At 42.8% G+C, this 72,089-nt stretch overlaps 1 protein-coding gene across 2 annotated transcripts; it reads right to left on the bottom strand.

Moving 5' to 3' along the window:
* Positions 1 to 31,146: 31,146 nt before the first annotated feature.
* Positions 31,147 to 69,570, bottom strand: SLC30A10 (solute carrier family 30 member 10). Of its 2 annotated transcripts, none has more exons than XM_045876093.2 (4): positions 68,862 to 69,570; positions 42,769 to 42,846; positions 35,714 to 35,953; positions 31,147 to 33,130 (listed from the first exon to the last, which is right to left on the bottom strand). In XM_045876093.2, exons 1-4 carry the CDS (start codon positions 69,307 to 69,309, stop codon positions 32,631 to 32,633), a joined length of 1,266 nt encoding a protein of 421 aa, XP_045732049.1. In that variant the 5' UTR covers positions 69,310 to 69,570; the 3' UTR covers positions 31,147 to 32,630. The 2 variants fall into 2 exon arrangements, with proteins under 2 accessions (XP_045732049.1, XP_045732047.1); XM_045876091.2 differs by lacking the exon at positions 68,862 to 69,570 and adding an exon at positions 43,508 to 45,191.
* Between the last annotated feature and the right edge of the window lie 2,519 nt (positions 69,571 to 72,089).

The raw sequence follows: 72,089 nt of genomic DNA, 5'->3' as shown, positions 1-72,089 counted from the left end.
GAAAAGCAAGATCTGGGCGCCTGGGTGGCTCAGATGGTTAGGCGTCTGCCTTCGGCTCAGGTCATGATCTCAGGGTCCTGGGATCGAGTCCCGCGTCGGGCTTCCTGCTCCTTGGGAGCCTGCTTCTCCCTCTGCCTCTCTCTCTCTGTCTCTCATGAATAAATAAATAAAATCTTTAAAAAAAAAAATAAAAATAAATAATTAAAATTAAAAAAAAAGAAAAGCAAGATCTATTATAGGCTAGTATCTAATATGTTGTAATGCTTTTTCTAAAAACAGGAAGTCATTTCCTAATATAATGTAAAATGATTCCTTCTCTCTGACTCCTGTGGAAATTGAAAATAAGGAACATGCCCAGCTGCCAAAATTGTTGTTAATTAAGCCTGTGTAACTACGAGACTGGTTTATTATTTATAGCCAGATTTCTTTCACAATGAATTCAAGGCAGCTTTTAAATGAATTTATTAGAAACGGGCCCTCAAGATTTTAATTCCCGATGAACACAAGGATGACAATGTCCCAGTCACGTTGAAATGAAAGTCTAAATTAGGTGGAAATCTATTTTCAGATGTAAAAGCAAAGACTTAAGTGAATTTAAACTCTTGCTTTTGACCAAGATCGTCTTCTGTCTAGCCCTGTCTTCTTGCCCGGGTGCAGTTAAAAGTTTTCTGGGTTCCTTATTTTATTAAAACCAGGAAAGTTTGATCTATGGAAAAACAAACTCCACCAAAACATACTATGCATTCAACTGAAACAGGACCACCCCTGGCTCCTACAGGCTGCTGAACGTGGCTAGACTATTCTTCCCTGCCATAAACCTCCAAAGTGCTCATTGTACTACATTTCAGACGTCTCAGATGCTGACCTTTGAAGGCCGACATCTGGTCACATTTCAGACATGGGCGTGCTGAGCTTGGGCACCCACGGGACCCACCTTCTCGAGGAAGTTAATATTAAACCTTATGCGCTTCTCTAATCTAGTTACATCTATTTTATCCTACCAGAAAAAGCCAGGGGTTTAAATGTTAAGAATAATGACTACTGAAAACGTGGCCACACAAAGCAAAAGATCATTCCAAGACCTTAGATAACATCACGTATGGCAGGTTCTTTATTTTTTTATTAGACTAGCACAACTGTCAAACGACTTTATTATTTTATGATCCTTTGAACCCAAAGACCTCCTCCTCCTCCCTTGTTTCATGAACCCATTAAACCTTTCCAACATCACTGGATTGGTGGCACGTCTTCAGTTCGATTTGCTTCCACTGTTCTTCCGGTAGACACGGTGGAACTGCTTATTCACCGTGGTCATCGAGTTCAATGGGAAGGTGGAGTGGGTGGCAATTTGGTAGTGTGATATCCAGAATTCTAGAAATGGCAGGCACCAAACAAACCACTCCCTACTGAATGGTTCAGGACGAGGGTGAGGAAAGGAAGGCATTTGGGGGGGCGGGGAGGGGCAGGGAATGCAGAGCTTAAGCCAAAAACTTAGTAATCAAGATAAATCATATTTTCATGAAATATTTTTTTAAAACAGCTATCAATGCAAAAAATCCATGATGAGCAAATTGTCGAAATTTTAAACAAAGACGGAAGAGGACCCTGTACTTGACTAATTTGGCTTCATCCTAATCTTGGCCCTTCTGTACTCATTCAGTGATCCCTGAAATTCCACACATCAGGAGCCCCCTTTTTTATAGCACTGTCTGCAATTAAAATGCAAATCTTCCAAAGGGAGCAGCGTAATAAATCTCAGCAAATTATATCCCAGTGTGGTCTACAAAACGCCCCCCCAAAAAAACAGATTTGGGGAGGCTGGAAAGAGCACAAGAGATTACTGGCCCTGGGTCTTCAGGGGACAGCAAGTGAGACACAGCAAGTTAAAGGCATTTCTGTCACTGACGGTCTGAGACTAAAGCCACTGGTTTGGGCTTCTTACTGAAACAAGATTTAGACATCATTTGTTGTATATTCTATACCCTGGACATAAGGGGGCGCTACCAGGCCAGAGTTGAAGGCTCAGAATTAATTTCTGCTTATAACTTCCAAAACTCACTAGAATCTGTTGCAGCCTTGAGGAGAAAAGCACAGTCTTTCTCAACAGGTATACTCAGCATTTACAGACTTTTTGCTTCTGCTATGAATTTATCCAACTACAGAGGATTTGTAAAAACTCATCCAATTCAAGAGGACCTGTGGAAACTTCCTTTGGGCCACAGGGTGAGTAATATACAAAACCAGGGTAAAAAGATATAATAATAACAATAACAATAAGGCTATCAGCTTTTTCCTTCATAGTCATCAATTGCAAACAATATAATTTTTAAGATTGGTTGCAGTACCTTATTTGAATCTGAATTCCCTTAAAATTTTAAAGATGCTTATTTTCAGTTAGGTCCTCAATAGGTTACTTTGTCAAGCAATTCTAGACAGTATCTCAGGTCACCAGTGCTGAAAAAAAATGTACAACAAGTAAGAATTCACTCAAGACATCTTTGTAGCTTCCCCTTCTACGTCTAAATACATATTCTCTCTCCTCTAAACAAAAAGTGAGTGTTTATTTTGTTTTTAACTAAATCCAGTACAACAAATTTACATACTAAAATATCAAATAGTCTCTTCATTGCATTTGTGGAGATTTTTCTCCTTCAAGTGTCTAGAGATGAAGGAACATGGTGTTCATTTCTCAACCTTTCCTGTTTTCATTGTTCTTGGTCCTGCAAAAAATATGCAAATGTACAGAGAACATAGATCTGAAACCAAAAGCTAATTTTAAGGTCTGATGCTTAAATGAGGGGGAGTCATTTTCCTGGAAGAGAGAAAAATGGTTAAAATCAACGCCAGAAAATTGAGACTATCCCTAAAGTAAGTGAAATGGGCAAAATCAGGTCCTGCCAGTAGGAATACAACCAATGGCAGTAAATCAAGGAAGCAGGGAGCTGAGCCGATCAGTTACCACTTACAAAACTAAACTTTTAGACACAATGTGATTTGTGTCTAGTTTTATAGTTTTAATAGCAGAAAGTTGCAAAAATAATATAAAAGAGGGAAAGAGGAGAGAATGATCAGTGTTTTCTGTAGTGAGAGACATTAACTTACATGTCTATATTTTATCATTAGTTTTAAGGAAACTAGAGACAAAATATGTGCATACTATACACATTTCTTACAATATGAACTGGGTGGCATGCAGAGGATGTTTCAAGCTGATGAAGATGAAAATAGGTATTTAACAAATATTAGTAAATGTAATGCACTAGGAAGTAAACTTTTAAAATTACAGGTTAGCAAACCTCCAGAAAAATAATTTCTTAGAAAATAACTGAATAGAGGTGGGGGAAGTATTACTAAATTTAAACTTTGAGAAGATCTTGGATAATTTTCATGTTGATCTTGAAATCACCTCTTCTGTTTTCTTTATTCTAGAAACTTAGCTGGCTTTATCTTGCTGCATACTAAACTTACCCATGTCAAAAAATTACTAAGCTAATTGCCAATCAGTGACTTATCCAAATGTTCTCTTTGTTTTTACACTATGCACGATAAACACAAATTTATCAATTTTGGACAAACGTGAGCTCTATTTAGACATGCATAAAGGCGTATTCCTTTGAGAGTCAACCTTGGAATCCTGATTTTGTTTGGATAAATTTCTTGACAGACCTATAAAATAGAAAGCATGACCTTAGCTCACACACAGGACTGAATCCCAGGCTAGGCAAAGTTCTACAGTCCCTCTCTGAGCAATTTAATTAAAGAGTAAGCTCTTCAAAATTGTCTTCGAAGCCACTTTTTCTTTTCAGAAATTTTTCTCCGTATCTTAAGGAATTACAAGGTTCTAAGTGCCATAAATAAAAATATTTTATTTGCTAAAGGCTAATATTTGAAAAGTTAGCATTTGATATTAAAGAGTCTTTTTTTTCTTTACAATTTGAAAAGCATTAACTCTTTGTGAGTGGATGAATTAATACACTAAGGCATCATGTTACAAATGTCTTCACTAACTGTTACAAACAAAACTATAATCAGATCAGAAAGTTTATTTCTTTTATCCAGTTATCAAATAGCTTTTTAGATTCTTTTTTCAAAGAAAATCAAAGGGAAAAATTTCAAGAAATATAAATGTCTCATTGCACTGTAACCAGTGGGGTCAGCTGGTGAGCTGTTCAAGTTCAAAATGTTGAGCTGTTCAATCATGACCACTGTCAAGTCATTTCACTTCAACTAAAGCATTTTCAGAATAAAACCAAGTACAGCCCCATTACTCAACTCAAAAGCATTAAATGAAAAAATGCAGAATATGCTAAAGAAATTTTAAAGTGTTCCATCCAATTTTGTAGTGTGTATAAACTTAATACTTCAGGAATAAATAAAACTGAAAGAGAGAATTACCCTGAAGAGGAAATACTGATACCATTGGTTCAACAAGCTTAGTACAAAAGGGAAAAGTGAGTCTAAGGATTAAATATTTTTAGCTTTTAATATCCCACTAAATTCTTCCAGATGACATGAGATTTCGAGTGGGAAGTGATAGAGTCCCAAAAAAGTAAACAGGATTTTGGGAGGTTTAGGAAGAAGATATTGAATTTTATATCCTTCCATTTGTTTCTATTCCATTTTAGACATACAGGAAAAACTATTGAACTCACAAAATTCATGTCATCTTCCTGCTAGTTTGATGTCAAGTTATCATGGTGCAGACATAAAAACTGATATCGAGAAAATAAATAAACATGCACAAGTTAAATAATATTTAACTTGCAATCTTCTTATATCCAAATGTATTATTGATTCTACAAGAGAAAATTAAATCGCTGAATAAGTTCCTTGTAAATTTGGCAATCAAATGAATGTTCCATTTTAAAAACATTTCAAGTTTGGGCGCCTGGGTGGCTCAGTCGGTAGAGCGACTGCCTTCGGCTCAGGTCATGATCCTGGAGTCCCGGGATCGAGTCCCGCATCGGGCTCCCTGCTGGGCGGGGAGTCTGCTTCTCCCTCTGACTCTCCTCCCTCTCATGCTCTCTGTCTCTCATTCTCTCTGTCTCAAATAAATAAATAAAATCTTTAAAAACATTTCAAGTTTAAAACTTATTAGTGAGTGTCACATTTATAACTACATATTGAAAATTGCCTTCTTAAAATACTTAGCTTCCAGGCAACCCTGGATAAACCAAAGGTCTTTAAAAATGTAACAAGGGGCGCCTGGGTGGCTCAGTCATTAAGCGTCTGCCTTCGGCTCAGGTCGTGATCCCGGGGTCCTGGGATTGAGCCCCACATCGGGCTCCCTGCTCGGCAGGAAGCCTGCTTCTCCCTCTCCCACTCTCCCTGCTTGTGTTCCCTCTCTCGCTGTGTCTCTCTCTGTCAAATAAATAAATAAAATCTTTAAAAATAAAAAATGTAACAAGATTATTGTCAGCAGGAAGTTTGGAAGTAAAAGGCTCATTTGCCTAGTATAATTCTTCTACAACCCTTTACTACTATCAGTGATTTATTTTCCCTTAGCCATTGAATCAAAATGTTTGGTTAATATTCTTGGCCAATTTGCAAATCAAAAGTATCTAAATAACATTACACTGATATCAATTCTTTTACCGTGTAACCAATAACCATATATAATAAATTCATTTATTCTAATGTAATGAAATGTCTGCCTTATTTATAATATTGTTAATTTGGGATAATTTTTAATGGCATCTGCAAATTTATTATTTTATGAGTGAATTAAATTATGTAACATTGAAAAAACATTAAATGTGTCCAGGAACTAGTTAAAGCTTAAAGCTGAACAGAAATGTTCTATATTCTGAAACATTAGGAAATGTAATAACCAGGATTTCAGTCTATCATTTGGAGCTCTTTTGTAATCTTTTGGGGCTAAAACTAACATAAAATTATTTCTTTTGCATCTGATAATTCTTCATTGCCATTACTTTAGCTGATCTTTGACAGAAAAAAAAATCATACAGTGTAGCCTAATCAATAATGTAGCAAAACGTACATGCCCACGAACTTTGTGCCTTTTGTGGGGGGTTTTTTGGTGGGGGGAGGGGGTTGGTTTTCTCTATGTCTGATACCAGTTTTTTATTGGAATTATTACATGCACTTTTCTGTGTGCATCTTTAGTATATACCAGTTGCTAAAATGCATCGATTATCATTGTCTCTCTGTGTTTAAACTATAGAAAGCTAAAAGTACTTTCCTGGCATTATCTCCTGAATCCTTTCCACCCTCTAGAAATAAAGATAATAAGAAAGACTCTTTCAGCAACGATGATAGTGTACTAATTTTTGTTTTCAAAGTGTAACTGTGAAAGCTGGGTCTTCAGTTGATATTTGAGGATGAACAGCCTTTGATTCCCCCTGCCAAATAATATGCCAAAATAATGTTTATTGGAAAAGAATCACATGGGAATGGAAGTTTCCTTCATTAATTTGTTCAAAAAATATGTAGTGATAATCTCTTATTTGCTGGAATAAACTAAAATTCAAAGCAGGTCCTATTGCAGTGGGGAAAATTTATTATAGTATCCAGGAGCAACTTTGTGAACCCAGACTAAACCTTTTCTTTCTCACAAAGGAGTCAGTCTAAAAGTCTAGGACAGCGACATTCAGTTTGTATTCAACTGTCATAGAGTTGTCAGAGGACTATCATAACAGCACCAAAAAGTCGGGCTCACACCCTTGCTAAGTAAACCAAGAATAGGAACAGATAGATAAGGAGGCAGTAAAGAGATCCCTGGGCAATTTCACGCAGTCTGTATCGTTTGGCTGCCCCGGTTTGTAACGTCTTCTGCCATCTCAGTGAAACAGATCACTGCGTCTACTCATCTTTCTCCTCTAAGGAAATACACGTAGCAAAGGGATGGGTGTCTTGCAAATCCGGACTCGTGAAGCGAAAATGCACCAAGTTTCTTTAAGAATCACAGTGCATTCCCTCTCTTCCTGAATGAAATAAAGCCTGCCTTGGGAAGGGATTGAAGACTGAGATTCTGCTTCTGCATTTCTCAGTTACCAAGGCAGCTAGAGTTTTGTCAGCCAAGTCTCTGAGAGTCCCTCAAATGCGGTCTTTTTAGCCAGGATGAGGATAATTCTTTTGAGTCATACTATTAACTGCTCTCTACAAGCAGAGGACTGGTTAATGCTCAAGGGGCTGAGGAGAGAAACAAAGATCCTCTTTCTTCCAGAAAAGAAAAAGAGGGTTTTTTTTTTAAAAAAAAAAGAGATACCAATATGTTTTATACTTAATTAATAGACAATGAGAATATCTCAAGAGGAATTTTTGAAGAGAAAGGAAAGGAAAGGAAAGGAAAGGAAAGGAAAGGAAAGGAAAGGAAAGGAAAGGAAAGGAAGAAAGAAGGGAAGAAAGAAGGGAAGAAAGAAGGAAAGAAAGAAGGGAAGGGAAGGGAAGGGAAGGGAAGGAAAGGAAAGGAAAGGAAAGGAAAGGAAAGGAAAGGAAAGGAAGGGAAGGAAAGAAAGGAAAGGAAAGGAAAGAAAGGAAAGGAAAGAAAGGAAGGAAGAAAAAGAAAGAGAGAGAGAAAGAAAGACTGATTGTCTTCAGAAATTTAGAGCAACAACTGATATCTCAACAGAAAGAGCAAAAGCCAGAAGACAAAGGAATAGTATATTTAAATTCTTAAAGAAAATGACTGCTGACCTAGAATTCTATATCTGATACAAAGATGTTTTATAAGGCAATAGCAATTTAGACAGTGTGGGACCACTGCAAGGATAAACAAATAGACCAAATTAAAAGGACAAAGCAATGAAACAGACCCACGTGTACGTAAACACTTGATCTATGACAAAGGTGACCAGGGCAGAGCAGTGGAGTACCTGATTTCCAAAAAATGGTGCAGAATCAATTGGTTAGCCACATTAGAAAATAAATGAAACTTAACCCCAGCCTCACACCATATCCATATAATAATTCCAGGAGAATTGTATACCGAAATGTGAATTGTAAAACAGTGTTTTGAAAATACCATAGGAGAGTGTTGGTGATCTTGAGGTGGGAAAAGGCGACTTGAATAGCAACTGTATAAAAGGGGGGAAACTAATAAATTGAATAACATTAAAATTAAGAATGTCTTTTTAGCAAAAGACATCACTGAGAGTGAAAAGGTAAGCCCTAGGTGGGGAAAGATGCTTTTAGCACATAGAATTAGAATAGCTGGTGTTTGTTGACCACATTTCTTTACTCCCTTGCTGTGTTCCATTGCTTCTGCTTGCTAGCCAGCCAAAAGGAAGGGGGAAGGATTTGCACACACTACTTCTACATACGTGACATTTTCCAGAATGTGTCACAAGGCTCCCTGGGACCTCAAGGGAGAAGGGGAATAGAGCCTTTATTCTGATCTATGTGCCCAGTTAATACTCAGGGTTCTATTGATGAGGAGAGAAAGGAGAACTGATACTGGCAGATAACTGGCAATCTCTGCCTTGTTCTTGATTGGAAAGATTCTTTTTTGGTGAAATTTAAGTAAACAGTAACAAGTTTTTGGCAACTGACTTGAATTTCCTAAGACTCTGAAGAACTTGTGCTCTTTATTTGTTTTCCCATTTTTTTGTATGTTCCTTTACCAGATACAAGAGCTTTATGAACAATCTTGGGGAAAAATCTGTTTTCACAACTGATAATTGGATCATTGATGTAGAAGATTATAAACCAATTGTTACATACGTATGGAGTCTGACGAATCTTGATTTCTGTTTTGGGAAATGCCCTTAAGGGAAGGAAATCGAGGCTTAGATCATAATCTGCTTCGGCAGTCAGATTTAGGTTCTTGAATTGATTTATTTCATCTTTAGTTGCTCATTTCAAGAGCATGGGACTGGAGCTGCATATTGGGTCTCCTGAGAGCCTTTTGGGAACTTTAGAAAAATCAGATATATGACAGAAATACTGCAGGAGGAGAACTTTAGTCTCTGGGTAGCCAAAGCAAAACCTTTAACCCCAAACATGAAATTCATAGAAATTTTTATAAGAAACAAATACAAGGCTGCCATCCATGAGATTATAAAACCAGTGTTCAAGACAAGTTCAAACATCTAGTAAAACATATAAAAACATAATTTGGCTAACTTACTCCATGCTAAATTTCACTGTGCTATAAAAATGACAAGGAAAGAAATTCAGGTGATCTAAATACCTACAAAACAAACAGAAAACGTATCCATTTTAAGAATGACACTGTTTTGATTTTTAAATAGACATAATTTGTGGATATGTGTTAGGTTAACAGTTAATCCAGGTTGTATACTCATGAGTAGGTTTTGGTGCCCGAATGCCTGGGTCTATTTCCTGCTCTGCCACTTAACACTTGTTGTTTTTGACAAATTACTTACCTCCCTAGTTTTTAGTGTTCTCAACTAAAAGTAGAAGTAAAGGGGATAAGCAATAAGCATATCAATTTCATGTGATCATTTGGAGGATTTAATATTATCACTATTCTTGTAAAGTGCTTGGGACAGTAACACTCTAGAAATATTAGCTATTATTGTTATATAAAAAGAGAGCATACTCAGGCCCCACCTAAGACCAAATAAATCAGAATCCTTAAGGATGAGGCCCAGACATAAAAACTCCCCAAATGACTCCAATGTGCAGCCAAGGATTGAGGTGACAGGGCCATGAGAAGATTGTGTTATAATGTAAGCCTTCAAATGGATGCTAATATATTAATATGCAAACAATCTTATCTCTAAATGCTATAGTGACCGAGGATTTTTATTTTCTTTGTATGTGTCTGTGCGGGGAGATGTGCTTTTCTGTCATTTCCAAGGTTTCTATAATGAACACATTCATAAAATGTGATTTTACAAATAAATTGCACACATATGTCACATGCCAAATGCGAACAAATGTCCTTGCACTCAAGAATGGTGCAACATTGAGATCAGGTGCATGAAGGGGTCATTGTAAAACAAGACAGATGTCACAGATGCCAGAAGTGAGATTGAAATCGGGCACTACAAGAGTCCAGGGAGAGGGCGCCTGGGTGGCTCAGTTGGTTAAGCGACTGCCTTCAGCTCAGGTCATGATCCTGGAGTCCCGGGATCGAGTCCCACGTCGGGCTCCCTGCTCAGCAGGGGGTCTGCTTCTCCCTCTGCCCTCTTCCCTCTCGTGCTCTCTGTCTCTCATTCTCTCTCTCTCTTAAATAAATAAATAAATAAATAAATAAATAAATAAATAAATAAATAAATAAATAAAAAGAGTCCAGGGAGAAACAGCACCTCAAGCCCGAGGCATCAGAGTCAGCTTCCTACAGCTTCCAGCAGAAAGGGAAGCCAAGTCATTCCAATCAACAGACCACACGAGCAGATAAATGCACAGAGGCAAGGAAGAGAATGTGCTGATAGCAGAAGGGCAGACCATCCAGCATGACTGATACAGAAGGTGAAAAGAGAGCAGAGATGACAACCAGGGCTGGAAAGGAAAATTAAGATAGTTCACTTGAATTTTAAATTAGAATTTAACACTTTTCCTGTACAATGGGAACAATGTGAAGGGTTCTGAGGCTGCGAATGGCATGATCGGATTCGTTCCTTATAAAGATAGCTCTGGAAATTTTGTGTGGCACTTTAATTTTGTCGCCTGTCCACCGTCTTCTAATCTTGCCATCATCCCAGTAAATTCCACTGTGCAAGTGGATGACCCACCTGACAGGCCACGCTCCAAACGAATTTTTTATTCCAATGACCACAGCAGCCACCCACTCTTGGGACACACTTTTCACCCGGAACTCTTCCATTTCTGCAATCCTACGCTTCCGTCTCCCACTCTTAGACATTCACCTCTCATTCCCTGTGCACACAGGTCCTCCTTTTTGACCTCATTGAGCCTTCCCTTGGGGTCATCCCCAGCTCTTTTGTCCTTTGGAGCAACTGTGTAAATTTTCACTCCCTTCCTCTGGCCTCCCCTCATAGCTATACTTTCTCAAAAGCACCCCACTTCTGAGTGAAGTAGAGACAACCCACCATAAGGGGACACTCTCAACTCACTTTCCCTCTGCTACCAATTCACCTGTCTCTTTACTCCTCTCTGACCTCAAGATGTTTTTCCTCTTAAGCAAATGGATATTCTTATTCCCATTTTACATACTAGGAAAACAGAGATAAAACCACCTTCTCAAGGTCCCCACAACTAATCTGTTGAGTTGCTATTATTGGCCGCCAGGTCTGTTGGATACCAATCCTCCGCCAGGAATACAGAAAATGAGGAGCAGTCAAATAGAGCACCCTACTTTGCCGGTTCTGCTAAGATTTTGGAAACAACACGTGTTATTTTGGTGCCTAGGTGAGTTGGAAGTGGTGACATTATTAAGAGAGTTAAGGAGGTCAGGAAGAAGAGATGATTTGGCATAAGGGATAATGAGTTTGTTCTTAATGTGTTTTTGTTTTGTTTTGTTTTGTTTTTGTTTTTTTTTAAGATTTTATTTATTTGTGAGAGAGAGAATGAGAGACAGAGAGCATGAGAGGGAGGAGGGTCAGAGGGAGAAGCAGACTCCCTGCCGAGCAGGGAGCCCGATGCGGGACTCGATCCCGGGACTCCAGGATCCTGACCTGAGCCGAAGGCAGTCGCTTAACCAACTGAGCCCCCCAGGCGCCCCCTTAATGTGTTTTTAACGAGTTTGAGGTACTGGTAGGATCTCCAGGTGGAAACTGTCCAGCAGGCAGTTAAGAAAAGAGCTCTAGAGCTTACGAAAATAGCTAAACATGCCAAGAAAATATTTGGAGTCATTCATGGAGTGAAAACCACCAAAGAATCAAGTGAAAGCACAGATTAAAAAAGGAAGGGGGATGCCTGGCTGGCTCAGTCAGAAGAGCATGAGACTCTTGATCTTGGGGTCATGAGTTTGAGCCCCATGTTGGGTGCAGAGATTACTAAGAAAAAAAAAACAAAAAAAACCACACCTTTTTAAAAAATTAATTAAATTAAAAAATAAAAGAAGGAAGGAAGGCAGAAAAGAGGGAAGGAGTGGAAAAGAAATGCCAGTGAGGGAGACAGAGGACAAGTAACCAGAGAGACTGGAGCCACAAAGCACAGCACCATGGAAACTAAAGTCTAACTCATCAATGACCCACAGGCAGGTTATTGAATATCTCTGTAGCTTTTTTTCCTATCTATAAAAAGGTGAATGGTAACATCTGACCCTGTAATATAGGTCATGCTTTGCCTTGTTGCATACGTGATATCTTATGCCAATATTTTATATTTTATCCTACTCGTACTTTACAAACTACAATATTCTATTCAGATTTGCTATTATCAACAAATTGTTAGCCCCACAAAGTTGTCTTAAAAGAATTCTGTAGGGCGCCTGGGTGGCTCAGTTGGTTAAGCGACTGCCTTCGGCTCAGGTCATGATCCTGGAGTCACAGGATCGAGTCCCGCATCAGGCTCCCTCCTCAGCGGGGAGTCTGCTTCTCCCTCTGACCCTCCCCCCTCTCATGCTCTCTCTATCTCATTCTCTCTCAAATGAATAAATAAAATCTTTTAAAAAAAAAAAAGAATTCTGTAATGACTCAGTTTCTTGCCTCCATAATTCTCTAAACGGGAATATTTTCATTATGTTACTGTCTTTTTTTTTTTTTAAGAGAGAGGAAAAAATCCATCCTTGATTCATTAATACCAATTGAGAATGTGCAATCATTTGACTTGAGCTGAGCTAGTGACCACATTTACATTGGCTTTGGAGGGTTCATTTCACACACACTTTAAAAATGATAATACTAGCCAACTTAATGGGGCGCCTGGGTGGCTCAATTGGTTAAGCGACTGCCTTCAGCTCAGGTCATGATCCTGGAGTCCCTGGATCGAGTCCCGCATTGGGCTCCCTGCTCGGCAGGGAGCCTGCTTCTCCCTCTGACCCTCCCCCCTCTCATGTGCTCTCTCTCTCATTCTCTCTGTCTCAAATAAATAAATAAAATCTTAAAAAAAATAATAAAAAAAATTAAAAATTAAAAATTAAAAAAAAATACTAAAGGTCCATCAAAAGCTTCTTTTATATCTCTTCTAACAGCTACGTGAGCACGCACGGAAGGCACTTAAAATTCTGGCTTTAATGGAAAAACATAACAAAATAGTGTTAATAGTTTTAAGTACTCCTTGTTTTCTCCCCATTTTCACTAGCTTTCCCGCAAATGAATGAGATCTCATTTTGTGATTGCAAAACAAAACAAAGTACTGTTCTTCAGGAGCCCTCAAGGCTTAAATTGGACCAGGCAGAGCCCCCCAGTCTCCCACCCCTATTCCGTTTTGGAGTTAAGCCTTAGGGAGACCATAAAAAAGCACATGGAGCTTGGAAGGGGAAATTGACCAGGTGTCTAGTTAGAAGACAAGGGATAACAAAATACCTTGTACTTTATGGCATTTCATAATTTTCAAAATACTTCCACATATATTATCTGACATGATAACACCCACCTTCACCCCATAAGGCTGGCAGGGCAAGTATCCTTACCCTCACTTTATTGATAAGAAACTCAGATCCAGATGGCTTTGTGAATTACCCAGGGTCTTAAAAGAGCGGGGACTTGAATGTAGAGTTTTGGACCCAGACTCTGCTTTTCCCTACAGTATAGAAGAAAAAAAGGAGAATGAAGTATTATTAAAAAAAAAAAAAAAGCACATATATTTATGAGGGGAGGTTGGGGTGGTCTTAAAAACCCCTTTCAACCATAGAGCTACTGTATGATCCAGCAATTGCACTACTGGGTATTTACCCCAAAGATACAAAAGTAGGGATCCGAAAGGGTACATGCAGCCCGATGTTTATAGCAGCAATGTCCACAATAGCCAAACTATGGAAAGATCCAAGATGTCCATCAACAGATGAATGGATAAAGAAGATGTGGTATATATACAAAATGGAATATTATGCAGCCATCAAAAAGAATGAAATCTTGCCATTTGCAATGACATGGATGGAACTGGAGGGTATTATGTTGAGCAAAATAAGTCAAACAGAGAAAGACATGTATCATATGACCTCACTGATATGAGGAATTCTTAATCGCAGGAAACAAACTGAGGGTTGCTGGAGTGGGGGGTGGGGTGGGAGGGATGTGATGACTGGGTAATAGACACTGGGGAGGGTATGTGCTCTGGTAAGCGCTGTGAATTGTGCAAGACTGTTGAATCTCAGATCTGTACCTCTGAAACAAATAATGCAATATATGTTCAGAAAAAAAAAAAAAGAAGAAGAAGGTAGCAGGAGGGGAAGAATGAAGCGGGGGAAATCGAGAGGGGTAGACGAACCATGAGAGACGATGGACTCTGAAAAACAAACTGAGGGTTCTAGAGGGGAGGGGGGTGGGAGGATGGGTTAGCCTGGTGGTGGGTATTGAGGAGGGCACATTCTGCATGGAGCACTGGGTGTTATGCACAAACAACGAATCATGGAACACTACATCTAAAACTAATGATGTAATGTAGGGGATTAACATAAGAATAAAAGGGCGCCTGGGTGGCTCAGTTGGTTAAGCGACTGCCTTCGGCTCAGGTCATGATCCTGGAGTCCCAGAATCGAGTCCCGCATCAGGCTCCCTGCTCGGCAGGGAGTCTGCTTCTCCCTCTGACCCTCCCCCCTCTTATGTGCTCTCTCTCATTCTCTCTCTCTCTCAAATAAATAAAATCTTTAAAAAAAAAAAACATAAGAATAAAAAAATTAAAAAAAAACCCTTTCAACCAAAATGCATGAAGTTTCATTTTCAGTTATGATATCAGGGCATCGGACTATTTTCTAAGTACTTAGCAAATCAATCTTTCTTAAAATTCAATTGCCCTTTTATTAGTCACAGAAGTTTAATCATTTGTGAAGAATAAAATGGCCCTATCTTTACCAAATGCCATTGTAATCACTTGGGTAAATAGTCTGGAGCCATTTGGATTATTCCTTATGGGATAATAGGTTCAAAGTTGTAAAATCTGGAAATATTTTACCACAGGAATGCTGCTATAGGCATTTCCCATTTTGAACCAAAGCTGGCCCTGCCCACAGTTACAGCTTGCCGCTCAGGAACATCCCCTAATGAAACAGCGAACAAACCACTTCGATCAAACCTGCCCACGTATGGACTCACAGAACTGAAAGGGACCTTGAGAGGTTGCCTTCATTTCCCCCTCCCTTCTCTTCTGATGGAGACACAGGCCCTTGGCTATCAGCTTAGCTCCAGTCAAGGGCTGCACTCTCCTCCTAGCGCGGGTGACCCTACACTCTGTGCTCTTCCCAGTGGGGAGTTTGGCATTAGTGAAATTCACGAGGCTGGTGGCTGACCCTGTGTCCTGTGTGGTCACTGGGGGAGCAGGAAAGAGGGACTTTCCTTAAGGCACTTGGGATCATAAAGGAGAGGCCAGCACAATAGAAGACGTGTATTTTTTACAGACACCTGCCATGCATTGATAGCTGTTACTTTTTCTAATACTCTCAGTATTCACTGATCCTGATGTTTTGCAAATGAGAGAACTGAGATTCAGAGAGAGGAGAGGGAATTAATACGTGTGAAAACTCACCATATGATGGACACATTTTCTCCATCATTCTAATAAAGGTTAGTGATGTGCCCAGGAATACATAATGGATCAATAACCAATAAGGCATTTGAGGTTTGTCTGACTTCAAAGCCCATGTACTTTCCATCACATGACTCTCTCTTTTTTTTTTTTTTTAAGATTTTATATTTATCTGAGAGAGAGAATGGGAGAGAGAGAGCATGAGAGGGGGGAGGGTCAGAGGGAGAAGCAGACTCCCTGCTGAGCAGGGAGCCCGATGAGGGACTCGATCCTGGGACTCCAGAATCATGACCTGAGATGAAGGCAGCTGCTTAACCAACTGAGCCACCCAGGCGCCCCACATGACTCCTTCTTAAACTTCAGTCATTCAAACACCACCTTCATGATTTTTGTCGACATCTTGCACCATGTTCTCTGTTATATCCTGAGAGGCAGTATGGTTTAGTGATTAGAACATAGTCCTGAAGTCAATGTACCTAAGTTCCCATCCTGGTGCTTCTTCTTACTGGATTTTTTACTTTAGGCAACTGAGGAGACCTATACATGTTTCCTCCTATTTAAAGTGGGGGTGAATAATAGCACCTACCCTATAGGGTTGTTTTGAGGATTAAATGTATTAATATATGTTAATGTACTATAGTAAGTCCTTAAAGGTCACTAGTATTATTTCAGAATTTTCTTTAAATCAGGCTTTTGCTACTTACACAAATATATTAAAAGGAAAGATTTTGTAACACAACTGTGAAATTGCAAGTTTGATGTGATAGTTATATTTCAATAAACATTAAAATAAATACATAATATTCACATAAAAGATGTTTGCCCATGTATCACCTAAAATCATTTCCCATACCTAGGTCCTGCTTTAGGAATATGGCTCCACCCCACACCATTTGCTATCTATAGAAAACAAGAAAGAAAGAAGAAAAGGAAGGAGGGAAGGAAGGAAGGAAGGGAGGGAGGGAAAGAGGGAAGGAGGAAGGAAGGGAAGGAGGGAGGAGGGAAGGAGGGAGGGAGGAAGGGAGGGTAGGGAAAGGAGAACATAGAACTATATGGTAAAAGATGTGTTATATAGATTAAATATGTGCATTTCTGTAAGAACCTACCCATCCACATCCCAGGGTATTTTAAAAACCCAGGCAAAATAGGTCTAGAACTTCTAGCCCCTGTTAAGAACTTAAAAGATTAAAGGGGTGCCTGGGTGGCTCAGTTAAGTGTCTGCCTTCGGCACAGGTCATGATCCCAAGGTCCTGGGATCTGGGATCAAGTCCTGCATCAGGCTCCCTGCTCAGTGGGAAGCCTGCTTCTTTCTCTGCCTGCTGCCCCGCCCCCACCTCCCACCCTGCTTGTTCTCTCTCTCTCTCTCTCTCTCAAATAAATAAAATCTTTTAAAAAAAAATAAAAGATTTAAAATGCTTTAAGGTTCCTAATATAATGCAAAAGTTCTACTACTCCCCAAAGTCTGATTAGCTGTGAAATTTTACATAAGAGCTTTTACTATGTGAATTTATTAACATATATTCCATGAACAGGCCAATGTTGGTCAATGAGGAAATAGGGAAATTAGCAAACTATGAATCTGTTAGGAATGCTTTTCCCTTTAAGTAACGGAAAACTTACCAACAATACCTTGAAAAGAATACAGGTTTACTCTTCTCATATAAAAAGCCCAGAGATTGGCAGCTACTGACCTGGTTTGGTAGCCCAGTGATAGCAGGACCTGAATTTCTGTATGATTATATTTTTGCCCGTGGTATGGCATGGGGGGAGGAAACTTGACTTTTTCTTGATCCTGACAAGGCTGTCACAGTTTACTGCATCCAATCTGTACTCAAGTGAAAAAGAAGAGAGGAAGGGAAGTAACAGTTTCTCTCTCTCTCTCTTTTTTTTTTTAAGATTTCATTTATTTATTTGACAGAGAGAGAGTGGTAGGCAGAGGGAGAGAAGGCTCCCCACTGAGCAGGGAGCCTGATGCGGGGCTCAATCCCAGGACCCTGAGATCATGACCTGAGCTGAAGGCAGACGCTTAAGGACTGAGCCACTCAAGCGCCCCAACAGTTTCTCTTTTTTGTCAAGAAAAACAAAAGCCTTCTCAGAACTCTCCCCTGCCCCATCCTGAACTTCCTGTACTGGTCCTCAGCCTAAGCTGCCTTAAGGGCATCCCTAGTGGCAAGTGAGGCTGGGTGAGTACGCCCTCGGCATTTCCAGCCGCCACAGGGAGGCAGGCAAGAGAGAAGGGAATTGGGAATGCGCATCAGGGAAGCTCAAAAACAGAATCTGGTAAATGATTACAATGAATGTCTCTGCTCAGCCCAAACTACTTTTTCATTTAAGTAAAGGCTGCCATTTTCAAAATGTTTGTCAATGAAGTTGAAATGCCAATCCTGCACTGGGTTTATTCTTTTGTACCCATGCCTATCGTTTGCATTGTTTCGATTTATTGTTATTATTTTGATGTGATGAACCATTCATAAAACAGTGTACTCTCCCCAAACATTGGGGCTGGGTTTCTAAAAGTTCTTAAAAGAATTTTCCATTGAAAAAACTTAAAACCTGGGGTGCCTGGGTGGCTCAGTCGATTAGGCGTCTGCCTTTGGCTTGGGTGGTGATCTCAGGGCCCTGGGATAGAGCCCCGTGTCGGGCTCCCTGTGCAGTGGGGAGATGCTTCTCCCTCTGCCCCTCCTCTAGCTGGCTCTCTCTCTCTCTCTCTGTCAAATAAGTAAATAAGAAAAAGAGAAAAAAAATTAAAACCTATTCAAAAAAGTTGAAATGAGGGGCACCTGGGTAATGTGGTCAGTTAAGTGTCTGTCTTACGGTTTTGGCTCAGGTCTTGATCTCAGGGTCATGAGATTGAGCCCTGGGTCAGGCTCTGCACTCATCGAGGAGTCCGCTTAAGATTCTCTCCCTCTCCCTTTGCCCCTCCCCTCTGTGTGCTTGCTCTCTCTCAAATGAATACATAAATCTTTTTTAAAAAGTTGAAATGAGGGCAAAGAAGGAAATCTCTAATAAATATTCATATACACCAAAATAGACCTATGAAGAAAATACCAAATATAAACAATACTAATATTTATTTACACATTGTAAATAGTAATAAAGATGCTATATTACGATTTCATGATATCATCACTTGCTTGCTAGAAAATGTTCGTGATCTCCCTAATTTTGAAAACAAGATGGTTCATTCATTTTGAACTTTTTTCATAAATAGATAATCTTCATGCTGCAGAGCTCTCCCTCCCCTCCCCCCCAAGCCAAACTCTGAGTGCCTTTCCCATGTAAAGACCTGGAGTCCTTAACCTGTGGCTCCCAGGCTTCCATACTCAGCCTTACCCCAGGCTTTCTGGAGGCTCAGGGGTTCAAAGTGTCATTGGGATTTGAAATGCAAATATAGGAAGCTCTGGGTAACCTCTGGGATCTGTGCTCAGGTGAATAAGTTGTTTCCCAGTCTCTCAACAGCCAGCTTTCTATGGCCTCAGCCCTTCACCTGGTCATTTATTCCACAGCCCTGGCCCCTCTCAGACACACCAGGTGCGTGCAATTTCAAGACCACAGTTAATTTTCCTCGTTTGATTTTCTTTCCTAAGACATCCTTCAAACAGCTCTAATTCTCCTCTGTCAACTGTTTCTTTTCTCTCTTTCGAATATCTAGTTTCCACTTTTCCCAAATTACCTCCACAGGAGTTGACATAAACCTTGCATATTCTAGCATCCAGATTCTCCCAGAGATTGAGAAGGCATGCAGAAGTAAAACTTTTTTTTTTTTAAGATTTTATTTATTTATTTGAGAGAGAGAGAGAGAGCACATGAGAAGGGGGAGGGTCAGAGGGAGAAGCAGACTCCCTGCGGAGCAGGGAGCCCGATGCGGGACTCGATCCCGGGACTCCAGGATCATGACCTGAGCCGAAGGCAGTCGCTTAACCAACTGAGCCACCCAGGCGCCCCAGAAGTAAAACTTTTTATGTTAGAATTTAATGAAGTGAGAACTTCAACGAGATGTATATCTAACATAGAGATGTTCATAAAGAACACCACAGAGAAAGAAAAAGAAAGGAAGGAAGGAAGAAGAAAGAAAGAAAGGAGAGAAAGAAAGGAGAGGAAGGAAGGAGAGGAAGGAAGGAGAGGAAGGAAGGAGAGGAAGGAAGGAAGGAAGGAAGGAAGGAAGGAAGGAAGGAAGGAAGGAAGGGAGGAAGGAAGGAAGGAAGAGGGGCGCCTGGGTGGCTCAGTTGGTTAAGAGACTGCCTTCGGCTCAGGTCATGATCCTGGAGTCCCTGGATTGAGTCCCGCATCGGGCTCCCTGCTCGGCAGGAAGTCTGCTTCTCCCTCTGACCCTCCCCCCTCTCATGTGCTCTCTCTCATTCTCTCTCTCTCAAATAAATAAATAAAATCTTTAAAAAAAAAAAAAAAGAAAGAAAGAAAGAAAGAAAAAGAGAGAGAGAGAAAGAAAGAAAGAAAAAGAAGAGAGAGAGAGAGAAAGAAGAAAGAAAGAACCATGACTATACTGCAAGATGCGACTTGCTTCCCAGGGCCTCAATGAGATCACCATGAGGTGTAGCTATTTTCCTAAGGAATAGCACACCAAAAACATTAAAAATCCAGAGGTTTTGCTTTCCCAGCACCCAGCAGTTCCTAAGACAAGCCCTCTTTTGTGACAAGGCAGTTCTGAATTCTAATGAAGAACTATTAGATAAGAGGTTAATAAATAGGCACCCCCACATTGCAGTATCAATAGCCAGGTCTCCATAGTAGTCATTTGCTCTGATCTACTGAGCTCTACCCTCTGTCTTACAGCAAGCGTTTTTGTTTCCAAAAACCACTATACCTTTCTCCAGCTGCCTCTTCTCCTTCCATGTTGTGATATCTCAAGCCCAACATGCTGAAGAGAATTCAGTCGCCAATGCTGTAAAGAAAGGAATTATTAGTGGAGACACACGTGGTCAGGTCACGTTGTATAGACTTGGCCTTTGAGGAGACAGGCTTGGCTCTGCTGGCTGGGAAACGTCTTCAGAGGAAGTACTGTCCTCCGCCATATTTAAGCCAGCAAGTTGTAATTACGTGCATATTGTGTGTCCACCCCTGCACCAAATGCTGCAGTGGATTCTGAAGTAGGAAATAGCTCACAGGTAGTGAAAAGGGCCAGGCACTGGGGTCAAAGAGACCTTGGTTCGAAACCTGCCCCCACCACAACTGAACTGAGTGAAGCATTTAAACTCTCTGAGCTTTATTTTCCTCGCTACTAAAAGACTGAACTGACTTTGCAGGAGTTTTGTGAGGATCACACGAGATTACATATACAAGTCAAGTACCTGGCACTTAGAAGTGTTGAGTCAGTGTTGTTATTATTAAGATGCAATTTATGTTCTCAAGGAACATACTAGTTATTTGAAGAGATGAGACACGTCATTGAATTGTGGGTGGTGTGGTCGTAACAGTAAGTACTACTGGGATTCAGAACTGAGCAAAATATATGTGAAACAAATACTGTTTTATATAACTTTTCTCTGATATCCTATAAGTACCATATACTCATTATAAAAAATTATGGGGGGTGCAAAAAGCAGAAACATTTTAATGATATTAATCCTAAATTCACACACACATGTGATACCCATAAAGTAGTTGAGTAATGCCAATGGAACTCAGGTTAAAGTCTGTACATTTTTCTAAACGAAGTAAAATTTCTTAATAGGAGTGTAGTTTAAGTTGATATAGTCATGATAGAATACTATATAGGTATCAATAAAAATAGAGTAGATTTTTATGTCCTGACTTGGAAAGACAGTCTGAATGTATCACTAATTTAAAAAAACAAGTTGAAGAACAAAACATATAGTGTGAAGACTTATTTTATTAAGCATGCTTTCCTTAGAGGTTTGAAATTATCTCAATCCTTTACGTGTGTCTGTCCTTTTTTGCTTTATTACCAGTTAGTAATTTTTTTAAATGTTCTAAAGCCAAAAGAATAAGTTCAGTCTTCACAATGGAGAACTCTTGGTCCTCAGTTTTGGAGAAGGGGGAAGAAGCTGGCTGTGGTCAAAGTTAACACCAGATAGTGCCCCTCATCAGGGTCCTTTTGAAAAACACATACTGTGGTCCGATAAGATAGCAACTGTACCAAATGGCTAAAACATATTTTAGAATCCTATAGTATGTATCTTGGTTCATCTCCGAAATCAGACTGATCTTTGAAACCAACGGTTTTTAATCAAAGCTGGCTTTCTAGGAGGAATGTAATGCATGCACCACAGTTTTAAACCAATAGTGTGAGTGTGTATGCGTGTGTTTGTATGATTAAGCCCATTCATCATAAATCTAAGTTCATTAGGATTGATGTACCCATGCAGAGCAGCTAAATAATATGTAGATGTGATCTCCATTGTAAATAGAAAAATCTAATTCCATAAACTCTGCATTACCCCTCAAAAAAAAGAACAAAAAAAGGGAGGTGAGGAAGGAGGAGGAATAAGAGACATCAAGAACCCCAAAGGAGCAAAGGACACTATCTTATCAAATGAGCAGCGGGTCTCAAGACATCTGTTTGAGCTGTGATGACCTGCAGTGGATGTGGGTGTGGCAGCCCAAGCCCCAGGCGCTGTCCAGGGGAGATAGGAGATCTGCTCCCCCAAACCCTGTTGACTCTTGGAAACCGCAGATTATCTTGCCCGTGCATTCTTTGCATGGGAGTCTTGAGCATGAATTGTAATCTGTACAATGGAGCCTCATGTGAATGCTGGTGTCAAAGAGAAAATACCTGCTTGATAAGCTGCAAGGTGAGAGGCGAACTACATTTCACCGCTTACACTCATTCATTCATTCATTTACTCATTTATTCATTCATCCAACAAACATCTATTGACGGTTGACAGACAGATACCGGGGTATTTAGATAATAATCTGGCCACTCCCAAATTGCGTGACCACACACACGTTAGCCAGACTCTTTAATCCTACTTATTGGATACTGTCACAGCGGTGACAGAGGTGGTGATGGGGGTGTCATGAGCGTATTTCCTACAAATGCCTACAAATAACCTTAGGCATCTGCAGGTCTTCTAATCATGATATCTAAAGGGTTTTTTTTTTTTTTTTAGTAGTCCCATGAGGCAAGGAAATAAAACGAGGCAAAATGAGAGAGTGCATTTGATTCATGTCCTAAAATGAGCCAGTCATGGAGGCAGACGGATACAGAGGGACTCACCAAAACCAGCTAACATTTTAAGATCACTGACTCTTTGCCAGGAACTTGCATGATCTCATTTCATTTTCACAATACCCAAGCAGTAGGTACCCTACCTCCCGTAAAAGGTGTGAGGGATACTGATGTTCCAAGAGATGAAGGAAACTGCTCAGGATCAAACAGCTCCTAAGTAGCCTTTTAATCAGGATTTAAATGCTCACAGCCTGCTTAGCACAAATATACTAAGTATTGAAATATAAGAAAGAGACAAAGGCCCCTTGACATCTGGAAGTGACAGAGCTCAGCCCTGGTATTGCTGGGACTGCCTTGAGACTCACAGCTCAGCCAGGGTGTTCTCCTGTGGAACACAGTCTCTCAGAAAACTAGCAGCTGACACACCACACTTACTGTGGTGAGCACTGAGGAATGTACAGAACTGCCAAATTACTACGTCGTACCCCGAAACGAATGTAACATTGTATGTCGACCGCACTTCCATAATGAGAAAATGAAAGAAAGAGGTAAAAAAAAAAAAAAAATAGACAAGAGGCCACTATGTGCTCTTGTCTAAGCACAGACCAAAACAAAAGCACAAAAATCCCAGACAACCCCCTTGTCCTGCTCATAGTCTACTACGAGAAGCCTGCTGCTTTTTTACCAATTAAAGCGTGAGCCTTGCTTTCTTCCTTCCCCTTTGTAGATAGGATTTGTTAAGGTACCCGGTCATACAGAGAACAGATTGGTGGTTGCCAGAGGCAGAGGTCTGGGGATAAACAAAATAGGTGAGAGGGGTCAAAAGGTACAAATGTCCAGTTATAAAATAAATGAGTCCCGGGGATCTAAGGTGCAGCATGGTGAGTGTAGTTAATAATACTGTAGTGCGTATTTGGAAGTTGCTAAGAGAGTAGATCTTAAAAGTTCTCATCACAAGAAAATACATTTGTAACTATGTATGGTGACCAATGATAACTAAATTTGTGGTGATCATTTTGCAATATATACAGATATTGAATCCTGACATCCTACGCCTGAAGCTAATATAACATTGTATGTATAGCAATTATACTTCAGTTTTTTAAAAAAAGACCCAGTCATGGAATTGTCCCCATTGGGATAATACTGGCAGCATCCCATCCAGGACTAAGCCCCATTTCCTTGAGTCTTCCCCCAAATCACCTAACACAAGCCCAAAGGCTATCCTAAGTCCCCATGAACAGCCCCTTGCTGCACGGTTCCTGGGGTGTGCAGTCTCCCCCGTCTGCATGGAGCATGAAGCCTCACTTGCTCAACCACAGGTATGTTCCTGGTGGTCTCTGGTGGGAGATCAGGGACAGAAATGGACGTTCAGCCAGATTCACTGGAAGCCCTCACTGCCTCTGACCACAACCCGGGACCCAGTGATCCTGCGGCAATAACGTGCTGTTGAAGGTGTCACCTTGGCTGAGAGTTAAGGTCCTTTAGGATAGAGCCCTGGTGTTATAATGAAGCCCTTCAGCATTGGGTCTATTTTATTTTCCCGGGAATAAGATGTCTGGGATTTTCAGGCACGTGATCGGGTCTGTATTGTTCTATGGCGATGTTGTACAATGTGGCCTCTGCCCTTGAGGCATTTTAGATCTAACTGGGTACTGGCTCTCAGGTTGGTCTACGCCATACATTTTTGGCATTTCCATTGCAAGTAGTGAGTTTAAATAAGAATAAATCTACTTGACGGGATGCCTGGGTGGCTCAGTCGGTTAGGCGTCCAACTCCTGCATTTGGCTCAGGTCATGATCTCAGGGTCCTGGGATCGAGCCCCACATCGTGCTCCCTGCTCAACGGGGAGCCTGTTCCTCCCTCTCCCTGCTGCTCCCCCTGCTTGTGCTCTCTCTCTCTCTCTCTGACAAGTAAATAAATAAAAGCTTAAGAAGGGGGAATAAATCTACTTGAAATCTTACCTATTAGAGTGGGCATTTTAAAGATCTAACATTCTCACCCTGTGCTGAGCCCCACATGGGCAGTCTCCTGTCACCCTCACAACAATGTCAAGAGGCAGGAATTCTAATTTTCTCCCGTTTGACAGATGGCAAAACTGAAGCCTGGAGACCTTTTTTTACTCACAATGTTCTTCCTGAGGCCAAGCAGGTCATCAGTGGTAGAGCCGGGAATTAATGGCAGGCCAACTCAGAAGGCAGAATGCTCAAACTTTAAGCTATACTTCACAGCATATGTTAATTTGTATAATAGAATCTCTCCGTAAAGCACTTTTCTGCCACGTAGGTTTAGTGGTGTAGTGGGCCAAATCGTGTCTCCCCACTTAGGAAGTACCTTGCAGCAGAAGTTTAAACAACAGAAAGCTAGAGCTATGAAGCAAGTGTCAAGGCTCCTCCCAAAAACGTCCTATTCGGTTTTTTTCTGAATACCTTTGAACATCAGATTATAGCCACACACTCACCGCAGTCAGCATGATTTTCTTCAGGTTCCAGCTTTCTGAGGCAGACAGGAGACCTGGTGATTATCGTGCCCACCGTGAGCTTGTATCAACGGGGCCACTCTGAGAATTTGCTCCCCTCGGCTCCCTGCTCCCTCGCCTGAGAAAATGTAGGCAAAATACCAGCAGCCCTTGGCTGTAAATCCCATGCCAATTTCCTCTTGCATCTCCAAGCCTAAAAGAACCAGTGTGGCGTGCCAAACGTTTTTGCTCCATATTGAAGCTCACTGTTACGGCGCAGCCACATTTGTGATCACGTGGTGGAAATGTGAGGTGACAGAGTCCGCCCTCCTTTTGCTTCACAAAAAGATGAGAAAGATCATGGCTCTGCTCCTGGGCACAGGCTATGTCCCTTTCCGGTGGCACTCCTGAATCAGGACACCAGGCTTGTGAGGGCTGTAGTGTGTCATCCACAGGAAATCACCCCGTGGGGCCACGAGACCCACTAACATAGAAAAGGAAGAAACTGGCACAAGAAGAGAAACCAGAAAGGAAGGAACCTAGAGAATGTAATCCAAAACTGGAAAAAGTGAAAATGACTTTCGAGCATAAAAGGAACAGGTATGATATTCACTCCCCAACTCAGGCAACACTCTATTTACCAGTCCACACAGCAGCTGTCCTCACACCCTCTGCTCTTCTAACTTCCTTGGGGATCTGCATGCTGCTTGTCTGCTGGAGAAGATAAGGCTGGGGGCCAGGTGAGAGAAGGAGCTTCAGGGACAGGCTGGCTTTGTCCTTCCTCCCGGAGCAGAGAGAAGTAGGAGGGTTGACCAGAAGTTTGGAGGTGGCCAGGAGGCTGGTCAGGAGGCTTCTGCTACAGCACGGATGCGAGCTGATCAAGCTGAACCCAAGAGACGGGGACAAGACTAGAGAAGCAGGGACTGACATCGAGTCCTTGAAGAAAACATTAATGGAGCACAATGACTGGATGGACACAGGGCGAGAGTAAAGGCAGCATTACACACAGCAGCGAGGTTCGGGCAGAAATGCACCAAGGAAGCTGACCGTAGAAGTGAGAGAAGCTCCCCGGGAATTTAGAGGAGTGTATGCAGACTCCCCGAGGACATGCACAGTGAGCGCTCAGCAACAGCTACTGGAGCTCAGCATCCCGGGCAGGACAGGAGATGAGATGGCAGGTGCTCCAAACGCTGAACACAAAGCAACACGGAGTGTGGTGGGGAAGGCGTCTGGGTAAAATCGTTTCTGGTTAATCGTCTAGTATCGGCATTTCCCCAATCTGCACCCCCCTCCCCACAAAAGCTTTGGGGCCAAGGGCTTAAAGAATTAAGTCTAAAAATCTTTAAAAAGGGGGGGGGCAGCGCCTGGGTGGCTCAGTCATTAAGCGTCTACCTTCGGTTCAGGTCATGGTCCCAGAGTCCTGGGATCGAGCCCCGCATCAGGCTCCCTGCTCCGCGGGAAGCCTGCTTCTCCCTCTGCCACTCCCCCTGCTTGTGTTCCCTCTCTTGCTATGTCTCTCTCTGTCAAATGAATAAATAAAATCTTTAAAAAAAAAAAAAAAAGAATGAAGTCTAAGCTTTCAGGTTGGATTGTCCTTTCCCCCCACCTTTCTCCACCCACTGAACTCCTCCAAGGTCAATTTCAAATGCCACATCTTCCGTGAAGGCTTTTCCTCCTCACCTTCACGTGTGTGGATTGTAGCACTATTTAATGCCAATTCACTTTAAACGGTATTTAATTGACAAAATGAATTACAGAGATGGGAGGAGGTAGGTTAAGAACAGGAAAAATGTGAATGCCAAGTTGAACATGTAAGATAACAAAATCACTTGACATTTAACTCTGCTCTCCTGTCTTCTAGGACTCCTCCAATGACCCCACAAGGAAGGAAGCACAAGCCTTCATCGTCGGAAAAAAAACCCAAGAAACTCTGAAGCTCAATGGAGTTAAAGGATTTGTCCAAATCCTGTAGTTGGTAACACCGGAAGTTAAACCTAGTCATTCATTCATGTGTTTATTCATTCAGTAAGTATTTATTGGTGCCAGGTCCTGTGACACTGTTCCAAGCACGGGATGGGGGCTGAAGAACACAGCTGTGGATCATGTGTAGCCTTATTCTAGTGGGAGACACAGGAAATAAATGAGTAAATGTATAATCTAATGTTACAAAGTGACAGTGCTATGAAGAAACATCAAGCAGGGGGGAGACACAGAGGAGACAGGGTTCCCCACACTAGAAGGAGTAGTCAGACATCCTGTGCTCTGCGCCCCGAGCTCAGTCCTCTGTTCCATCCTGCAGACTCATTGCAGAGGCAAGTTGATGGTCATGAAGTGTGCAGCCCTGTTCTTTTACAGATGCTGCCCAGGGCTTGGGATGTGTACATCTGAGCACCAAAGCCCATTCAGTGCAAGATCCTCCACCACACCCCCGCCAACGCCCAGGCTCTGAGTAGGTCTCCTTAAACTCCCACAAAGCTGGACTGCCTTATTTAGTTTCCAATGTAGACTATAAACTCCTGGAGGCAAGAATTATTCACACGGTTTCCAGTAAGTGCATGTCGGTTATCATTCGATGGGTTGATCAGATTAAAAACAATTGGAAGAACCGAAGACTGTTCCCCTTAAAATCTATAGGACTTCTCCAAAATAAGCCTAGCCTCTCTGCCATTCCCTACACCCCAGGAGCTCCGCTCCTGCACAAACCGGGTTGGGCAGCCCAGCACCGCACAAGCCCCACGAGAAAATCAGGTCAGTCCAGGCTACAGTAAGTAGTCAGCTGCGTCAATTTGGGACGTTTTTGCCAAGATGGGCCCTGTGACATTGCAGATGGTGGAGAGTGGCAGGGGGTACAGAGAAAACTGCAGCAAAGCAGAGATGGAGACTTAGTCCCACATTAGTGTAAAACCGATCTGAAGCGTTACTGAGGAATAAACCGACTAGTGTAAGCGGCAAAGACAAAATGAGTTCCACCACTTCGAGTTATCCGTCTGATTTCCACAAACATCTCAGTCATGCATTGTGTGTGTGTGGTTTTTTAAATTTATTTTACTGCACCATTGAACATCTTTCACTGTTACAGGTACGCATGTGTATATATCACTGGGGGATTTCCCATGCAATTAATAGTTATTTAAACTTTGTATCTTAAAGTTTTAATAGTTCCCACAAATGTGACAATTACACTTTGGCAAAATCGCCTGTGAGGACAGAAAGAAGACTGGAAGCAACAGAACTCCGTAATACTGTAACATTAACTTCAGACCTCCTGGAAGGGGTCCCTCTCCCTCCGAAAATCACCGTCCTTCCTGGATGATTCCCACTAGAATTCACAGCGGGTTCATCATCGCTGGCCTGGCTTTGTACCATGAGGAGACAGTTGATCCATCCAGCCATATTCAAGAAAGTTCCATGTAAACAAAAAGGTGCAGAATAAAACACCTGAAAAGAGAAGCTCCCGAAGGTGACATGTCCATATTAGCTAATCTCCAAATTCATAAGAACATTTGGATTACATACAGTGAGAAGTAGGGTCTGATGCAATTTCCATTTGAGCAGCTACTCTCCTGATTCAATATCTTCATTCCTACCTGCGGCGACTCAGGTGCAAATACACGCAGAAGTACAAATAGGTTAACAACTTAGCAGGCGAACGGCAAAGCTAGAGAACAGGCATGCTCATTATTCAGTCTAAATTCAAAACCTAAATCAGGTTGTGTTTCCTCAGTTTATTTTCTAACACAGTCCTTTTTTGCAGTCTTTAATTGCAAGAGTGTGAAGATATATTTAAAAGCAGGAAATGTACCTTGCCTTCCAGGAAAAAAATGTGATATGAGCTGGCAAAGGATTAAGCTAACCACAGACAATACAGAATTTTTTTTAGCATCTGAACTCATTCTTAGCACCAAGATAAGCTGCTTGTCTGGAACCAATAGAAGAAACATCATCAAGTTTAAAACTGGTGATGAATTAAACACCTTAGCCCCAAGAATCCAATCATACTGGTATTTTCTGGTCTCATTTTGTGGGGAGTTCATCAAACTGAGGACATTCATGAGTTGAAGGGGTCATGACAGAACAGCGAGAACAAATGCTTTTTTTCTTCATTTCATTCACTGTTGTATTGACTGATCTGCATAATCAGATTTGTAAGGCCTTTCTTCCCCCCAAATTACATCTTTTCTTCAAATGTCTAAAGATCCTATGTAGAGTTGACTGTCATTTTGATGAACAGTTTGATCTCTCCTTGAAAAATATTTTTTTTAAAGAGTGAATTCTGCAGAACTGATTCTATTAAAGTGATTACAGAGCTCTGGAGGGACTTTTATCAACAGTAATTCTCAACTACCCTTAGGTTAACTCAGTGGCTCAGGACTAGAGACCAATTTGCCTGCAGAGGATTGGGGAGATGTCTGGGGACATTTTTTGTTGTCACGATTCATGGGTGTGCATCTAAGTGGGCAGAGGCCAGGGATGATGCACAACATCCTACCATGCACAGGACAGCCCCCCACAGCAAGGAACTGAAAATGTCACTGATGCTGAGAAAGCATAACAAAAATTCTTACTACTTACAGGGCAGCTGCCTTATTAAAATCCCAAATCCACCTCAGTGATTTCTCTGATCTTGAAAGCACTCTTTCCTACTGAATTTTGGCATTCCCGATTTACCCCCCACTAGAGTTTGGCCCGCTGGTGGCAAAAAGGAAAAGAAACTAACCAATATAGAGAATATTTTTAATTCTTCCTCAAACAATGTCTCCCTATTTTATTTATGCTTTATCAATAATTAGAGGGATCAGACACTTTTTTTTTCTGTCCACAATGGAGCCTGGTAGTCCTAATGGATATTCATAATGGCCAAATGTCATGAAAACAATTCATCTCTATTTTCAAAAACCAATGTTGACATCTGGAAGATGAAAGCAGACACAGGACATCCCAGAGCTGGTGCTGAAATAATGGGGAAAGGACTCTTTCTATGGAGACAGAAGGGCAGAGGACAGAAGCAAGCGCCGTCCCGTGTGTCCTCCAGGTTAGTGTGCAGGATGGCTGGTCCAGACCTGACACACACAGGATGCTCAAAACTTTTAAAAAATTATTTTCATTTCCTTAAAAAAAGAGGAAGATTTCTGGAACTGATCTAAGCACACAGGAACGCTAAAGTAAACGACAGCATTTTTCTAATCTCAGAGGAAAACAGTATTGGTAAAACCACTGTTCATCAGACTTACTACCACCAGGCAAGGTTGGCTCAAAGAGGAAAAGAAAAGTCCCACCTTTCCTTGGCAGAATTAAAATGCAGAACAACTAAAGGGAGAGTAAAACCCAAGTAAAAATCCCAGACTGCAGGCATAACAGTGCCGGAGATGACTAAGGAAACCACCTAGCCCCATACAAAAATATTGCACTTAATTAGCTTGTTTGAACACATTAAACGCATTCAAACTGTCTTAAAAGGGATTATTTCACATGAACTCTATGTGAGTAAGTGTCCATCAAGCTACTTTTCTGAGGTAAATTTAGATATAACGGAATTAAGTGACTTTTCCTTAGAGAACATTATCTGGGTGTAAACTAGTGCTCATTTCCTTAGCCAACTGCACACAAACTATAAAACTATAATTTTTTAATAAAAGCAGAATGATGTGAAATCAAATTAGACCTTCAAATCTGGAAGTGAGGGACAGATTTCTTCTTTGGTTCCAGTCAAGACATCTCAACCAACATTTGTCTAGAATTTCATCCACTCATCACAGTGGTGAGCATCAAAGAGAACCCCCCGGTTTTTTTGTGAGTACATGCTGTACTTTTAGTATTAAAAATAAAAGTGTTGTCTTATTTTTACCCCTCTTTTGGCTATACAGACTAGTCCAATAAACTCCTAGGGATAAAAATGCATTTACCTAATTCATGGCCAATTTAAACTCAGATCATAAATTTTGAAGGAATGAATGAAAAAAATTCCTATCCTACTGATCACAGCCGCTTACTTATTTCAGCCTTAGAATGAACACTAAGACATTTTTTTTTTTTTAGCTGGTATTAGTGCTGAAAAATGCGGGCGCTTTTTCCATTACCAACCCAGCATTTCTGTTGACTCCCATGCAGATTCTAAACAGAACTCTGTGCCTGGAGCCTAAGAGATGGCCACTGCCAGTCAATTTTACAACCCATCAGGGAAGACTCTAGTTCTCTATGAGGGCATCTCCACTTTCGCAGACCTATTTTGAGACTGTTCTGATTAAAATACTGCTGCCTAAACAATGTGTTCAATATAGGACAGAGGCTCCTTCAATACTAATGTAAGTCGATTATGGATCCAAATCAGAGTCTAATAAATTTATTTGAAATTGGTAATATGGGTCAGAGCCAGAAAAGGAAATAAAGAAAATCGTAAGTTCCTCAAAACACATTAAAAGGCAGCAATTAAATTAATTCTCATTTTTCCCTACACATACACTTTACCATCAAGTTACTAGTTGGCAACTACAATAAATATTTTTAAATATGTCTAGTGAAAGAAAAGTCAATCTAGCTTATTTTTTTGGCAGGAATGAATACTCAGTGTCATATATTCTTCTATCTCAGGAATACTCATGTTCTCCTGGTAAAGGTTACACATATCAGTGTGATCATATAAAAAAAAGACCCAAAGGAAATTTGGACAAATAAGTCATTAAGCAATAAATGAGAACAGTCCCCAACTGGACCGATTCTGCAAGACAACATCTAAGTATTGTGTCATACCTTAGGAAGTGGGAAATATCCCCATACTTCCAAGTGAAAAAAAAAAGTATTTTATGCATTAAACATCTGAAGCACCCTATAGCTGTAGTTCATTTCACAGCGGAAAGTAAACATTAGTTTTCTCTCTACCTCACAAAATGAAGAGGTGGTCAGAAAGCCTTTTCTTCCTGTCTTCCCCTAATGAACTCCACGTCCTCTCATGTTCTGAGACTATTTTCTACTCTAATAGGCGTTCATTTTACATTTATTCGAAAATGAGTCAAAGAAAAAAATTTCCGCAGTGACAGGACTATCCAACGTTCCTTTTTTGTGATCTTCTAGTGGAATGAAAAAAAAAAAAAAGAGCTATCATGATTCTTAAGCTTTTTCGATGTACTTGGCTATGAGCTCACCTGAGAGTCAGTTACAAGTTCCAATCACTTTAAAACGGGAACTATTTTGAATCCCGTGTCCACAGCCATAGAGTCCCAGCCTTCAGTGTCCCTGACACTTACGCGAGCGCAGTTTGCTTCTCAAAATAAATGTGCAAACGGAAATGGTGAGTTTGTGGAAAAGCAGCATGAGATACCCAGGACAATGTAAAGGGCTTCTCGGTCACACAGAAATTAACAGACACATGCAATTAACATCCCAGACAACCAGCCCCTTGTTGAATACGGAGCGAGCACACCGCCAGTTTGATCAGTGTCTACAGCCCACAGAGGTCCTTCCACAAGCCAGAGTGCCTCGTCTACACAGTCTGTTCAGGTGGGGACCAGATTAAAAATGTGTGCTGTTGACATAATGTTGGTCCTCCTGAGTTTTCCTAAGAGCTTGTCCGTGGTCACTCGGGCAGCTGTCCAAAGATACTTCAATAGCCACTTGTGTTGTTTCTTGCCCAGTGAAGCTATCACTTGGGTAGGTGTCTAGGTGGGGACAGCCGTTGTGCTCTGCACAGCCGTTGACGTGGGCCAGAGGCAGGGCCCCCGGCGGGCAGCACAGCTGCTTCTCACAGCCCTTGGAGATGCAGGGTGAGCTGCAGAGCAACAGCGAGTCCTTCGGCTCCATGGGGTCCTTCAAGTCCACCTGCTCAAACTGGATGGTCACATTGTGGATTCCCACACTGTGGAAGATTTCTCGAGTTTTCCTACTGGCGTCCTGATAGCCCCTGTCCTTCTGATACTTGATGTGCAGGGTGGCAATGATCTTTCCGCTTATAAGTTCCCAGATGTGCACTTCATGTACACTGCTAATCCCAGGCACGGCCGAGAGTTTACTCACTACAAGAAGGAAGAGCAGACAATCAGCGAAGGCTCCTGGAAACAAGGTCCCGCTACGGGAGGGACATGGTCCCTGAAGGCATTCTCACCAAAATGGTGTATTTACAGCGGGAAGAAAAAGAGCTGTATCTATATGGGCACATTTTCCCACAATCTTCTTTCTCCTCTTTGCGTCCCTATACCATCCATCATGAGCCCATAAAAGGCAATTCAAGAAAATAAGTTTAACAACACCCAAAAGAATTCCCAAGGTTCAAGGGAATGGACACCCAAACGGGCTGTGCTGGGAGTATAAAGTAGGATGCCTTTTGGGCGCCTGGGTGGCTCAGTTGGTTAAGCTTTGGCTCAGGTCATGATCCTGGAGTCCCTGGATCGAGTCCCCCATCGGGCTCCCTGCTCGGCAGGGAGTCTGCTTCTCCCTCTGACCCTCCCCCCTCTCATGTGCTCTCTCTCATTCTCTCTCTCTCAAATAAATAAATAAAATCTTTAAAAAAAAAAAAAAAAGCAGGATGCCTTTTTGAAAGGGGAGAATTTGGCAATATGGACCAAAAACTTTTACCAACATCCCTAGTACTAGGAATTTAACCTACAGGGAAATACCCTAACATTCATGTACAAAAATGGTTTGGGCAAAGTTCTTTGTATTAATGAGAAAAATGGAAACAAGAAAATAGTTAAATCAATTATATAAAAGAATATGATAACAGCCATTAACAAGTAAGTTGCATATTTAAGGATATGAGGAAAAGTATATAAGATATCTTTAAGTGGAAATGCAAATAGTTATACTGCATATACGGCACGAGTTTTTTCTTTCTTTTTTTTTAAACAAACATCAGTGTATATACCCACACAAAAATTTTATGCAGGTTAAAGCTTGTTTTATTGAATGACTGATTCAAAAATATTAAAAGTGGTAATTTCTGGGTGGCAGGATCATGAGAGATTTCTGTTTTTTTATTTACATCTTCTATACGTTCTCAAATGAACATGTATTTAGAGAGCTGATGTTGAATAGTGATTCTGAGCAAAGACCCTGTAAGCCAGCCAGAGTCTGAATCCCAGTTCAGACATGGCCTTGGGTAATTTAGCTAGCCCCCCGTGCTTCAGTCTCCTTATCTGTAAATCGGGAATAAAAACGAGAGTGCCCCATAGGTTTACTTGCAGGATTGAAATGAGTGAATATAAGTAAAGCACTTAGAACATTACTGGCATAGAGTAAGTGCCATAGAAGTGTTGCTACTGTTATTACCATCTATTTTTAAATATTTTTAAATATATATATATAACTTTGTTAAAAGGCAATATAAGCCATTATATATCACAAATCGTTTTGGTATGTTTATCTTGTTTCTTCAACTGGAAAACAAGCTCCTGGAAGGTAGAGACCACGCTGCCTATCTGCTCCTGGGGATCTCCTTCCCCACCTCCCACCTCCTCTGCCTGCAGCATTGGGCAGAGAGTAGACTGCAGGAAATGAAGGCTGACTGTTTTAACTCTGTACAGCAAAGGAGCCAGGGAGCTGACCACGCCTGACTGACTCTGAGACTGTAAACGAAGCAACGCTGCCCAACAAGAGGCTCCAAAGGGTGAAAAGAACATCCAGGGGGAGAGACTAGGAGCAGCACCAGCTGCCAGCAATGGCTCGACCAGCTGGTCCCAATGCGAGCTACTAAACAGAGGGCTGGCAGGGCTATGAGCTACCCTGGCCACCGCAAATCACACCCTCACAAGGGAGAGCCTAGCCATGGACATACAATGTATTAAGACCCATTCAAACCTCATTTCAGGGATCTGTCATGAAGTAAGGTCTTCCGACTTTGAGCCTCATAGTGGACCGGGCTCTATCTCATGGTGACTGGCTCACTGGTGAAGCAATGATTGTATAACAGCAAATATGCAAGAAAATTCTTCCTCTATAAAAACATAATCTCCATGTAGAAACACTAGAAATAAAGTTGCACATTCAGTTTCTCACCAACGTCTGGATAGTTCCCACCTAGAAACTCTGCAAAGTCTCTAAACGATGTATGCTCAGATGCACATAACTAAGGTGAGAGTTTGACCTTCTGTTTGAGCACAGCAAAGAGACAGGTTTCATTACTGAAGGAGGTCATGAATGACCTAATTTAAAACATGGTCCTTTTTATGGTGTTATAAGAGACACGGTGACTTTCGTGCCCATAAAAAATCAATTAACTAGAAAGCAGGATCCAGAATACAAATGAATGATTCCTGTTTTCCGAATAAGGAGAATAAAAATCAAGTTCTTGGCAGGGTAAACCTTACTGGAATTAAAATAAAGCCTGACATGAACGTAAGAGCCGAGGCGTAGGTCTTGCCCAGCACTATACTCTCAAAAATTTGCAGGTGAGTCAGAGTCATGGGTTGCAAAGGACCTTTGGTTCTTGGAGCTGTGAGTCATCTTCCTAGGCTACCAAACATATGATAGATGTCTCTATTGCCAGGTGATTTAAAGTATTTCAGGATACATAAATCAAACACTATTCTGAAATAACGCCGGCCCTTTGGCCAGAGGAGCATTAAGCGGGCGTGGTTCCAGATGAGCATCATGTGACTTACTCAGCTCTTCCATGTTGACTCCTCTGGGGACCATCTGCAGCAGAATGGCAGCAGTCTCCTTGATGAGCGGGAAGGCAGATGACAGAATGATGATGACCATGACGATAGTCAGGCTGGGGTCGATGTAGCATTGCCAGTTACAGGGGTCCTCAGGCTGCAGGGGATGCACGTAGAATACGATGGCCGTGACCACCACGACCACCGAGCCCAGCGCATCGCCCATCACATGCAAAAGTACACCTGCCAGGAGGAAAGACAAACCGCTAAGGGACAGAGCCAAACTCGGGAGCTGCGTGACCCTCAGTGACCTGGGTTCCCAAGTCTAAGACCAGTTGCTATTTGTTTTCTTTTTGGTTAAAACAGCAGGATGGATGCGAATGAAAAAAATTAAAAAGTCCTCTACTTTGCAGAAAACAAAACCCTAGGCCACCGTCCCAGGACGCAGAGAACCTGCAAGAGCCTAGGAAGATTCTGAGCTATAGACGCCAGTGGGAAGAGAGACTGTATCTGCCCATGGTGCCTCACCACCCCTGCCTGCCACTCGTCAGAAGGCACCGAACTGGAAAACAGAGGCTGTGCAAATGGTTTCTTAGTCTTTCAGACAAGTATCTGCGATTTAAATGGTTTTAAACATTTTCAAGAGGAGAAGGAACTGAGACATATCAAGAGAGTGGTTCTTGGGGCGCCTGGGTGGCTCAGTCCATTAAGCGTCCGCCTTCGGCTCAGGTCATGATCCCAGGGTCCTGGGATCGAGTCCCGCATCGGGCTCCCTGCTCCACGGGGAGCCTGCTTCTCCCTCTCCCTCTGCCTGCCGCTCCCCATGCTTGTGCTCTCTCTGTCTCTGTCAAATAAATAAACAAAATCTTTTAAAAAAGAAAAAAAGAGAGAGAGAGTTGTTCTTGTTATTCCTTCTCTTTCCTCTTCCTTGATCCATCTCCCCCCTTCCCTGCATGTCTTTGCCTACTCCTTACTTAGCCGAGGTCATTCAAACTGGTTTGAGGTCGTTAAGAAGGAATTCCAGCAATACTGCCACTGAATAAAGAGCGATTTGTCACAATAAAATAAAATTAAAATTAAAGAGACAATAACAAACATCGTGGTTGCCCTTAATCAAGGGAATCAACCTTAAAGGTTTTGATTATGATACAGAAAATATGCAATCTTAACACAGAAGATCTGGGTGTCCAGTTGTATGCGAGACAGAGACTAAACTGGGATTTAGGTGAAAACCTTGGCAGAAGGATTATAAAAATATAAACACCAGGTAATTTATTTTTATTTTATTTTTTTTTTGCAGAAAACATCAGACGCTTGCTATTCAAAGTATGGTGTGCAGACTAGCAGCATCAGCATCCCCCAGAAGCTGGTGAGAAATGCAGAATCAGGCCCCACCTCAGATCTACGGAATCCGATTCTGCATTTTTAACAAGATCACCAGGGGATTAAAACTCAAATAAAACTTCCAGAGCACTGCTCTAGAAGAAAGCATATAGATTAAGAAAGATTCATTTTGTCTCTCCAAGTATCCCACAGATCCACTTGGTTGAATTAATAATAATCCAAAATCCTAATAACTCACTTGTGGCTACAACCAAACGGTCTCACTTGGAAGATGCTTTAACTGGGCTAATGCTGCTTTTTGGCAATAATTTTAGAATTCTGAGTAGCTGAGCAGCATCAGAGGCAAAACAGCATTCTGTAAACAAACGAAATGCAATTTGTGGCAACCTCCCCCCACCCCAAAATAATACAGCAATAAAAAATATCTCTACATTTCCTTCTGGCTGAGTGGTTAGGTATTAGAACAGAATTCTGGGGGCGCCTGGGTGGCTTACTTGGTTAAGCGACTGCCTTCAGCTCAGGTCGTGATCCCGAAGTCCTGGGATTGAGTCCCACATCGGGCTCCCAGCTCGGCGGGGAGCCTGCTTCTCCCTCTGACCCTATCCCCTCTCATGCTGTTTCTCTCTCTCTCTCTCTCTCTCTCTCTCAAATAAATAAATAAAATCTTTATAAAAAAAAAAAAGAACAGAATTCTGGTTCAATAACTACATTAAACAGGGGTGCCTGGGTGGCTCAGTCGTTAAGCATCTGCCTTCGGCTCAGGTCATGATCCCAGGGTCCTGGGATCGAGCCCCACATCGGGCTCCCTGCTTTGCCGGAAGCCTACTTCTCCCTCTCCCACTCCCCCTGCTTGTGTTCCCTCTCTGGCTGTGTCTCTGTCAAATAAATAAAATATTAAAAAATAAATAAATACATACATACATACATACATACATACATTAAACAATTCCATCTTCTAATTCTGTGCCCCCTTTCCCCCACCCCACCCACAAAAGAGCTTTTTACTCCCCAGTCTCTATTCTGAGCCACAAAGAGAAAATCCCAAGAGTTGGTCTATATACCTCGTTCCTCCAGGGAAACCTGAAGATCAAAGCCTGAACCTTCCCCAGGGCAGTACAAAGTGATATTATAAAAATACGAAGACCAAGTATTTCCTAGCTGCACTTGACATAATTTTCACTGCCTGAGACAGTTGTCATCCTCTGTTTCCTGCATGACAGCCTCGTTTCCTCCATTAGACATGAAGTGACGTGAGGATGAGGGTCCTGCTCTGCATTTCTTGTGCTTATATTTGGGCACTAGAAGCATACAATGCAGGCACTCAATGAAACAGTATTTTCTGGTTGGTCGGTCATAACTCCCATGACATAGAGTAACTTCTGCCTTTTACTCAATAACAATAATTGTATTGCCAGTTAACACATATGCATCAGACGTTGTTGTAAGTATGTTCCATGTATTTACATATTAAGTCCTTTGAAGGACTCTCTGAAGTGGTTACTCTCTCCATTCCACAAATGAGGAAACTGAGGCATGGAGTAGCTGAGTAACTTATCCAAGATCACCCAACTAGAAAGTGCCCGAGTAGGGATACAAGTCTACCATAGTCTAACTAGAGAACCACTGTGCATCCTGCCTCACAGAAGTCCTAGATTCCCATTTCAGGTTTTCCTCCTAAGAAATCTCACTATTAGCCCCTCACAATTATACAAAATAGCTTTCACACTTGTTTTTCCCATAACCCACAGTTAGAATCATATTTTGCCTCCTAGCACACACAGAGACTCGCAGTGAAACAAACGTGAAAAAACAAAGCCTATCCCAACATATGATTTATTACTGCTTTCTATTCTATTTCATTCAATTCTGGTTAATTTTCTAAATGCTGATCATATGCTACTAAATTGATTTTATGACCCAAACTATCATGGTTTTCAGTTTGAAAAACTGCTTAAAGCATGATTTCCTTAAATTCTTGAGACTGGATATTAGACTGTGTTTTCTGGCCACCCGTGCAAAGATGAAGAAGGCCTGGCCATTATCCTCCAGGGACAACAGTCCACTGGCAGGATTCTCAGAGAAGTGCACCAGGAACCTCGGGGTGGGGGGCGCTGAGTCCCTGTGACGGGACATCTCAAGGATGGCATCTCGAGAGATGGGGCAGTTGGGCAGGACTCTGAAGGGGGGACAGATCTCAACAGGCAGTGGTGTTCCAGGCAGAGAGAACTCAGAGAGAAAGTGTTCCAGGCAGGGAGCTCAAGGGAGGCTACAGATGAGGACGTGCCTGACAGGCAGCGGGGTGCCCTCAGAATGAAGTCACAGACCCTGACAGTTTCCATGAGCCATGGACCTTGCCAAAGTCAGCCTCCGTGAGTCACGGGATTCTCTTCTGAGTAATGGGGATGAGAACAGCATCTGTCTCACTTCTCTCAGAGGCTAGTTCTGAAGAGTCTGTTGAAACAATGTCTGAAAGCCCACTGAGATGAAGTGCACAGAACTGATGGAGACGATGATAAGGAGCGTGATTTGTTGAGTGTGTCCTCTGTGCTATTCCAACCACTCATGCAACATACCGATAAGGAGACTGAAGCTCAAAGAGGTTAAGTTACTTGCCCAAGGTCACCTAGCTAGTAAAAGGCAGAGGTTGACCTTGAACCAGATCTGCCTGACTGAGCACTGGTCACCTCACTGTAAGTGTGCATTAGATGGGGATGGGGGGCAGGAGAGACAGTTCTGGTCTAGGAGAGGAGGTGGGGCAGCAAAGGGGTGAAGAAGAGGGCAGAAATGTCTAGAAAGGACCGCTGACACCGGAACAGCAAGCCTTTGAATGTCAGCAGTGTTAGGACTTTATTCTGGAAGCAGCAAAGATTTCTGAGCAGATTCTGATGGGATCACATCTGTGATTCAGAAAGATAAGTCAGGCAGCATTATCTGAGAGACGAAGATCGACACTTGGTAGACAGCTCAATTATCTGCTCACAAGGTAGCTTTGCAATGACAGGACACCTCAACCGTTGGCCCTCGCTTCCTGTCTTGAGATTTTTTGAAAAACTCAGAAAAACTGGCAATTTGACATAAGTTGAAATTTGATGTGTCCCAGGCCTTGAAAAAGCCATCAGTGTCGTTGAATGTGTTGATAACCAGAAACACAGTGCAGGAGCCCTGGGCATTAACAAGTGGTTATGGAAAGAGGAGTTCTTTCTTACTGGAAAAAAACAATTAGAAAAAAAAATCTCATCAAAGGAGACTTATTTTCAAATGATGTCAGGATTGCAGTTTATCTATTTATATTTATACTGAAATAAAAAATTTAATTATCTTCTGACACTCTGTTGCAATAGTTTTTAATGTATCACATTTGATCCTATTAAATAAAATCAACAACTGAAATGGACGAGAATTCATAAAGGTTTGTGGTTTCACTGTGCTTTGCAGAAGATGGACTGTGTTTCTCAGAAGGCATTTGTTTTTTTCCATTGAAATAAGAGAAACACTAATGAAAATCCAGAAATGATTTTTGTTCACACGAATCCCCGCCAGTCGTTTGCTCCCCTGCAGATCTAGGGGGACAGTCCTGTTTTCTCAAGCAGTGGCTTAAAGGTCAAAAGTGTAACCACTCAGTGGACTGTCTACACTGGAGAAGCAAGCCATCCTGCGTGGAGTGCACACGCAGTATGCAAGACTGGGAAGAGGTGGAAATGAGAAGTAGGAGCCCAGGATCCCAGCCCCGCCTCAGCTGCCAGCCTGGGTGACTTGGGAAGTCACCAGACTCGCGGGACCCTGTTTCCTTATCTGCAAAACGAGGGGGTGAAGTCCATTCCCACTAAGGCCTTTCTACGCCTTCTCCGAATCATGGCTCCAAGATGAGGACACACGACCTAAGGGGAGGCCAGCCTCCCACTTGGCCTGAAAGATGGAGAGGTTCCTGGGAGCCACAGCAGGGCCCGGAGCGCTTACCCTCACCTAGGCAACAGGGTTGAGCCCAGCGATTCCACTCACTACCTGAGAGTCAACAGCTCCCACTTGGTGAGAGTCGTACAAATGTGAGTGGCTCATGCCTGCATGCTGTCTGGCACAAAGCGTGCGCTCCATCAACAGGCTTTTCCTTCCGCATCGCCCAAGCACTTTACATGTTTTATCGAACAGCCACCCCCTCAAGTAGATACTATTTAAAAGATGAGGGAATTGGAAGCTTAGAGAAGTCCAAAAACTTGCCCAAAGTCAGAGTCTTAAACAGCAGAGCCAAGACCCCAAACCCAGGCATCTTGAGCCCAAATCTCAATCTTTCAGCCACTGTATTATTCACCTCTGGTGGAAGCGACAGGTGCACGCTGGTCAGTACCTGTGGAGCACAAGGCTGAGCCAGGTACAGCAAGGATTTACCGAGGGCATTTTTCCAACTAGGAGCTCCAACGACTTTAGACTAAAGATCAGCCAGATCATACAAGTTTCATGATCATGCTGCAAGTTTCATATATCATGCTTCCCAAACAAGGTCACAATATCTACTGGTCCCACTCTTAAGTCCTCTCAGCATCTTTTCACCTACCTGTTCTCCTTCTCTGCAGCATGAGAATGGATAATTAACAGAATGTGCTTTGCAAAATTAAAGTGCTATGGAAAATTTATGATATATATAATATATACAATATGTATTTGATATCTAAAATATATATAGTATATATTATATTTTAAACTGAACCCAAAGAGAAAGGATAGTGATTTTTCATTACAGATTCTCTCTTTCCAAAAGAGATTCACCACCAAGCACTTTAGTAATTCCCCTCTTGCTGTTCAATTTTTAAAAATTGACTCCTGTAGAAATTTTTAGGAGCTCATGTATGGTTGTTGTTATTGTCGGGGGGTTTTTTCTGGTTTTCCCTACAGATCCATTCTGGGATCAGATGGGAGACTCTCAGAAATGAAAGTGTCTTCCAGATGACTACTTTTTCTTTATGTTATTTCCATTTAAGCCCTACCACAGGTTTCCCCCCAAATCATCTGGTAGTAAAGGGTTAAATAATCTTTGTTGAAATCCTCCAAGTTGAGACTGGGGACTTGGGCAAAGTCTCTGCCCAAGAAGTTGGAAGAGAGAGATGCTGGATACAATGTTGGTATCTGGTGAGAAATGCACCTCTGAATATCCTGGGCTAACCTTTGCCCAGTGCCTGTGACCCTGAGCACAAGGCAGGGAGGATGCTAGTAACGTGCTGTCCACGTGCCTCACCAGAACCCTCTGCTTTGGGCCTGGAAGTAGAGATTCAAGGAAGCCAAGAGACCCATCCCAGACGCAGATTTCTGGCAGAAAAAAGTGAGGCGTGAGGGTCAGTCAGCAATGCTAGGTTGGATGCAGGCACCCTCTCTCTTCTCACCTTTATCAAAATTACATTCAAATAAAAGCGGCCTCATTTTACGTTAGCAATACCCACGAGCGGGCAAAAGCAAGTGAAGTAATAGCATGCTACTTGATCTGTGGGGCTCTGGAACAGGCAGCATTAGCCTGGATCTAAGTGGAGCAAGGATAAATCATTAGCAACTAGTGTGTCACTCAGAATCAATGCAGTGATTAGGCAAGAGACCAGGGTCATAGTCTATTCATGCAACCGGCCTACTTTCTAACACGCTTTATTAAAAGGCAAACAGAAACGAAGAGGACAGCACAGCCCGTATGTATTACAGACAGGGGTTTCAAATTGACCCAAAGGCGATCTTACCTCTGATATTCAGGGCTTCAGACTTTTTCTCCTTTTTCATAGTCTCTTCTGGCTCATTCTGGGTGTTCAGAGAATCACCTGCATTCAAAGAAGAAACCTTGTGTTGTGTATAAGTTCTACAAACAAAAAGAACCAATGGACTCAAAAAAAGGTTTTGTTATTTTAAACTCCTACTAGCTCATCAGATCCCCTGCCTCTCCACACACGCAGCCCAGAAGAGTACATTTTGGCTTGATATAAGCCTTGTGATCCACCTTTGGATTTCATTCACACTTCCATTCAAGTTTAGAAGAAAAAAAAAGAGGCAAGTGGGAGCCCACCCCCACCCCCAAACCCATAACTCCCACGGGGATAGAAGGATGGGCAAAGGGGAAGGGTGAAAAACAAAGTGCAGACAGCATCTGATGAAGGGGCAACGGTTGGGGGGTGCTATCTGTTGCCCAGTAATAACTGATTTTTAAGAAAAGCAATACTCTGAAGCAGACAGAATAAGGGGAAGGGGAAAGAGGCAAAAAAGGGGGGCGGGGCTGAGGATCCAGGAGAAAACAAAAGAAACTGTGGGGAATGCCATAAGTTAGCAGCAGAGAATTAAAGCCGGGCTGCAGAGGACGCGGATTTTTTTACAAAATAGAATCAGCCGCAGCCACAGCCAGAAAGAAAAAGAGGGCGTGGATGCGGAGGAAGGGACGGGCGGAGGAGGGAAAGGCAGGCAGGTCCAGAGGATGCAACCGAAAGGCACCTGCTACGTTGGAGAACACGGTCGCCCCCTGCTCCTGCTTGCTTTCCGCCGCGGCCACGCCCGGCGGCCGGCGGGGGCCCGCGATCGCGCGCGGGGAGCGGCCCTCGGCCGGCGGCGGGGGCTGCTCGCGCGGCGGCGGGCGGCGGCGGCGGCGGCGGGGGCCGCAGCAGGCGAGCCAGGCGGCGCAGTCCTGGAAGATGAGCAGCCCCAGCACGTTGACGGCCAGCCCCAGCGCGCCGACGGTGAGCACCAGCTCGGCGTCGTCGATGCGCTCGGGCCGCGCCAGGCGCAGCACGGCCTCCACGGAGATGGTGAAGCAGAGCGCCGTGAGGAAGACGGCGTTGCCCAGCGCGCCCAGCACCTCGGCGCGCGCGTAGCCGAACGTGGCCCCCAGGCCCCCGCGGGGCCGCCGCGCCACGTAGCCGGCGCCCAGCCCCACGCACAGCGAGATCAGGTCGGACAGCATGTTGAAGGAGTCGGACAGCAGCGCGATGGAGTTGCCCAGGTAGCCCGAGACCAGCTCGGCCACGAAGAAGGCGACGGTGAGCGCCAGCATGAAGAGCAGCCGGCACGTCTTGCCCGAGTAGCGGCCCATGTCGCCGAGCCGCCGCCGGTGGGGGCGCCCCTGCGCGGCCGAGCCCCGAGCCCGCCTCCGGCCTCGCCGCGGGGCCCCGCGCCCGGCTTCTTATACGGCGGAGGCAGAGCGCCCCCGGCCCCCGCACGTCCAGAGTCTAGGGGAGTGGCCGCGGCGGCAGGCTCTGAGGGCCCTCGGGCCGCCTCCGAGGCCCTTTCCCCCGGTCCCGCGTCCCGGCCCCACTTGGCAGGTGGCCACGGGCCAATGTCTGGCCTTCTGGGACAGCGCTGGGCAGAGGGAGCTGCGGGGGGCAGGGGGCGTGCCTGGAGCGCCCTCCTCCCAGACACCCTGAGGCATTGGCGTGGGGGGGGGTTCCACCTGCCGATCCCGACCCCGCTTCCCGGGTCTCTTCCCTCCCGGTGCCCTGACTGTTGACTCCTGGCGGTCAGGACCTTGACTGCCGTGGGGCGTGTTCGCCGCGGGGGACGTGGACACCTTCACGGACGGCCCGGGCGCTGCTGGCATTACAGACGCCACGTTAACGCGGGGAGGCCCCGGCCAACCCTGCCCAACCCTCAGGGGGCTTCCTGCCTTGCATTTCGTGAGCTTGGAGCCCAGCCCTCGCTCGGCAGGCCCGCTCCACTGGCGCGCGCGCTCTAGCTATCGTATCCGCCCTCCTTGCGCGCAGCCTTCGCGCCAAGAGCGCATTCTCGGTTCCGTCACCCGCCTCACGGCACGACATGGTCCCTTGTCCCCCCTTCTCCCCTCCCAGCGTCTTCACTCTCAAGGCCTCCCTCCCCAGGTGAGCTGCAGCCAGCGCTGGAGGAGAGCACAGATCATACTGTTGGGAAGCACGGCCCTCCCACCCAGCGCTCAGAAATCAGTTTCCCTGGGGGGTCGACACAAGTCGCGTGACCGCCAAAGAAGTCAGGGCAAGGCCTCCTCTGTGTCCTCGTCTCATTTTTCCGTGGCAGAGAATATTCCCTTCACCCCCATGTGTCCCTCACAGCATGACCTGATACTCAAAGTTCAATCGACTGACCTCCATGAAGGTTTTTTCCAAATAAAGCCTTTCCTGTTGACAATAGTCTCTGTTCCAATTAAAAGTTATCCAGAAGAGAACCGTCCCCAGGACTCTGGGAGAGGCCGCCCACCAGAATCCTTGAAGAAGGAAGGGTGTTTGCTGTTGGGTGCTCAGGGAAAGGGGTGGGAGAGCCCTTGCAATTTTCTTTCTTGGCTTCTTTTTGTTTTCTGTTCTTTTCGCATTCCCAAAAAAGGATCTGACTGTGAAGTCTGGTGATCTCTATTCCCCCTCTCCTGTCCCTAACCCCTGAACTTTAACCATTCCTGAAACACATGTGGTTTGGGCTTGGAAATAACTGCGTCTGTTAGTAGCACACTCTGATTCTCGCCGCATTCACTGTCTTATCCTTATGAATCACAATCTTGTCTTTTAGTGCTGAGGGACCTTAACAAGCATGTTAAAATGTCCTTGACCTGAAGGTCCCACCTTACACAAGATGAGCATCCAAACTCAAGAAGCCCATTAAGACTTCCCTTCCCGGCTCTAAGAAAATATCCCTACACTGAGAACTTGAGGAAATTGATCATTTAAAGTATCTCTAGGGCGCCTGGGTGGCTCAGTTGGTTAAGCGACTGCCTTCGGCTCAGGTCATGATCCCAGAGTCCTGGGATTGAGTCCCAAGTTGGCCTCCCTGCTCGGCAGGGGGTCTGCTTCTCCCTCTGACCCTACCCCCTCTTGTGCTCTCTCTCTCACTCTTTCTCTCTCTCAAATGAATAAATAAAATCTTCTAAAAAAAAAAAAGTATCTCTAAACACGAGTATTAAAATGGTCAATAATTTAAAAGAAATAAAGAGATATAGATAGGCTGACGAAAGCTTTGAAGCTGTTTGGCCTCGGACAAGTTCCTTAATGTCTGGTCTGGTTTTCACTCCTGTAGGAAGGGAATAATAATGGTGTCTCCTCATATGTTGTGAGGATTAAGTGGGTTAATATGTGTAAGGTGATTATAACAGTGCCTGGCACGTAGTAAGCACTCAACAAATTGTTAGCTTTTGATTTAAAAAAAAAAAAAAAAGATGGGAAGAAAAAGTGTGGGGTGAGGAGGAAAAGACTGGGCAGGAGGAGGAGGGAAGGGCAAAGTGGGCTAGAGGGCCACCCGTTATCATCAGCACGCTAGTATTAATATTAGCACAATGGCACATCCGTGCAAGAATTACTTTTGAACCCCAGATGTCACACTCGGTCGCGGAGAAAGGTACCCCAGTTTCTGGCTTATCCTGTCTTCAAACCATGAAGCCTCTGCAACGTGTAACATAGGACAGCAAGCAAAGCAGTCGAAACAAGACAAGGGCCTGGTGGAAATCACTTGACAGAGCTCACCCAGGCCCTGCTGATTGCATTTCTGTGTCACTCACAACTGAAAGAAAAACCCCAGGTCAGCAGAAATCTATCTCTTGTGCCTGTTACCCAGCGGTTCTCCTAACAGAAGGCAGATAACGAGAATTATGTCAGTGGCCCAGGAGGGTGGTTGATAGAACTGGAAAACCTGGCAGGCAGCTGGGAAGGCAGAGGAAGGAGCTCTGTGTGAGAGCCCCTGCCCAGGGCCTCGTTCCTGAATTCAAGATGGGCTGAGGGTGTCAACAAAATGCACTCAAGAGAAATGCTTTGACTGAAAATGTATAAATGATTAGATAGATAGATGTATATAGTTTATATATAGAAAGAGAATATATATAATCTAAGTTAAGTGACAAAAATTTAGACTGTCTCCAACATTTTCCTGTAGATGGTGAGGTTTCAACAGCTTCTGTTTATTGGGCTTTGACTACCCAACCCTGTGCTGAGCACTTTATAGACATAATCTCATTTCATCCTCACAACTGACTCATAAAACAAGCACTGTTTCATAGGTGAAGAACCTAGAGCCCAGAGATTGTAAGTAACTTGCCCAAGATGACACAATATGTTAAGTGATAGAATGGGGATCTGATCCAGGCATCAGACTCGGGAGCTTACATTCCTTGCCCCCACATTATACTAATTTGATCACTTTCAACACTCCTTTTCTAAACAAATGAAAGGATTTTTTTTTTAGTTCACTTTTTGTTGGCGTAGGACTTGATGTGCTACAGTTTATAAAGTAGAGATTATAGCAGTGAAAGTTCTTCCTACACGGTATTGAACCAGAAACTAACCAACCTTTTTTTTTTTTTAAGAAATTGAAAAAGCAGGGGCGCCTGGGTGGCTCAGTTGGTTAAGCGACTGCCTTCGGCTCAGGTCATGATCCTGGAGTCCCGGGATCGAGTCCCGCATCAGGCTCCCTGCTCGGCAGGGAGTCTGCTTCTCCCTCTGACCCTCCTCCCTCTCATTCTCTCTGTCTCAAATAAATAAATAAAATCTTTAAAAAAAAAAAATTAAAAAAAAAAAAGAAATTGAAAAAGCAGCTGTTTTTGTTTTCATTTTTTTGTTCTAGTTGACCAGAGATGATGCTCCCTTCAAGGAAGAGAATGGACATCTCCTCCAAGGCACCGAGCTATTATTCCAAAGAGGATGTAGCTCTTTTTCCCCATAGCTCCTGCCTCCAGATTTTAAATACATCATCAGGAGCTGGATACTTCTCACCATTAGCCCAGCTCCAAACCCGCAGAGCATGATAATACTTGAGGACTTTCTAAAAGGAAATGGCTTCTCCAGGCAGCTGAGGAATCTCCCCTATCCTCCTTGTTGGTGAATTTATGTATATTTACAAAAAGCTTTTACAACACCTGTAAAAGCTGTATGTCTATATTTGTAACACTTTGTAACACAGATACTTTCTGTACCCAAAAGTATGCATCTTGTCCCTCAAAGTTTTTAGAATACATTAAATTCAAGAGATCCTTTACATGAGGCAACCACACTTTTTTTTAATGACAGAGGCATGAGGTGTAAAAAAGATTAGAAGTAGGTAGTGGTCAACTCCACTTTGAATGGGCGAATTACTCAGCAATGCTGTGAGTTGCAGCCCACTTAGAAGGAGGCAGCTCCCACATGAATTTAGAGCTACGCCCATCAGCCTGCCAAGTGGCACCCCCATGATTTCTCCAAAATGCCACTTTCTTATAGCAAAGTGGTGCATCTGTTCCTAGCACTAGGCAGTGGTCAGAATGCAAGCCTCATCACAACATCAAATAATACAACTTTCTTATTGAAAAAAAAAAAGGACTCTAGATAATTTTAATCTTGCACTCACTTTAAGAAAACTTAAAAGGTTGAGTAGCGTAGCAGTTAATAATTTGACCTTTGGGGCGCCTGGGTGGCTCAGTCGGTTAAGCAGCTGCCTTCGGCTCAGGTCATGATCCCAGGGTCCTGGGATCGAGTCCCGCATCGGGCTCCCTGCTCCACGGGGAGCCTGCTTCTCCCTCTCCCTCTGCCTGCCTCTCTGCCTACTTGTGCTCTCTATCTCTCTGTCAAATAAATAAATAAAATCTTTAAAAAAAAAATAATTTGACCTTTGGAGTCAGACAGACTTAGAACCAAATCCCAGCTCTGCTACTCACTTGAGAGACTTGGGGCAAGTTCCTTACAACTTTCTTTTTATTCATGTGTGTGAACTAAGGATAATAATAGTATCTATCTCATGGGGTTGTCACAAGGCTTAAGTGAGAAAATGTATGTAAATTGCTTAGTGGAGTGCTGGGCTTATAAGAAGGGCTCAATAAGTGTTAAACAAATTTCTATTTTTTATAACCACCCAGGTTGTGGTATTTCGTTAGCAGCCCGAATGGACTAAGACAAAGTATTGGAATGCAAGTTACCAACTGTTGAGTGCACAGGTATAAACAAATGGCTATGATTTGTATATCCCACCGGGGATGATGAGATTGGGCTATTTGATACATTTGGCAGTAACAATGCCATGTTATTTGGGGTCAGCTAGTCTTTGTGGGCACCGCAGCTCTGGTCTGTGTGCTCCTTACCATCTGCAGATCCCAAGGGCATCCCGAGATACTCATTGGGAAGTGCTATGCGTGACATCTGGAGAGGGAGGGGAGGGTAAGTGAGAAAAGCAAGTGGAAAGGGACATGACTATTGGGAGGAAAGGGGAAAGGATTAGAGGCAGAACTGGGAAGTCAAGAAACACATCATACAAAACTGATCACTTAACTGACAGCATTTGGGTGGGACTCCTTCTGCTTGGTGAATAGGAGAAAAAAAAAATCACATTTTGGACCATTTCCAATTCAAATGGAAGCAAAAAACCAAAAACCTTCAGAGGTACAAGAAACAGGGAGAAACTCTCCTCCCCACCCATATGGATTCTAAACCCAGGAATCGTTTTAGCTGTAAGTTGGGTTCCGTGTCACTTAATAATTTACAAAAAGCTTTTACACGTGTTATTGAATGCCATCGGAAACATTTCCACACAAACAGCAGATTTCTTCACCGCTAGCTTCGCCTTATTTTTTAGACTAGGGTCCATCCCCCCACCACTAATCCACAGTTCCACTTTCTGCAGTTTTAGTCACCTGCACACCTTCCAGTGTGATCTGGAACGTGATCCTCCTGATGTAGCCTCAGAAAGTCAAGAGTAGCCTAACACGACATCACGATGCCTACGTCATCCACCTGCCTTCATCCCATCACGAAGGTACTAAATCTCACATCATCACAAGAAGGGTGAGTACAGTACAGTAAGTTATTTTGAGAGCGACCACATTCACATAATATTTATTACAGTTCATTTCTATAATTATTCTATTTTATTATTGGTTATTATGTTCATGTCTTACTGTGTCCAATTTATAAATTAGACCTTATCATAGATATGTATATATAGGAGAAAAACATAGTATATATAGGGTTTGGTACTATCTATGGTTTCAGGCATTCACTGGGGGTCCTAGAACATACTCCACGCAACTACTGTATGTGAAAACGGGAGAGTCCATCTGCCCAAGAAATTGTGGGAATAATTGTGTGTGGGTTAAAACAAAACCTATAAATAAATACCTTTACCTTTATCTGCCAAAGGCACTGGTTCAACATTCAAGGTTATGTAGTAGAGAGACGTAGGTTTTGGAGTCACTCAAATCTGGGATATAATCTTGGCTCTGTCCGTTATTAGCAACTGGGCATATCCCTTAGCTTCTCTGAGGTCCGTGTTCTCATTTATAATCTGGAGGTAGCGGTATCATCCTGTCCCACGGTGGCTGTGAGAATCAAAGGAGATAGCATAGTGGAGAGCCTGTGTGGTGCTCTTATAGTAAATAGCTGACAAAGAGTGGCTGCTTTCTTTACCTTCTGGCTGTCATCATTCCCAGAAATATTGTTGATTTCTGGTAAGTAACAACGGGGCATCCCCTTCACAGTTATTTAGATTACCCTATTTTTCATAAGATCGTCTATTTCCCCTGGGTTCAAATAATCCATTTGGCTTAGAACTAATTAGCTATTGATTAATAAAATATATTATGAATGAGAATATTAATAAGATGCATTATGAATCAAAATATTGATTAATAAAATATTTTAAGAATATAAAAATACTTTCAAATATTTTACAAATCTGAAACTCCCAGCTTCTCAGCTATCATTACTGTGTTTCTTTGTCCATCATGACTCTCTCATCTGTTATCACGTGGCAGAAGAACAGAGATAGTCAGGTGACTGGACCGAGAAAGATAACTTTATTACCGTCACAAAATGAGAAGTGTTAAGTATTAAAATGATATCTGGAGAGCTAAGATTCTTGACCTCTGGTGCTAAATTACTGCACAACTTAGACCAGTCACTAAATGTCTGAGCCTTAGTTTTCTAATCTGTAAAATGCAAATAAGAACCTCATACTACTCAGTGCACGTCGATATTTTGAACATCAAACAAGACAATGAAGGTACAAATGCATAGACAAATAAAAGGCATTGCTGTCGTTACAATGAAGAAGCCACAATCAACATGAGTTCTAGAAAGCAAGCACTGTTATTTGTAACCACCATGAATGTAAGTGGTGCAACCAGGGTTTTCGGCTGCCTAGAACCCCTCCCTGCTTCCTTCTGGTAAGATGTCTTGTCCCGTTGGACACAGATGTGGGCATATAACTAAAGTTGAGCCAAACATAGTTCCTCATTCCCCGGCCACAGTGCTTGATTCAAATGATGGGCACCTGATCCAATATGGGCCAGAATTCTTCTCTTGAAGTTTTCAAAATATATCAGAGAGAGGTTCCCTGTCTTGTCTGGCCACTAAGGCAGTGAGGAGGTGACTCAGAGCCCCTAATAATTATGTCTCCCCTTGCTTTCTTCCCCAAATCCCTCATTCTGCAATAGGAAAGGAAGCAGAAAGAGATGAGAGACAGTGAAAGAGAATCTCTAATAGAATTTCAGTCTCTGGGCCCAAGTTAATTATGTGAACCCATAAAAGTTCCCTTTTTGCTTAACCAAGCATAAAGTGGGGTTTTGTCACTTGCAACCAGACCCCTCTGGTCAATAGTTGACCAAGAACCTATGCCTATTATAAAGTGCTAAGAATGGTTTTATCCTCTTCTCCACATTCATGACTCATGAGAAATATAAATTTAATAATTAAAAAAATAAAATGGCTGACTAAATATGACCTTTCCTTACTTCGATTCCTCACCAATGCAGGAGAACTTATTCCTGCTCTGTTTTTCTGCTCCCTCCAAAGGAAAAACTCCAGAAAACACTGTCATATAGTCTTTACTTCCTCAAATCCATTCTCTCTGCCAATCCCTCCCCCCACAATGCCACCTCCATCTCCACCAAACCATGGACAAGGCTTTGTGAAAGTTACTCACGAGCTCCTCATACCGGAATCCACTGGTTTTCTATGCTCATCTCGGAATTCTTGGCAACATTTGTTACTGAAAACCTTGCTTTCCTTTTTGAAGACTCTCTCCATTTAACCGCTGAATAATGTACCCTCCTGATTTTCCATTTCCACTTCTAAATGTTGGCGTGTCCCAGGACTCAGTTTTAAGCCCACTACTCCTCTCTATCCAAGCTCATCCCTTTGGTTATCTCACCCAATCCACTCTCCAGGACTTGACTTAAGCTATTCCCTCCTCCTGGAACAATCTCTACCCCACTCAACTCCTCCTCCCCCTGTCTTAGGTCTCAAAAGCCACTTCTTCAGGGAGACTTCCTTGACACTCGGCCCCCTCTGTGGCCCACAGGGTGACAGGAAATAAAAGAAAGAACAGACAGAAGAATAAAAGAAAGAGGGCAGGAGGAAAAGAAGGAAGGAAGAAGGGAATGAACGAACATGGTTCACATTTGAGCTCACAGTGTTTTGTTTGTGTTAAGGAAACTCTCCGTTCCCCAAGCTTTGCATTTACTCAGGGACACCTCCACGGGGAATAACCCTCCTCACCTCTTTCTGTCGCTTCCGCAGCTTTTCTCAGAAGCAGGGTAACTACTCCAATTCCTAGGTGTGGGGGAAAGCGTGGAGCATGCTCAGCTGACCTTTTCTGACCTTTTCCAGATTTGCCTCCCCACAGAGACCTGCAATCCTGGTCTGCACGTCCAGGAGGGACTCTAAGGCGCTGCCCCGGTGCAGGGAGGTCTGGAACTGGGTGGGTGAGTTTAATTCTGGGAGGAACTATTAACAAGCTCTTTGCTGCTCCGCATCTAAACCATATCCTGGACTATGTCATATCTACAATAAAGTTGGCATTATGTTCAAATGTCATCTATATCTTCTCTCTCAATTGTTTCCAAACCTAGGAGAGCAAGAGAAGGGTATAACTTATTAGTCCCTAAAGCCCTAACATCCTGGTGTGTTGGCAGGAGCCTGGAGAAGGATTAAGCTAAGAATCTACAGGCCAAAGTAGCCCATGGGGACTGAGGCTCCTGGAGGCGCCAGAGCAGGTGCTGTGAGGTTTGAAGGCTCCAGCGTGAGCCTGGCAGTATTTTGACCTTGACGAGTCACAGCAGCTCACTGCCTTCCAGAAAAAAATGCCTGCTGTTCCCATTGCAGGGCTGTTTCAATAGGCCCTCGGGAGCATGCGGTTTTTAATTTCTTTTTATTCTTAAATGTATTTATTTATATATTTTTATTTTATCGATTTTAAATTTATTTTTTATTTACTTTATTTTCTTAATTTTTATTATTTTTATTTTTTTTTAATGAGCCTGAGTTTTAAGACTGGTTTTTCTCTATGCTTCAGTCTTACTGTGATGCAAGGGAGAGTGAGAGTAGTTTGCTCTCAGAAACAAGAAGATTGCACCAGAGGAAGGGAGTTTTCCCTAAGCGAGACAGACACAGAAAAGAAAGGGAGATGCACACATCTCTAAATATTCTTAAGGGGGGATTAGATCAGATCAGCCGGGGGACTGGGAACCAAAGAAGTCCTTCAGTTCAGAGGCAGAAAGGCAAGATTTCAGATAGCTGACTGGGCTCTGGAATGCCTCCACCCTCACCAGAGAGAACCAGGTCTGGGGAACTATTAAAAGTCATCCTTTTAGGGTGTCTGGGTGGCTCAGTCGTTAAGCGTCTGCCTTCGGCTCAGGTCATGATCCCAGGGTCCTGGGATCGAGCCCCGCATCGGGCTCCCTGCTCGGTGGGAAGCCTGCTTTTCCCTCTCCCACTCCCCCTGCTTGTGTTCCCTCTCTCTCGCTATGTCTCTCTCTGACAAATAAATAAATAAAATCTTAAAAAAAAAAAAAAAGTCATCCTTTTAAAGCTGTGAATATTGTCTGAAGTAAAAGCAACTGGGGAATACGGCAGCTACCTGATGTCTGTCCCGCCCCCCTCCCCCCCCCTCCCCACCATTGTATGTTGGGTAGACGGAGAGCAGGTCCTTTGTATCTCTAGTTCACAGATCTTCAGATGGAGGGAAGACACTCGAAGAACTGCACCTGAGGAGCCTCATTCGCCCTGGCCCCGACTAAGATGACCAAGAGCCTGGGCCAGAAGCTGGTGGCCAATGGGAGGAGACTTCAGTCCTGGGGAGTGGATTTTGTATGTGGAAGTGATATGCTTTGTTAGCTTGAGGGCGGACTGTGCGGACTGCTTCTTCCAAACATGGGCACAACCGTATCTTCTATTCTACGTGTTTTTCCACAGGGTGACCCTGATGCTCCTTCCATCAGATGCTCCTTCCATCAGAAGTGGGTCCACAGGGGGCTCCTGGGTGGCTCATTGGGTTAGGCATCTGACTTTGGCTCAGGTCATGATCCCAGGGTCCTGGGATGGAGTCCCACGTCGGGCTCCCTGCTCAGCGGGGAGTCCGCTTCTCTCTCACCTTCTGCCTCTCCCCCCACTCAGGCATGCTCTCTCTCAAATAAATAAATAAATAAATAAACAAAATCTTCAAAAAAAAAAAAAAAAGAAGTGGGTCCTGGGCTTGACATGCCTTCTATGATGTCACTTGCTCGTAATCCATAGAATCTGAGGTTGGACCAGAAAAGGTTTTGATGCATCTACCTTGTTCGATGGAGTGCTCATGTTTGAGACCCTGAGATACCACATACACCATTCAGAGGCCACTCCAGGGTGAGGAAGCCAAGCTACACTGAGACGTCCTGGTCAGTGGCCCTGTCAGCAGTCCTAGACCTGAGACCTTCCAGCCAGATGATGATGTCGCCACCTGCCATCAAGCCGCTCTCCCATCCGCAGAGTCTTCCCACCTGAGGCCCCAGACATCGCGGAGCAGACAGGCTGTTCCTACTGGTTCCTTTCCAAATTCCAGCCCACAGAATCCCAAGTATCATACAACGATTGTCGTTTTATGCCACTAAATTTGTGGTGGTTCATTATGCAGCAACCAGAACAAGGAACCACTGTGTAAAGACTGGCACGGCTACACAAAGCTTCCACAAAATTTGGAACTATTTGAGAGGAGAGCCTAGGAAGATTAGCATAGCATATTTAAGGCATTGTTAGGTGAGTTTCAAATCAAAACAGTTACTGCTGATGCAGGGGCTTGCCTGTGTCCTGTAGGAACAGGTCCAGAAAAGGACAGTTAGGACTCCAGGACTGGCTCAGGGAGAATGAAACACACTAAAGGGGCTTCAGGCAAGAATATGATAGCTTGAGTCCAAGCCTGGGTTAAATTTTTTGTTTAAGTGGAAAATGCTTCTCACATGAGGTGATCCAGCTCAGAGAGGTGAGAGTTGACACGATTTGTTTGGACAACAGTTGCTTTTGGCAGACCCAGAAAACACTGACTTCACTTTTCTCACTGTGATAAGGAAAAAAAAAAATCTATGTGGGAAAAACAAAAGTCTGACCCCAAAAAACAATGACAAAGTGAAAAGAAAAGAAGTCCAACAAAAATGCCAGCCTCATACGTGGTGGAGAAGGAAAGAACAATTTTAAGAACTTGATTAAACCATTAAATCATTGACAACTCCACTGAGCATTTCTGAGAAAAGGACACAAAGGAAGCAAAACACTAGAAGCACCTCCCTCCCAAATGTCAGAACAAAAGATTTAGCAGGATGATACGCCACCCAAGGCCTGAAACATCCCAAACCTGTGGAAAGACGATGTCTGCAGAAGCATAAAGTAGGAGAAGGAGCAATAGGATCATCTGCACACATTCAAGACAGCTTCAGCTCAGACATCTGCTAAGCCCGACGCTCAGGCGGGATCAAACGTGGAGTGAGGGAGAAGCTTCCTCAGAGAGCAGGATTCCCAGGCCTAAGTGGTTCTGGAGCTAAAGGCAGTGGCAAGAATCCCTGAGAATTCCCTCAGAGAAAGTTCCATCGAATAAAGCCTGCTCACAGGAGAGTGAGTGTAAACAGAGCACAGGAGCTCAAGATGGAAATGGAATCCAAAATGTTCCTTTGTCCCTCCCTCCCTCCCTCCCTCCCTCCTCCTTCCTTCCTTCCTTCCTTCCTTCCTTCCTTCCTTCCTTCCTTCCTTCCTTCCTTCCTTCCTTCGTCTTTCCTCCCTCCCTCCCTACCTCTCTCCCTCCCTCCTCCCTTCCTCTCTCCCCTCTCTTTCTCTGTCTCTCTCTTACACACACACACACACACACACACACACACGCACGCACGCACTGATTGGGAAAGAAAAATGCCACAAATAAAATATGGAGCCTAGGATGTCATTGCTGCAAATTTCTAAATTCTATGAGCAGGCAGCAATATTTTAAATGTCACTCTCTGGGAGAAGATGCAGTGTGTTTACCAGATGTGGAAAACTTGGTACATAATTAACTTCTTGTTACCACTGGAGCTAAGTATGCAGGTCTGGGTCCTGGCCAGTCTGGCTCCATCTTGCTGGCATTGTAGAGAGGCAGAAAACCAGAGGACGCCCTCTGTCTGCTGTTCTGTTCCCGACAGCCTTGAGGCTCTGCTAGTCCTTCCAAGTGGTAACGAGGGTCTGACTTATTCTAAGTGCTGAGTCCTTTTTTTTTTAATTTTTTTTGGTTTGTTCTTTGGTTTTTATTTTTATTTTAGAGAAAGAGAGAGAGAACGAGCACGTGCTTAGTGGAGGAGCAGAAGGAGAGAGAAAATCTTAAGCAGACTCCCCACTGAGTGCAGAACCCAATGCAGGGCTCGAGCTCACAACCCTGAGATCATGACCTGAGCTGAAATCAAGAGTCAGATGCTTAACCGACTGAGCCAGCCAGGCACTCCTAGGTGCTGAGTTCTGGGAACCTACATCCATCTATATTAAGGGCTCTAACTCTGGGTTACCATTATCTTTGAACTCTTCAAAAAGTGTGACAGGAAATTAAGATAATACCCAGGGGCCAAAAATGAAGTGAAACTCAAAATCCAACAAGATGAGCTGAAGCCAGAATCTGACTTAGGGATATCTTTCTGATAAAGACAAATGTTCCAGCCTTGGATTTTAATAGCCACGTAGACACAGATGGCATAAGAGACAAAACTTAGATCCATGCAAAGGGGGACGTTGGATCAGAGAGCCCCTCAAAGAGAAATCCCTTGGTGAAAGGTTGAAGCGAAACAAAACCATCAAACAAACAAAACCTCACTGCCACAAAGGAGACAGTAAAGAAACTGCATGTTTCAGCCCTGGTTATGGGGGAAGAGGAAAAACTCTCCCACAGGAAGTTGAAACTATACTATGGCTTCATGTGGGAATGCCGTCTAAATTTACATTACCTATGTTGTAATGTAACAACAACAAGAAGAGCTCTCAAGCAAAGAATGGTTTTATGTGTTCACAGGCTGGTAATACCCTCAGGTACCCGACAAAAACAAACGCATATCTTGCATGGCAGAATGTACTTAAAGTCTATTCCTCAAAGAATTCCCTCAGAGAAAGTTCCATTGAATATGAGTTCAATGCTAAAAAATCATGAAACACATAAAACCAGAGAAGGGAAGCCACCTTGAGAGAAGCAGCAAAAATAATAAATAGCAGGGGCTCCTTGGTGGCTCAGTAGGTAGAGAGTCTGACTTAATTTCAGCTCAGGTCGTGATCTCAGGGTCGTGAAATTCAGCCCCTCGTCAGGCTCCACGCTCAGCCAGGAGTCTGCTTGAGAATCTCACTCTCTCCCTCTGCCCCTCCCCCACTCTCTCTCTCTCTAAAAAAAGTAAATAAATCTTTTAAAAATTTAAAAAAATAATAATTAATAGCAAAATCAGACATGTAAAAGTTGCCGATGTTGAAACAACAGCTATAGAACATAAACTAAGTATATTTAATATACAGGAATAAAGGAAGATGTGGAAAGTGTGAGTAGAGATCAAAGCAACATAAATGAAAAATAGCTAAAATTAAGAACTCAGTAGAAGGTGCCCCTGCTCCTCCTAGCTGGAGTGTTATCAGTGAAGGCCTGACAGGGAGCCTGACCTCTCACTCCTGCCCAGTATCAACAGAGGCCAAGTGGGAATGTGGACTTCTACTCCCAGCTTTTTTTTTTTTTTTTAAGATTTTATTTATTTATTTGACAGAGAGTGAGTGAGAGCAGGAACACAAGCAGGGGGAGTGGGAGAGGGAGAAGCAGGCTTCCCACCGAGCAACAAGCCTGATGCAGGGCTCAATCCCAGGACCCTGGGACCACGACCCAAGCCGAAGGCAGACGCTTAACGACTGAGCCACCCAGGCGCCCCCCCACTCCCATCTTACAATGACAAGCAAGACCCCTTCCACAAGCACAGTGTCAGAGAAGTTCTGCTCAAACAAAAAATGTCGATAAGATCCACAGTCTCCTACGACCCCAAATGTCCAGAACTCAACTGAAAATATTTCATTATACCAAAACCCAAGGAAATTTCTGCTTGAATGAAAAATAATACCAATGCTTGGATGACACAGATGTTAGGAGGAGCTGAGAGGATTTTAAAGTAGCCATCATAAAAATACTTCAGCAAGCAATTACGAATATACTTGAAATAAATGAAAAAATAGTGTCAACAAAGAGAGAAGAACTAAATGGAAATTTTAAAACTGAAAAATACAATAACCAAAGAAAAAAAAACCACACACACACACAAAAAAACCTCAGTGGAGGGGGCTGACAGCAGAGTGGAGAAGACAAAGGAAAAAATCAGCTAACCTGAAGATAGAATAATAGAAAGTACCCTATCTGAACAACAGAGAGAAAGGAGGGGCAAGTTGAACAGGAGCCTCTGGGTTGGTGCTGGCAAAATGGCGCACCCAATGAGGGCATGGAAGCTCTGTATGCCTTCGCCCATACCTTGCCTGGGGCAGTTCTTCCATTTGGCTGTTCCTAAGTGTATCCTTTATAATGAATGGGTAAGAAACTGAGAAAACAAAAGACAAATCACAATGACTCCAGTCTGTGTGCATCTGCTGAAGAGTATGGTCGCCTGCTGGATGAAAACGTGGGATCCAAGTGCGATGGCATTGGTGTGAGTGCAAAGGCTAGCAAAGGTAATGCCCGTCCCCAGCAGCTCAGACAAGAGGCTGATTGGGAATACTGGCGGCACCACAGAGATGTGAAAAGTATTAAGAAAAAAGAAACACTTCAAAAAGGAGAGGCTGAAAACCACTCAAAAAACTAAAAAGCAAAGAAAAGGAATGTTTCCAAAATAAGTTAAGGATTAAAATTCTACTTACTCCTAAAAAAAGGATGAGCAGGGTCTCAGGGACGAGTGTGACTAAAACAGCTATAAATGGGGGAACATAGGGGCGCCTGAGTGGCTCAGTTGGTTAAGTGTCTGACTTGGTTTCAGCTCAGGCGATGATCTCAGGGTTGTGAGGTCGAGCCCCATGTTGGGTTCTATGCTGGGCGTGGAGCCTGCTTAAGATTCTGACTCTCCCTTTCCCTCTGCCCCTCCTCCCTCCTCTAAAAATAACAATAATAAAAAATAAATGGGCGAAGATAATGGAACATAAAGGGAGGTAAGTCTTCTACACTTCACTCAAACTGGTAAAATACTGACACAGTATTGACACACGTGGATGAATTAGGTGTGTGTCATGCAATGATTAGAGTAGCCACTCACAAAGCTATGCCAAGATATACTCAAAAACTCAAAAAAAATAGGACAATCAAAATTGAATTCTAAAAAATGTTCAAGGAAGACAGGAAAAGGAAAACAGAGAAATGAAAAACAGAAGGAATGAACAGAAAATAAAAACGAAATGGTTAAGCCTTCACCTCCAATAATTGCACTGAATGTAAATGGTATAAATATAACAATTCGAAGGCATACAATTGGCAGAATGGCTTAAAAAAATCTGACTACATCCATACCATGGAATGGTACTCAGCAATACAAAGAAACCAACTACCGATACACACAACTTGGATGATCTTAAGGGCATTATACTAAAGAAAAAAGCCAATTTTAAAGGTCACATATGTATGATTCTATTTTTACATAACATTTTTGAAATTATAATAAAGATGAAAACAGATGAGTGGTTTTGAGGGCATAGAGACAGGGAGTGAGGGTAGGGACAATGGGTATGACTATAAAAACATGGCAAGAGGGATAGCTTTTTGGTGATGTAATAGCTCTGTATCGTGATTTTGGTGGTGATTACATAAATCTACACATGTGGCAAAGTGGCACAGAGCTTTACACACACATTGAACCAGTATCAGTTTCTGAAAAAGTGAAGGCAGATCTGAAGAACTGCCTAGACTATCTAGAATGTAACATGGAACAACATAAAGGGGAAAATATGAAAAACAGTGTACAAAATATGGAGGACAGAATGAGAAGATCTGATATTATCTAACTAGTGTTGCAGGAGGAGAAAATAGAAGGAACAGGGGAGAGGCAAAACTAGAAGAAATGGTATTGGAAAATCTGGAATTTATAAAAGATACAAATGCTTAGATTTGGGAAGCACAATAATTCCCAGGTGGGATAAATAAAAAGAAATTTATGTAGGGAAATTGTAGCAAAACTGAAGAAAACGAAAGATGAAGAGATCTTTTTTTAAAAGATGTATTTATTTTAGGGGTGCCTGGGTGGCTCAGTCGTTAAGCGTCTGCCTTCAGCTCGGGTCATGATCCCAGGGTCCTGGGATCGAGTCCGCATCGGGCTCCCTGCTCTGCGGGAAGCCTGCTTCTCCCTCTCCCACTCCCCCTGCTTGTGTTCCCTCTCTCGCTGTGTCTCTCTCTGTCAAATAAATAAAATCTTTAAAAATAAATAAATAAATAAATAAATAAAAGATGTATTTATTTTAGAGAAAGAGAGAGTGAGAGAGTTTGTGTGTGTATGTGTGTGTGTGTGAGTGGGGGGAGGGGCAGAGAGAAGCTCCCTGCTCAGTTGGGAGCTGGACACCCAACTGACTGAACCACCCAGGCATTCCCCCTCTTTTTTTTTTTTTTAAAGATTTTATTTATTTATTTGAGAGAGAGTGAGAGAGAGCGAGAGAGAGCACAAGCAGGGGAGGGGCAGAGGGACAAGCAGACTCCCCGCTGTGTAGGGAGCCTGATGTGAGGCTCAATCCCAGGATCTGGAGATCATGACCTGAGCCAAAGTGAGATGCTTAACTGACTAAACCACCCAGGCGCCCCTACAAAGACAAAGAGATCTTTAAAAGGTGGAGTACATGGAAGTCTTGGTGCCAAACTTACCCAACATGGACATCCTGAAGAATGACATTCATCCCAGTGGAAAACAACCCAAGCTAAAACTACTGGAGGAACCCTGGCTCTATCAGACAGAGAAGACACTCAAACTGAGATTGAGCTCAAAGTGAACAAGACTGGGGGTTCTGTGGTTTCATTTTGACACACCTTTGGTCTGTCCTCTAAATTAATAATCAGACCCTTTGATTTCTCTGGATAGGAACGCATCAGGTCAAACATATCTAATTTGGGTTTTAATTGTTCTCTCCTAATTTGGTATTGTGAGGGGATTCACATTTAAATTGAGGGCATTTTTATATTGCTGACATTGAATTATTAAAATATCTTGATCCTATCATTTCATGTCACTGCGTAATTTCTAGTGAGCAATACTGACCACCTGTGGTCTCAGGGTTGATTTCCCTGATACACTTACAGTTCTAATCCATTTCAGTCCCTAGGGGGTATCAAAATTGCCAAGCACTGGTCCCAAGAAGAATACCCAAAGGAAACAGTGGTTGGTATTGGGAGCCCAAGCCTTCAGAAAGTGGGCAACTCTGTCCTGTTAACTGTTCCTCTAGTCCCGAAAGGAGAGCCACAAGGGAAGGATACACGAAGCAGCAGAGGGTAAAGGGAAGATCTCTGTTCCTGCTTGTCTCGTGTTTCCATGAGGGGCCCACTAGGGCGGCCTCTGCCTGACCCCCTTCATCCCCGCTCCAACTTTCAGGTAAGAAGTCACTCCTGGAGTGGGAAGGTCTTCTCTCACTGGTGGGTTTAGTTGAAGGAATGGAAGAAGCCTGGTTCTGCCCCTCCTGGGCTTTACCCTTCCAACAGCCTGCCCTCAGAGGATGTACACTCTCTCTGTTTTGGGGCCCACTTCTGCTCCCCCAGTTGTTGAGCTCTGCTTCTAAGATGAAGGGCAAGTTTACTGCTGAGCCTATTGTGACATTCAAGGTACATTCTCCAATCCAGCCTTTATCAGGAACTAGGCTACTCTTTTTATTGTTACCTGACTATCTTGGATCCCTTAGTCCTCACTTAGCTCTAGACTCAAGGTGGAAGTTATTTATTGGTCCCATAATGTCCCAACAATGTCCTCAGTTGACTCTAGGCACCAGCTATAAAACTGTTGTTAGTTCCGTTCTATCCAGTCCTACCAAATCTCAAGGCAGTTTCTTCAGGCAAAGAATTCTACAGAAAACAGGTGGCCCATCCAGACAGTGCCTCCTTCAACCTGACCTTTCTGCTGCTCTCCTCTAAGGAACCAACCTCGACTTCTCATTGGCCTGAGTTAAGGATCATCTTTTTCCTATTGCCTATTGGGCTGATACATTTTTAGTGTTGTCCCAGCAGATAAAGAACAAGAGAACAGGGGCGCCTGGGTGGCTCAGTCGGTTTAGCGTCTGCCTTTGGCTCAGGTCATGATACCAGTGTCCTGGGATCGAGCGCCGCATCGGGCTCCTTGCTTGGCAGGGAGCCTGCTTCTCCCTCTGCCTGCCACTCCCCCTGCTTGTGCTCTCTCTCCCTCTGACAAATAAATAAATAAAATCTTTGAAAAAACAAAAAAGAACAAGAGCACAGATATACTTCATTGAAAATTACTTCCCTCAAAATTTTGTCAAGACACCTTCTCAGAGGTAGACAAAAAATATCAGGACATGGACTTTGGAAGATATTTCTAAGAAAATGGAATCACTAGATTTATTGCCACTTACAAAAAATGATGGCCTATCATACTCATCAGAGACACTGATACATAATGTTTTATAAAAACCACATTGACTATTGTCTCTATCGGAAGACCGAGGCAGAGGAGAAAAATAATAAATATATTCTTTATATCTTGTAAGGATCTGGCCAAAAGAAAACCAAAATAATAAGCTTACTTTCAGCCCACCTTCTTGGAAAATGAAGGCTCTTGGTAAGAAAAATGGGAATGTCACTACTTGCTAGACAGAACTATAGGGAAATGTTTAAAAGGCAAATCACCTTATGGCAGGATAGAGATACGGAAATGCAAAGTCCTGGTTCTAGCATCAACTTTGGGTTAACCTTAAAACCTTTGGTGCTTCAGTTTCTGTGTTTGCAACTTGGAAATATGAGCTTCATTTGTATTATTTTAATGAGTGACATAGTCTGATGTTAATACCATTATAACAGTTGAAATATATAATTTTTAACAGTTGAAAAATATAAGCAATGCCCTTCTACAAAGGTTACCTTGAGCACTGAAAGACAAGGAAGATAATGTTTATAAGAATCCTTTGAAAAATCATGCATGATGAAGGTATTATTTATCAAAAGAAAAGCATATCAATTCTTGAAAATCGGTGTAATGATACATGAGATGAGGCTTAAAGTGGTTACGTATCTTCTCCATTAGTCCCAGGAAATGAGGGAAGAAGTTCCAGAGCCTGTATTTTCCGGTTACTTGTCCCTGCAGCTCCTGGTTCACCCCACTAAGGATGCTGCTAACCGGTCATCAGCAAGATACATGTTTTGTGTGGTTTTCCAGGACTAGAGATGGACCTGTATTGATCAAATGTATAACTAAAAGCAAACAATGATGAGGGTTGGCCAGGGATAAGGTGGGCTGCCAGTCGTGGGTATGGAGTAGAGCAAGGGACTTGTCTGCAGAGGGGGTCTTCCTCATATTTCATTCATTCCTTGTCCCTTCAGCCCTTAGACAATCACTACTAACCACCACCACCAGGTGCTACGTTGAGCAGTTCACACACACACTGTAATTTCATCCTCACAACACCCTTATGAGACAGATCCTACCTACCCATTTTACAGATGGAGAAACTGAGGTTTAGAAAGTTTGAGTAATTTTCTGGAGGTCACTAAGCTACTGGAATTGGGATTTGCTTTATGGTGTATTCATTGGCACTTTTTGACATGCTATTTTGTGATTATTGCCAAGCGATTTTCCACGGTTTTTCTTTTCTTGGTGAAGCAGAATAGGGCCTTTAAGGGCCTAGACTCAACCTTGTCATTTCTTTGTAACTCTACCGTGAACTACCTATGTAACTGTGGATCTGACTCTCAGCCTCTGTTTTCTTGTCTGTAAATGAAAATAAGCAAATATTGTCTCATAATACACACGATTCTCCAATTCAATGCAATACATTTTAATTCTTTCATAAAACAAACAGTTCTCCAAATGTATGCCCACTGTGCTGGGACTATTGTCTGTACACTTTCCAAGTGCCTGACATCCCACAGATGTCAATAAACACTTGGTTTTCATTAAAATTTAACCCAGATATCAGTCAGAGCAGCCTCTGTATGTTAGAAGAAGATGGCTGAGAACAAGGAGCTGGTTTATCCTCTTTTTTTTCTTCAGTTGAATTTGACTTCACAAATGTGAAATAGCTCCTATGTTTCAATCTTCATTTAATCTTTCTTATTCCCTCCCTAGAACTGACCCAGAGCCCTGTCACTGGGCAACCAGAAGGGGCAGGGGCTCCCCAAGGCGCCGCGAGCAGACGGAAAGAGATGTGAGGGAGTACGTGAGGAACCTACCGTGGGACAGACACTGTGAGCTGTGATGGGCGTGTGTTTACTTACCACTGAACCCTCATGTGAAGTTAATTGTTCAAAACCCGAGAGAGTGCTTGGAAAACAACGGTGTCAGATATGGACAAATGGCAAAGTACCAGCTTCGGGAATTAAGCATGATTCTTAAAATTATATAATAATTATTGCAAATTCCCCATTATTCCAATCCTGCCTCTGAACGATTAGTGTGAAAAGCTATGTTCGTTTGGGCGGTTTCTGCCCCCTTCGTGACTGCATGGTATTTGCTACTGGGAGAGAGGAAGCAGATTTCCTCTTGTCCCTCCTAAAACTCTCAGAGCCTTGCTTACTTTGCTAGTCTCTGGATCGAATTTACTCTACAAGGAAAGGAAACTTGATTTGCTTTCAGGGTCTACAGGACTGTCCAGGTGAAAGGTTCCCATCAGGCTAGAGTCCTGAGTCCTAACTAGTACTGACTAGTTTAGACCAGGAGCTGATGAGAGCAACCAATTAGCACTGTGTTAAAACCTTCAGCAACCGGGAATTTTGTGGATTACTGTGCTCACTGCCTATAGCAATTTGGTTGGAGAAACATAATGCCACAGAGGTGGTGAGAAAGAGGGGGACAAGGACAGGGAGGGTGGAAGGAGGAGGGGGAGGGAGAGAGAAAGAGAGAAAAGGAGAGAGAGAAAATGAACACAACTTGGACTCAAAAACAATTCAAGTAAATTCAAAGGAAAGGCATTTTGTAAAAAAATAAAATATAATAAAATAAAAAGCAGATATTTCAGATATAAATTTGTCACCTATACATTATATAAATGGCAAGCCTAATCTAGCCCAGAAAGGACTGCACAAAATTGCCTCTGGTTTAAAATAAAGGCCAATGTACATAAAGGTATCTATCTGTTCAAGTTTTGGGCAAGGGCATAGAGAGTTCTATTCATTTTATTTTAAAGAAAACTCAATCCTGAGAAATAACCAAAAATAAAATACAGACATAAAAGACAAAGTGAAAGTCAAGGAAAATCAAGTAAACAAGGAGTAGGAAAAAAACATAAACAAAGCACATTTAGTTCCTAAGTTTAGAGAAAGAAAATCCTTGGTGTCACATATCTCCTGGGATCAGAATCTACATGTTGTTTTAACCCCCTGCCATTTCTGCAAACACACACGTAGCCATCCACATTTCAGACCTCCCCTCTTGTTTGTTTTTTCTTTCATGCTTGAGATTTTTACTTTTTTCATTTTGCCTTTTACTTTAGCCAAAACAACCTGCCTCCCCTATCATTTTTCATGTTAGGGCTGGACTCATGCCGGCCAGGGATTGACCCAGAACTTCCAGGCTCCTTCATCTCAGCTGAATCTTCTACACATTCCTTTCTCGCAGAGTTTTTTTCTTCTGTTTGTTTGTTTGTTTGTTTAATTTCTGGCTCCATCTGTCTGATTCTCCAATTTCTCTTAGTCCATGAATCCCAGGGATGCTTTAAGACTTAGCTGTATAGACAGTCTATTCTGTTCATATTTAATTTAAAGTTAGTGGTCTTATTTTTTACTTTCTTATAATGTCAAACATCAGATGTAACTGGTGTCAATTCCCACATCAGACAGATCAAGCAGAATGAGTTAAAGATCCACAGAACCAGGAGAGACTGAAGGCTTGCTAAGTAAACACTCTCTGGCCACAGATCCCACAGAAACAGTGATGGGTTATCTTGGTTTTGATCACTAAACCAGGAGGTACCACAGAGCTACAAGTTAGGGTTCTAGACACATAGAAATTCTTTATCCTAATAAATTAGGATATAATAATTATCCATTAGGTCAAATCTTCTAAAGTCAAGAGTCATTTTCTCTTTCATATTGTATACCTCCTGGTATCAATTAATATGTATGGGTTAATCACATTTCTTCTTGAAACAGAAGACAGTTAAAATTACGTTAATGTCAGTGTATGAGATTCATCCAAAAGCTTACTTTAAACTTATTTAAGTGATGGGAAAGTTATCAAAATGTAGGTTTTAGTAAAAGTGCTGAATCCTAACTCAAGATATAATGTAATAGAAGCTAAGTAGCGATGCTAAAATTACTTGGAGGTTTAAACATTCTGAAATTTCTAATAGAATAATGCAGTACCAAAAGCTACCAAAATAAAGTGAACATAGATTATGGATCTTATTGGCTGTATGTGTACAAACATACACTACACTTGGTTAAAGTAGCAAACTATATAGCATCCGACCCTTTAAAAGAAAGTAGATATTCTGGAATTAAGGCAATAGAAACTGATATGGTCAGGGTGAAATATTTGTCTTAAGCCTCTTTTGTCATCTTAGCATGAACAGAGACATTGGAAAGCACCACTTCCCGAACAAGACTTGAACTAAGACCTATCTGATAATTCAATTTATAAAAATAAAATTATAGTTGTCTATCAATTTTCACACTGGTCAAAGAATCAAACCCTTTACCTAAATTTCCTTTGCTATATGCAGGTGTGTATCACGCCTGAAACATTATGGGAAGTTCAGTGATGGCAACAGTCCATTAATCATTTGCTAGAAATCCACTTCCTTGCCTTGAAATTATACTTAGCGATAAGAAATAAACAGTTGTCTTATATCGAATATGTGGATTTTATAATCTGGAATCTCAAGTAATAATCTCTACATGATGACTGATGGAAACAAGGTTTAGGGTCTCAAGTTAATTCATTACTGTCTTTTTCAAAGATGAGGCTTTCACGGATTCATTAAAACAAATAAAGATATAGGTTCTAGTTTCTTCTTTGTTCCCTTTTATAGTTAATACATACTATAGATGCTCTCATAACATACATTCTACCAACAGGAAAATGTAGATGGAGATTGGATCAGGGACTGGACTCAACTGACATAATTTACACTGGTAGAAAAGACAGGAGGAATACAATGAAAAATGCAACCTTAGAGCCAAGGCTCCCAGGCTTAGTAGCAGAACACCCCTACTAGTGAGAGGAAACTCATCAGCATCAAATAAGGGATATCTTGAAATTTCTTAGACTCCGGATGAGCAATTAGAATTCAGTGCTACTGGATTATTACATAATTCAAAGTCTTGCATGTTGGTTTTTTAAAAAACAACAGTTACTCTTTACCAAGTGCCTGTCAAGTGCTGAACATGCAGGATCTCACTTAGCCCTTCCTACCTCCGTATTACCTGTGGGCAGACAGGCTAGGTGAGCTAACTCTAATGCTGCCCTGTGGTAGAGCCGTGATTTGAACCTGGTCTGCTCATGTGATGGGGCTAGAAATTTCTCTCTTCTGCAAGAAGCTTTTTATATATATTTAATTCCTATTGTGGCCATAAAGAAACATGTTTCCATCTCCTAATTTATCTTATGAATTTATTGCTTTAGATTTATTGTTCTCATCCAAGATTTAACTCCATCTTTTTTTTTTTTTAAGATTTTATTTATTTTTTAGAGAGCGAGAGAGAAACAGCATGAGAGGGGCAAGGGTCAGAGGGAGAAGCAGGCTCCCCACTGAGCCGGGAGCCCGATGTGGGACTCGATCCCAGGACCCCGGGATCATGACCTGAGCCGAAGGCAGATGCTTAACCATCTGAGCCACCCAGGCGCCCTTAACTCCATCTTTTGACAGATGACCCAGTACCCACCTTGGTACCCACCTTAAGTCCCACCTAAAGGTTCACGTGTAAATAGTTTTCCTTTTTCTCAAATAGGATGGATGCATACAGTGAATAAGTACAAATAGTTCCATCTTAAAAAGAACTAAGGTCACTAGATCATCTCCTTTATTTTTTCTGTTTTACATAAATTCTTCCAATATATATTCCTAAGAGTTTATCAGCCTAGCCACTTGTTTGACACTTTGCTTGATATCAGGTGGTTAGGTAGATTAGTACTTTTTTGAACGTATTTTATGGGAACACTAAAATATTATTTTTAAATTCAAACACAGCCATGTCGCATCTGGCCCCTAATTAAATGAGACTGTTTTCAATATCCACTTCCTTTCAAATGGCTCCCTTCGTACCTGCTCAGTACCTTTACTCCCTCTCTACCTCTCTGAACACTTTTCATTCCTGGTGACTAAAACTTAAAAAAGACCACCCCCCACCCAAGGTGAAAGCAGCCCGCTGCCCCACCAGCTCACAAGGAACGGTGGACTGGAGGCAATTCCTTTGAGAAGGATCTCCTGGAAAGTCACGGACGAGAGGCCCACCAAATCTGCTAGCACATCTGAGGACTATTTACCTGTTCCGGCGTCCCCCAGGGGCCTGTGTGTTGAGCAGAAGCAACAGTCCAAGATGACATAGTTCAGGACATTGAAGAACAGCCCGATAATTCCAGCACTGAGAACCAGCACGGGCTCCTCCGTCTTCTGGGGATCAATATACCTTTTGACAGCTTCAACCAGGATGCTGAACATCAGAGCCACGGCAAAAATGGAGTTTCCCAATGCTCCCACCACATCTGCCCGGAGAAACCCAAAAGTGCTCTTCCTGTGCTGTTTTATGCTGCTGGCCCTCACGCCAAACAGAGCTATGATCATGGACACCAAGTGGGAGAGGACAGCGAAGGCATCGGAGGCCAAAGAGAGGGAATTGCCTATGTGGGCGATCACTAGCTCCACCACAAAGAGGAGGATGCTCACGATGCACATGAGGATTAATCGGAAGCTTCTTCCCGAGTATCGCCCCATGGCGCCCAGCTCTCGGGCCGTTCCTTGCCCTCTCCCGGGAAGGCTGAGCTGTGAGGGGAGCAAGCTACAGATTTAGTTGTTATGACTCCTGGATACTCTCCCCTTCAGACTTTCAGCACTTGTCATATTTGGAAATCACCTTTTATAGGCTGCTATAAAGCTATAAAACAGTTTAAAGGGCAATTAAGCAAGAGATGTCACGTGAGCTGGGACTTATGGAAATTGAAGACACCAGCTTCAGATGCAGACTCAAGGGGAGTTTGTTTGTTTATTGTGTGTTTCATTACAAAAGCCAAGAGCCTCTGTGTCTTTGAATCATGTAGAAGCCCATCCGTGGCTTCGGCCTCTCCAGTCTCAGTGTGTACGATAACTACTCTGGTGAGATGAGCCATTTGACGTGAACATCATGTCTTGTCTACCCAGTGGGTAAATATTTTGAATTCTGTTAAGTGCATGGAACAGGGAACATTTCTAGGGGTCACTAATCCACTGATCAGAGCTACAATAAGTAAAAGCCAAAGATGAAGCTAGGGTGATTTTTCTACCGCCTTGTCCGTTGATCTGGAATAAACAAGAACCCTACTTCCAAACATTCTCCATAAAGAAGACAAGAAAAACAGTCCTCATGTTCAGAAAAGATAAAGCACCTTTAAGCTGAAGGAGTTAACGACATAACTCCAGTTAGTTTCAGGAAGAAAGCCAAATTATAGTAAGTTGATTTAGCTGATGCAAGGAATTTTTTTTTGTTTTTAATCTTATCATCTGTCACTTATAAACCATAAAGATTTACCAGGTCCCGAATATCTAAAACAGTAGCGGCCTCTATTGTTTTGAGTAGACTGCCTACAGTCAATCCTTTGCAGAGATACAGACTGAAATTACTATACCCAATCTTTTCTGAATTTAAAGTCTGACTGTGAGGGTTAATTTTAAGTGTCAAGGTAACTGGGCCACCAGGTGCTCAAGACATTTGGTCAAACATCATTCTGAGTGCTGCTGTGAGGGTGTTTTTTGGAGGAGACTGATATTTGAGGCGGTAGACTGGGTACAGCAGATTGCTCTCCCTGATGAGGATAAGCCTCATCCTTTCCGTTGAAGGCCCAAACAGAGCAAAATGGCTGACCCTCCTGTAAGAAAGAATTGCTCCTGCTGGCTGCTTCCAAGCTAGGGCACTGGCTTTCTCCTGCCTTCAGGCTTACACCAAAATATCAGTTCTTCCTGGGTCGCCAGCTTGTGGCCTTTTGGACGAGAACGACACCATTGACTCTCCCGGTTCTCGGGCTTGCTGACTCACCTTGCAGATCTTGGGACTTCTCAGCCTCCATTATCGCATGAGCCAATTCCTTATAATAAATATTTCTGTTTATATACACATCCTATTGGTTTTATTCATCTGGAGAACCCTAATATACTGCCTTTAACTAAAACCTGACAATTTCCATGCAGCCCTTATAATTTCCTCAGCATCTCAGAAATGATCTCCCATTCAGCTGATGTTGTAAAGTGAGACTTCTAATACAACCAGATGGTGCAAATCACTGCACTCAGACTATCCCACTCATCCATCCATGCAACAAATACTAAGTTCCTACATGTCAGACATGGTCCTAGACTCTGAGGAGACAGCAGTGAATAAAAGAGAGAAAAATCTGCCCTCATGAAGCTTACATTCTAGTGTGGGAGAGAGAGAATTAACAAATTATTCATGAATGTATTGAATGTCCGATGGTAATAAGAATTATGGACACGAATGAAGCAGAGAAGAGGGGTATAGTGTTGACATAGAAGTGGGGGTGTTATTTTAAATAAAGTGGTCAGGGAAGAATTGACTGACATGTCCCTGAGTACAGATCTGAAGGAGGTAAGAAACTGAGCCCCGGAGACACCTGAAAGAAGTTCTTTCTGGGCAGAGGAAGCAGTGAGCATGGGAAGTTAAAGGAGCAGCTAAGTTGCTCAGCCTGGTTGGAGAGGAGTGACTGAGGGAAACAGGTTATGAGGTCTGAGAGGGCGATGGTGGGAGGGGGACAATCACGCGGGGTCCTGAGAGGGGAGAGCAGAATGACAAGATCTAATTTACATCTTAAAAGACTCTTTGGATCCTGTGTTGAGACTACATGAGAGTAGGGGCACCAAGTCAATTGCAATGATCTAAACAAAAGACTGGTGACTTCGACCAGGTGGGAAGAGGGAACTTCCAGGCAAAACCGGGCACATAATGCACGGGCTTCAGTATGAAATGAAAGTGCAAGACCTTTTGTTGAAAAATTATTAAGAAATTTTAAACGGTGTAGTCACTATGAGAAACAGTATGCCAGTCCCGGGAAAAATTATAAATAGAATTGCTGTCTGATCCAGTAATTCTACTTCCTAGTATATATCCAAAAGAATTGAATGCAGGGTCTCAAGGAGATATTTGCACCCCCATGTTCATAGCAGCACTATTCCCAATAGCCAAGCAGGGGAAGCAACCCAAGTGTCCATTGACAGATGGAAGGATAAGCAAAACGTGGTATGTGTGTGTATGTGTATACGTATATATGTGTACATACAATGGAATATTATTCCTTAAAAAGGAAGGGAATTCTGACACATGCTACTACAGGACACTATGCGACATGAAATAAGCAGGCACAAGAAGACGAATATTCTATGATTCCACTTACATGAACTATTTATCTAAAGTAGTCAAATTCATAGAAGCAGAAAGTTAGAATGGTAGTTGCAGGGGGCTGAGGGGAAGGGGACATTGTTTAATGAGTATAGCTTCAATTTGGCAAGAT

This window comes from Mirounga angustirostris, unplaced genomic scaffold, assembly GCF_029215605.1.
Source record: "Mirounga angustirostris isolate CCGP_5_RB_7025 unplaced genomic scaffold, mMirAng1.0.hap1 SCAF_6, whole genome shotgun sequence".
Lineage (NCBI taxonomy): Eukaryota > Metazoa > Chordata > Mammalia > Carnivora > Phocidae > Mirounga > Mirounga angustirostris.
The sequence above is the reverse complement of the archived record's forward strand: the minus strand, read 5'-3'. Positions and strand labels throughout refer to the sequence as shown.

Coding starts and splice junctions, on each gene's coding strand:
- SLC30A10 (XM_045876091.2), bottom strand. CDS start 44,102: ATGGGCCGCTACTCGGGCAAGACGTGCCGGCTGCTCTTCATGCTGGCG. Junction 35,954..42,768: donor TGAAGCCCTGAATATCAGAG/GTAAGATCGCCT, acceptor TCCTCCTGGCAG/GTGTACTTTTGCATGTGATG. Junction 33,131..35,713: donor AGTCAACATGGAAGAGCTGA/GTAAGTCACATG, acceptor TCCTTCTTGTAG/TGAGTAAACTCTCGGCCGTG.